Here is a 72,089-nt window from a genome sequence, read left to right on the forward strand (position 1 = left end):
GGGAAAGTAAGGAAAGTCATTTGATGGCATATACCATGATGACAGCTATCTATAGGGAAGTGTCCTAGGAGTAACTCATCCTTCATTTTTATTTGGAATAAACTCATAGGAAAGATATAAATGATACTAGACTGAAAAAGGATTAATTTTCATCTCTGAGAAATGAACTAAGATTAGTGTAAACTCATAATAACGAGTAATAAAAGTATCTTAGATTGAAAAGTGATGATGATTTGATTGAATAATGGATCCAAAAAAATGGAGACCAGAGAGGGTTTATCTGGCATGCTATAGAAGAAAGGATGCTCTAACAGAATGATGTTATATTTGCTTTTACCAGAGGCAAGGACTTTAGTCTGTTAAAACATGATTGGAATAACTAGTCCCTTATATATCTTGGGACTTCCCTGGTGTCTCAGATGGTAAAGAATCTACCTGCAATGCAGGAGACCCAGATTTGATCCCTGGATGGAGAAGATCCCTGAAGAAGGGGATGGCTATCCACTCCAGTGGTCTCGCCTGGAGAATTCCATGGGTAGAAGATCCTGGGGGTTATAGTCCTTGGGGTTGCAAAGAGTCAGACCCAACTGAGTGACTATGACTTTCACTTCTTTCAGTTTTATATATCTATGATTTTCAAAGGTGATGTGACCAAATATATTCTCTAAATTAAAAAATATACCCCCTATTTATTTATATATATAACACATACATACGTGTGTATGCATACACACACATATATGTGTAAACTAAACATTCTAAACACAAATGAATTTGTCCTTATTGTTGCAGAGTCTCCATTAGGCCTCAGAGAATATTGAGGTGTGAACACCATTTATCTTTAATTGAAATGACTTGTTTTATGAGATCTTAGGTCTGCTTTTCTCTTTTGAATGGGAGTTAGCTGTTTGTGTCTCTTTTCTGTGTTGGCTGTGGTTTCTTGCTTCTGGCATTGTGACTCCTTTTAACAATCCCCTTTGCTTTTAATTTGCTATTTATAATCACCTGTGGCTTGTTTTAAACCAGGTAATCCCAATTAAAATGTGTTCAAAATCTGAAAACAGGTTTGAATGAATAATTTTATTTTTTCCTGAAATTGTTAAGATTGATTCAATTTGCCAGCTTTGTAACATCAATGGTAAATTTGCCACACTGAGGTCTAGACTCTAAATGACAGGGCTGTAAAACCCAGGCTGAAATTTCCTCTTGTCTTACTCATTATGTTACTTTTTATGGCATTTGTTTTAAATTCAACAACAGTTTGAGAAACAAGCAAAGACTACAATAAACCCAAAACAATCAAGATGATAGTTTTGCTGAATAAATATGCTATGTCTGCATCAATCATGATGAGCAATGTAAAGCTGACATCATTCATCCTGTTTCACTATTTGGCAAAGAGTTGATAAGTTTTAAAAATTTTCTTAGATTTTTATGACAGTTTTGCTGATGTGGGGATACAAAAATTGCAAGCCTAGGTGTTGAAAATAAAAGCTTTTGAAATGTGAAGTGTGCAGTATTGAGATAGTTATAATTCCTGAAGTTTCTTCATAAACATTTATTTTTTATTATCTTGGAGGCCCACATTTCAATTTTTAATTTAAATCCAAGTATATTCAGTGCTTTGAATTCAGTTCTGGGTTTAACTAATGAAAGAAGTGAGAGTTGAGTACTGTGTTTCCCAGGCTTGGCTGCAGATTAGAATGACCTAATGAGCTTTTAAAATTCTTAATACCCCAGACCAGTTAAATCAGAGTATTATGGGATGTGAAGCAGGCGAAAGTGCTTTCTAAAGTGCACTAATTGATTTCATCATGAAACCAGAGAACTGTGGCTTAGTGCTAAAGCCTTGTAGGATTAGTGCCTTCACAGGGCCTGACAGGTGCCATTATAAACACACATCTCGGAGTCCAGCTAGGCCATTTTGGGCTGTCAATATGTTCTTTTTTAAATATAATTTTATTTATTTAATTTATCTATTTGGCTGAGCCAGGTCTTCATTGCTGTGTGTGGGTTTTCTCTAGTTACAGTGAGCAGGTGCTATCCTTCCTTGCCGTGTGTGGGCTTCTCATTGTGGCAGCTTCTCTTGTTGCGGAGCATGGGCTTTGAGCATGCAGGCTTCAGTAGTTATGGCACATGGGCTCAGTTGTTCCATAATATGTAGCATCTTCCCGGACCAGGGATTGGACCTGTGTCCCCTGCATTGGCAGGCAGATTCTGATCCACTGTACCACCAGGGAAGTCCTTTAGTATATTCTTGTTTAACTCCTCATATAATATCATGGACGTCTGTTCTAAAACCTTTGTAAATTGTCTGTATCATATCATTTCACCCTTTATGTTTTCACTCTTAGCAGATGATTAAAGTTCCTACCCCTGCCTCAAACAAAGGCAGTCACCTGGGATGAAATTGCTTAATTTTTCCTCATTACCTGTCACCTCCTGGATTGCTACTTCTTTCTCAGTTACCACCTTGACTGCATCTCTTTGTCTTCTAGGATTTTGCTCAGGTCGACCCCCCATCCTTTTGTCTCCACTCCTGTTTCAATGTGCTGTTCCTTGGCCAGCCTTCCTGTCAAGCTGCACCCCCACCAATTCTCTCATTCTCTCCTCCTCCAGACCACTCAAATGTCTCATCTGTAGTCAACATCTCAGCGTCCTCAAAATGAACACTAGTCAGGTTCCTACTCTCACGCTCTACCAATAAGACGCTCCTAAAAGTCATCATCAATGACTTCCAATGGTCAGTTCCAATAATCTCTTTCACTCTTCTCACTAGACCTTTCTCTTTTGCTGAAACTCTTGACCTCTCCACCTCTCCATTGCTTTTTACATACTCTTGATCCCTAGCTGCCACAATCCCTCTTCTCAATCAACTTCTTTCTTTTTCTCTGGCTATATCTCAAGTATTCTTGTGCTATGGGGTTCTACTCTCAGCTAATTTCTAGTCTCTTTCTGCACACTCTCCTCAAGTAATCCTGGCTAATCTTTTGTCTTTGGCTAATACGTACATGTTGTTGGCTGATAACCCAACCTCTTTCCTATGTGTTGGGCTTTCTATATTCACCTACAGACATTGCAAAAATCTCAAAAATCTGTACACCATGAACCAACCACTGCCACCTCTGTGAAACGAAATCCCAAACAAACAAAATAAAGTAAAACAAAGAAATGCAACCAAAGAGATGCCTTCCTTCTCTCTCTTATTTGTGTCATAATTTCCCCAGTCACCTAATCCCCAAACGGCTGCATTTCCAGTCAGTGAGATGTTCTAACACTTTAATGGTCTTTTCTTTATTTATATATCTTAAAAATTATGTATTTACTTATTTAGTATTGGCTGCTCTGAGTCTTTGTTGCTGCACAAGGGTTTTTCTCTAGTTGTGGTGTGTAGGTTTTTCATTGTGGTGGTTTCTCTTGCTGTGGAGCATGGCCTGCCTCTAGGCATGATGGCTTCAGTAGTTGTGGCATGCAGGCTCAGATGCCTTATGGCATGTGGGATCTTCCCAGACCAGGGATCATATTCAGGTCCCCTTCATTGGCAGGCAGATTCTTAACCACTGGACCACCAGGAAAGCCCCATTAATGATCGTTTAAATCCATCTCTTTCTCTGTACTCTAATGCCTGAGCTAAAGGAACTCATCTTCTCCCACACAAATTATTAAGGTCTGTTTTTACAGTGCCACCAGAATGATTTAAAAAATAGAAAGACAAATTTCATTGTATTATGTTTTTGCTTGAAAACTGTCAGCAGCTGTCTGTTGCTTTCTAAGCTTCATCATACTCTTTCCAGCAGCACTGACCCTTCCTTTCTCATTTATTCTACCTGTCCTTTGTAAGCTTCTTGCTGGCAGAGCCCTCAACCCCTCCCACCTCATACTCTAATCATCCCTAGGCCCCTCTCCTGGTTCTACAGTGCACTGACCCCTCGGGCAGCCCTCTCTGCTACTGCTCCTTAGCTCTAGATTTCCTACTTACTCTTTAAGATTCCAGCCAAGTGTCATTTCTTCTGTGAAGTTTCCCCCACCCCAAAGTCATTCTCCTTCTATTTCTGCCTATATTATGGAGTTAGTCACTTCCTAATTTGGGTTCATGCCAACAGGATAATAGAATTCATTACATTGTTTTGTAATTATTTTATCTTAAATTTCACTTGTGAGAATAAGTGTGTTTTCCTTGTATTGATTAAACCACAGATAATGAGAAACTCCACTTTGATTACTATCCCCAATTCCAATCTCTTTCCAAAAAGTAACCTTGCTTATTTTTCTAATATGTAAGTTTGTAGATAATTGACATATAATTTGCATATATACATAAAAATAGTTAATTTTAAAAGCTTTCTTGAAATCTAATTGATTCAAGATAAATTATATGTATTTAAAGTATTTGATTAATTCTAACATTATGTGTATCTGTAAAACTATCCAAGTTTCCTCCTGTCACTTTCTAATTGCTCTCTCCCAACATTTTCTGACTCCCAATAGCCAGTCAACTACTGTGTTGTTTTCTGTCATTGGGTGCATTCAGACTAAGTCGCTTCAGTCGTGTTGGACTCTTTGTGACCCTACAGACTGTAGCCAGACAGGCTGCTTTGTCCATGGGATTCTCCAGGCCAGACTACTGGAGTGGGTTGCCATACCTTCTTCCAGGGGATCTTCGTGACCCAGGGGGTCGAACCCATATCTCTGATGTCTCCTACATTGGCAGACAGATTCTTCACTACTAGTGCCACCTGGGAATACCCTTTCTGTCATTATATTTACATTTTCTAAAATTTTATATGAATGGGCTCATACAATATGTAGTATTTTCTTTTCTAGCTACTTTTACTCAGCAAAATTATTTTGAGATTCATCCATATTGTTGTATTCTTTTTTATTGCTGAGTAACAGTCCATCAGCCCTGGGATTTCTTTGGAAGGAATGATGCTAAAGCTGAAACTCCAGTACTTTGGCCACCTCATGCGAAGAGCTGACTCATTGGAAAAGACTCTGATGCTGGGAGGGATTGGGGGCAGGAGGAGAAGGGGACGACCGAGGATGAGATGGCTGGATGGCATCACTGACTCGATGGACGTGAGTCTAAGTGAACTCCGTGAGTTGGTGATGGACAGGGAGGCCTGGCGTGCTGTGATTCACGGGGTTGCAAAGAATCGGACACGACTGAGCTACTGAACGGAACTGAACTGAATAGTCCATCATATAGATGTTTATCTATTAACATGTTAATGGACATTGGATTACCTTTGGCTTCAGCGATTACAAACAAAGCTGCTGTGAATATTTGTGTACAAGTGTGTAGGAGCACATGTTTTATTTCTCCTGGATAAATACCAAGGACTAGAATGGCTGGGTCATGGGGTCATACCAGTCTTTTTAAGTATATTTTACATATAATCTCCAGACTTTTTAGTTGTTGAGTGAAAGGAATATGTAAATTACATGTACTACATTTTTCTGGGTGTGGAAGTTGAACCCCAAGTTCAGTTTATATATCTGTGGTATTATAGAAAGATACTTGGTCTTTGTCTGTGGTTCTTGGCACAGACATCCTAAAACCTTGAATTTATTGAGTAAATAGGAGTGGAGGAAGTGCCTTCTGTGCTGAAGAGATGACTACTGGTGAGCCCATAAGTAGTTGTCAGATGGGAGCTGGTTGCCAGAAAATCCAAGACTTAATTAGAAGCCTTTAACTGTCAATCTCATCCTTACCCTCACTATCTGAAGAGGGAAGACAGAGAAGATTGCTAGTGATCGATCATGCCTACATGACGAATCCTCCATAGAGAACACTAAAAGTGATTCAGAGGGTCCCTGGGCTGGTGAATCCTTTGAGAAGCTGGACGGGTGGTCACTTAAAGAGGATAGGACAATTCAGTGCCCTCCCTCCACACCTTGCCCTGTGCATCTCTTCCATGTCGCTGCTCCTGACTTGTATGCTTTATAACAACCCAGTAGACATAGAAAAGTTTTTTCCCAAGTTCTGTGAATCATTCTGGTGAATTAATGAACTAAAGTGGAAGCTCTGTAGTCAGCTGGGGAGAAATATGAGTAGCTGGGTACTTCATTTGTGGCTGGCATCTGAGCTGGGAGCAGACCTATGAAACTAAAAACTTAATGTATGGAAAGAGTTAGTCACTCAGTTGTGTCTGACTCTTTGCAACCCCATGAACTATATAGCCCACCAGGCTTCTTGGTCCATGGAATTCTCTAAGCAAGAATACTGGAGTGGGTAGCCATTCTCTTCTCCAGGGGATCTTCCTCACCCAGGGATTGAACCAGGGTCTCCTGCATTGCAAGCAGATTCCTTACTGTCTGAGCCACCAGGGAAGCCCCTCATGTATGGGATCTGATTTAACTCCAGGTAGTTAGTCCTATGGAGTGGCTCATTGGTAAAGAATCTGCTTGTAATGCAGGAGACGTTGGTTCAATCCCTGGGTTGGAGAGATTCCCTGGAGAAAGAAACAGCAACCTACTCCAGTGTTCTTGCCTGGGAAATCCCAGGGACAAAAGAGCCTGGCAGGTTATAGTCCCTGGGGTCGCAAAAGAATCAGACTTGACTTAATGACTAAACAACAACAACAATGTTAGTCTTATGTGAATTATTACTCAGCCATAAGAAAGAAAAGAAACTGGATCATTTGTAGAGTCATAGATGGACCTAGAGTCTGTTGTACAGAGAAAAGTAAGTCAGAAAGAGAAAAACAAATATCGTATATTAATGCACATATGTGCAATCTAGAAAAATGATACTGAGGAACCTATTTGCAGGGCAGGAAAAGAGATGCAGGTGTAGAGAATGGACATGTGACATGGGGTGGGGGTGGGGTTAATTGGAGATAGGGATTGACATATAATATACATACTACCACGTGTAAAATAGTAACTAGTGGTAACCTGCTATGAAGCAGAGGGTGCTCAGTTCAGTGCTCTGTGATTACCTAGGAGAGTGGGGTGGAGGTGGGGGTGGGAGGGAGGCCCAAGAGGGAGGAGATATATGCGATTGTTGTTGCTCAGTTTCTTTGCGACCCATGGACTATAGCACGCCAGGCTTCCCTGCCCTCCATCACATCCTGGAGCTTGCTTAAACAATGTCCATTGAGTCGATGATGCCATCCAACCATCTCATTCTTTGTCGTCCCCTTCTCATCATGCCTTCAATCTTTCCCAGCATTAGGGTCTTTTCTAATGAGTCAGCTCTTCACATCACATGGCCAAAGTATTGGAATTTCAACTTCAGCATCAGTCCTTCCTATGAATATTCAAGACTGATTTCCTTTAGGATTGACTGGTTTGATCTCCTTTAGTCCCAGAGACTGTCAAGAGTCTTCTCCAATACCACAGCTCAAAAGCATCAGTTCTTCAGCGTTCAGCCTTCTTTATAGTCCAGCTCTCACGTCCATACATGACTACTGGAGAAACCATAGCTTTGACTAGACAGACCTTTGTCGGCAAAGTAATGTCTCTGATTTTTAATACACTGTCTAGGTTTGTCATAGCTTCTCTTCCAAGGATTAAGCATCTTTTAATTTCATGGCTGCAGTCACCATCTGCGGTGATTTTGGAGCCCAAGAAGATAAAGTCTCTCGCTGTTTCCACACTTTCCCCATCTGTTTGCCATGAAGTGATGGGACCAGATGCCATGATCTTAGTTTTTTGATTTTTCAGTTTTAAAGCAACTTTTTCACTCTCCTCTTTCACCTTCATCAAGAAGCTCTTTTATACGTATAGTTAATTTGGTTCATTGTACAACAGAAACTAACACAACATTGTAAAGCAACTATACCCCAATTATAAAAGAATAGAATTAAATTGTTGGATACCACTTGGTGTTAGACAATCAGAGAATTGATTGGTATTGGGTGGAAAGCCCCTGCAATATCTCTTTAGCTCTGTGGGATTGTCCAAAGATCTACTGAAAGCTCTGATTCTTAGCTGGAGTTCCTCTGCTTGGTTTCTTAGTCCCATGTTTATGCCTAGAATTGGCAAATGCATTAACAGAAAAAGTGGCTTACTGAATGTCAGTTCATTTCTCTGGAGATGCCCTTTTCTTTCTGATCTGAGCCTCCCTCATACTGGATCTCTTCCTATTTTCTTTTTTCTCAACAGATATGGATTTTTGTTGTTTGTTTTACATCTAGATATATAGTACAAATATTAGTCTGCTTCAACCTATTGCATCAGAGCCAAAAGTAGAAAACATTATAGCGAAGTGTCATCTTGTTTTATTAAATAAAAATACTTGCTAATCTGGTTATTTTTATATAGAAGAATTCTACCAGATGCTACCAATGCAGCAATTTCTTAAGTAGACCCAATTCTGCCTTTATAGAATTTCATGTAGGAGCAGCAGATGTTAAATAATGACATGGATAAGTACAGAGTTATAAACTATGATACATGATAAGAGAATATAATAGCTAAAATGATGAATTTTTTCTATAAGTAGGTCTCTGCTTAAATGTCGTGTTATAGATGTGGCCTTCCTTGCCCATCCTACCTCTAGCATATCTTAGCCTCCTTACTCTGTGTCCCCTCCAATTTTTTAAATTGAATAAATTGATATATAGTTTTTTTTTTAATTTTTAATTTTTTGACCTCCTCTATCCCTTCCATTCCTCCAAAGCCCCAGTGGGCTGAAGTATAGTTGATTTACAATGTGGTGTTAGTTTCAGGTGTACAGCCCAGTGATTCAGATATTTATATAAATATGCATATATATATACACACACATATATATGTATATCTTTTTCAGTTTAATATATATATATTTATATTACTTTTTAGAGTCTTTTCCCTTGTAGATTATTGCAAAATTCTGAATATAGTTGTGGTATGCAGGAGGCCCTTATTGGTTAGCTATTTTAGATATTGTAGTGTGTATACGTTAATCCCATCTGATTAACTAATTTATCCCCCCTCTTCCCCTTTGGGAACCATAAATTTGTCTTTTATGTCTGTGGGTCTATTCAGTTCAGTTCAGTTCAGTCGCTCAGTTGTGTCCAACTCTTTGCAACCCAATGAATCACAGCACCCCAAGCCTCCCTGTCCATCACCAAGTCCTGGAGTTCACTCAAACTCATGTCCATCAAGTCAGTGATGCCATCCAGCCATCTCATCCTCTGCTGTCCCCTTCTCCTCCTGCCCTCAATCCCTCCCAGCATCAGAGTCTTTTCCAATGAGTCAAATCTTCACATGAGGTGGCCAAAGTACTGGAGTTTCAGCTTCAGCATCAGTTCTTCCAATGGACACCCAGGACTGAACTCCTTTAGGATGGACTGTTTGAATCTCCTTGCAGTCCAAGGAACTCTCAAGAGTCTTCTCCAACACCACAGTTCAAAAGCATCAATTCTTCAGTGCTCAGCTTTCTTCAGTCCAACTCTCACATCCATACATGACTACTGGAAAAACCATAGCCTTAACTAGACGGACATTTGTTGGCAAAGTAATACCTCTGCTTTTCAATATGCTATCTAGGTTGGTCACCACTTTCCTTCCAAGGAGTAAGCGTCTTTTAATTTCATGGCTGCAGTCACCATCTGCAGTGATTTTGGAGCACCCCAAAATAAAGTCTGACACTGTTTCCACTCTTTCCCCATCTATTTCCCATGAAGTGATGGGACCAGATGCCATGATCTTCGTTTTCTGCATGATGAGCTTTAAGCCAACTTTTCACTCTCCTCTTTCACTTTCATCAAGAGGCTTTTTAGTTCCACTTCATTTTCTGCCATAAGGGTGTTATCTGAGGTTATTGATATTTCTCCCGGCAATCTTGATTCCAGCTTGTGTTTCTTCCAGTCCAGCATTTTTCATGATGTACTCTGCATAATTAAAATCAGCAGGGTGACAATATACAGCCTTGACATACTCCTTTTCCTCTTTGGAAACAGTCTGTTGTTCCATGTCCAGTTCTAACTGTTGCTTCTTGACCTGCATATAGGTTTCTCAAGAGGCAGGTCAGGTGGTCTGGTATTCCCATCTCTTTCAGAATTTTCCACATTTTATTGTGATCCACACAGTCAAAGGCTTTGGCATAGTCAGTAAAGCAAAAATAGATATTTTTCTGGAACTCTCTTGCTTTTTCCATGATCAAGTGGATGTTGGCAATTTGATCTCTGGTTCCTCTCCTTTTTCTAAAACCAGCTTGAACATCTGGAAGTTCACAGTTCATGTATTGCTGAAGCCTGGCTTAGAGAATTTTGAGCACTACTTTACTAGCATGTGAGATGAGTGCAATTTGAGCATTCTTTGGCATTGCCTTTCTTTGGGATTGCAATGAAAACTAACCTTTTCCAGTCCTGTGGCCACTGCTGAGTTTTGCAAATTTGCTGGCATATTAAGTGCAGCACTTTTGCAGCACCATCTTTCAGGATTTGAAATAGCTCAACTGGAATTCCACCACCTCCACTAGCTTTGTTCATAGTGATGCTTTCTAAGGCCCACTTGACTTCACATTCCAGGATGTCTGGCTCTAGGTGAGTGATCACACCATCATGATTATCTTGATCTTGAAGATCTTTTGTGTACAGTTCTTCTGTGTATTCTTGCCACCTTTTCTTAATATCTTCTGCTTCTGTTAGGTCCATACCATTTCTGTCCTTTATCGAGCCCATCTTTGCATGAAATGTTCCCTTGGTATCTTTAATTTTCTTGAAGAGATCTCTCATCTTTCCCATTCTGTTGTTTTCCTCTATTTCTTTGCATTGATTGCTGAGGAAGGCTTTCTTATCTCTCCTTGCTATTCCTTGGAACTCTGCATTCAGATGCTTATATCTTTCCTTTTCTCCATTGCTCTTCATTTCTCTTCTTTTCACAGCTATATGTAAGGCCTCCTCAGACAGCCATTTTGCTTTTTTGCATTTCTTTTCCATGGGGATGGTCTTGATCCCTGTCTCCTGTACAATGTCACAAATCTCAATCCATAGTTCATCAGGCACTCTGTCTATCAGATCTAGTCCCTTAAATCTATTTCTCACTTCCACTGTATAGTCATAAGGGATCTGATTTAGGTCATACCTGAATGGTCTAGTGGTTTTCCCTACTTTCTTCAATTTAAGTCTGAATTTGGCAATAAGGAGTTCATGATCTGAGCCATAGTCATATCCCCATCTTGTTTTTGCTGACTGTATAGAGTTTCTCCATCTTTGGCTGCAAAGGATATAATCAATCTGGTGATGTCCGTGTGTAGAGTCTTCCCTTGTGCTGTTGGAAGAGGGTGTTTGCTGTGACCAGTGCATTTTCTTGGCAAAACTCTATTAGCCTTTGCCCTGCTCCATTCTGTATTCCAAGGCCAAATTTGCCTGTTACTCCAGGTGTTTCTTGACTTCCTACTTTTGCATTCCAGTCCCCTATAATGAAAAGGACATCTTTCTTGGATGTTAGTTCTAAAAGGTCTTGTAGGTCTTCATAGAACTGTTGAACTTCAGCTTCTTCAGCATTACTGGTTGGGGCATAGGCTTGGATTACTGTGATATTGAATGGTTTGCCTTGTAAATGAACAGAGATCATTCTGTTGTTTTTGAGATTGCATCCAGGTACTGCATTTCGACTCTTTTGTTGACCATGATGGCTACTCCATTTCCTCTAAGGGATTCCTGCCCACTGTAGTAGATATAATGGTCATCAGAGTTAAACTCACCCATTCCAGTCGTTTTAGTTCACTGATTCCTAGAATGTCGACGTTCACTCTTGCCACCTCCTGTTTGACCACTTCCAATTTGCCTTGATTCATGGACCTGACATTCCAGGTTCGTATGCAATGTTGCTCTTTACAGCATCAGATCTTGCTTCTATCACCTGTCACATCCACAACTGGGTATTGTTTTGCTTTGGCCCCATCCCTTCATTCTTTCTGGAGTTATTTCTCCACTGATCTCCAGTAGCATATTGGGCACCTACCGACCTGGGAAGTTCCCCTTTCAGTATCCTATCATTTTGCCTTTTTATACTGTTCATGGCATTCTCAAGGCAAGAATACTGAAGTGGTTTGCTATTCCTTTCTCCAGTGGACCACATTCTGTCAGACCTCTCCACCATGACCCGTCCATTTTGGGTGGCTCCACACGGCATGGCTTAGTTTCACGGAGTTTTACAAGGCTGTGTTCCATGTGATCAGATTGGCTAGTTTTCTGTGATTGTGGTTTCAGTGTCTGCCCTCTGATGCCCTCTTGCAACACCTACCATTTTACTTGGGTTTCTCTTACCTTGGACGAAGGGTATCTCCTCACAGGGCCACCCCTCCTGGCCTTGAACTTGGAGTAGCTCCTCTCGGCCCTCCTGTACCCATGCAGCTACCGCTCCTTGGACGTGGCATTGCTCCTCTTGGTCACCTCCACTGACCTCGGGCCTATTACTGTTTCATAAATAAGTTCATTTGTATCTCTTTTTTTTTTTCAGATTACACATATAACCAAGATCATATGATATTTGTCTTTGTCTGGTTACTTCACCTTAGTATGATAATCTCTTGATCCATCCATGTTGCTGAAAATGGCATTGTTGTTGTTCAGTGGCCCAGTCATGTCCTGCTCTTTGCAACCCCATGGACTGCAGCACACCAGGCCTCCCTGTCCTTCGCCATCTCCTGGAATTTGCCCAAGTTCATGTTCTTTGAATTTGTGATGCTGTCCAGCCATCTCATCCTCTGATGCCCTCTTCTCCTTCTGCCCTCAATCTTTCCCAGCATCAGGGACTTTGCTAATGAGTCATCTGTTTGCTTCAGATGACCAAAATATTAGAGCTCAGCTTCAGCATCAGTCCATCCAGTGAGTATTCAGGGTTGATCTCCCTTAAGATTGACTAGTTTGATCTCCTTGCTGTCCAAGAAACTTTCAGAAGTCTTCTCTAGCACCACAGTTTGAAAGCATTAGTTCTTTGGTATTCTGCTTCTTTATGGTCCAGCTCTGGCAACTCTATGTGACCACTGGGAAGATGATAGCCTTGAATATACGGACCTTTGTCAGCAGAGTAATGTTTCTGCTTTTCAACAGACTGTTTAGGCTTGTCATCACTTTCCTGCCAGGAAGTAACTGTCTTCTGATTTCATGGCTGCAGTCCCTGTCTGCAGTGATTTTGGAGCCCAAGAAAGGAATCTGTCACTGCTTCCCCCTTTTCCCATTCTATTTGCCATGCAGTAATGGGGCTGGATGCCATGATCTTAGGGTTTTTTTTTTTTTCTTTAATATTTAGTCTTAAGCTAGCTCTTTCACTGTTCTCCTTAACCCTCATCAAGAGGCTTAGAGTGTCATCTACCTGTCTGAGGTTGTTGATATTTCTCCTGCCTATTTTGATTCCAGCTTGTAACTCATCCAGCCCAGCATTTCTCATGAGGTGTTCAGTTAAACAAACAGGGTGACAGCAGAACGCAGTCTTACCTTTCTCAATCTTGAACCAGTCAGTTGTTCCATTTAGGGTTCTGACTGTTGTTTCTTGACACGCATACAGGTTTTTCAGGATATAAGTAGATGGTCTGGTATTACCATCTCTCCAAGTGCTTTCCATAGTTTCTCATGATCCACATAGTCAAAGACTTTAGCATTGCCGATGAAACAGAGATTTAAAAAAAAAAAATTCCCTTGCTTTCTCTATAATTCAGCGAATGTCAGCAATTTGATCTCTAGTTAAATGGCAACCCACTCCAGTACTCTTGCCTGGAAAATCCCATGGATGGAGGAGCCTGGTAGGCTACAGTCCATGGGGTCGCAAAGAGTTGGACACGACTGAGCGACTTCACTTTTCACTTCATTTTTCTCTTCCTTTTCTAAACCCAGGTTGGACATCTGGAAGTTCTTGGTTTGCATAGTGCTGAAGCCTAGTATATTTAAGCATGACCTTACTAGCATGGGAGATGAGTGTGATTGTCTGATGGTTAGCACATTCTTTAGTATTGCCCTTCTTTGGAATTGGGATGAGGATTTACCTTTTCCAGTCCTGTGGCCACTGCTGGGTCTTCCAGATTTGTGGACATAATGAATGCAAAATCTTGATGGCATCACCCTTTAGGGATCTGCATAGTTCTGCTGAAATTTCATCAAATGCACTAGCCTTATTAACAGCAGTGCTTCTTACGGCCCACTTGACTTCACACTCCAGAATGTTTGGCTCTAGGTGACTAAATACACCATCATAGTAATCCAGTTCATTAAGATCTTTTTTACATAGTTCTTCCATGTATTCTTTCCATCTCATCTTGATCTCTTCAGCGTCTACTAGGTCTTTATCATTTGTATTTTATTGTGTCTATCTTTGGGCAGAATGCTCCCTTGATGTTTCTAATTTTCCTGAAGATAACGCAAATGGCATTTTCTCATTGTTTTTTATGAGACCTCCCTCAATGGAAAAAAATCTGTTCATGTTTTTTCACCAATGTACCTATATCTTTCTGTGCATGGTAGATGCTCAATTTTTAAAAAATGTTAAATGCATGACTTTGTACTACATGTGGTTCACTTTGGTAAGAATTTTTTGTGCATTTAATTTTTGCTTACCCTTTTGTAAGGGGTTAAACGTTGGCCAACCATAGACATCAAGTTCTAATCCCTCGAACCTGTTAAGTGTTAATTTATAAGGAAAAATGGTCTTTGAAAATGTCATTAAATTAAGGATTTTGACATGGGAATATTATTCTGGATTATCCCAGTGAGCCCTAGATCCAATCACAAGGTCCTTAGGAGAGAGGCAAAGAGAGATCATGTGTCAAATTTGAGATTACAGAAAAGGAGAAGGAAGTGTGACCATGAAGGTAGAGGTTGGAGTGATGTGGCCACAAGTCACAAATGCTGGCAGCTACGAGGAGGTGAAAGAGAAAAGGAATGGGTTATCTCCTAGTGCTTTCAGAGGGAAAATGGCCCTGTCAACACCTCAATTTTGAACCCATGAAACTGATTTTGGACTACTAGCCACCAGAATTAAGAGAGAATAAGTTTCTGCACAAGTAATTAAGTGAGTTTGGTTATATGATTTCCCAGTCCTGAAACAAATTAGAAACAAAAAACAGTTAGGAAGAACATCTAAGCCAAAGATAGATGTATATACTGAGTAGTGAAATCAGATGTTCTGGCAATAAAAGAGGAGACCAAACAAAATTCATTCAGTTGTCTTCAGAGTCACTATACTACAGCAATTCCTAGTTGATGTTCCTAACTCAGAGGGATAGACATAAGTATGATTATACTATGTACAATATGTATATTTCCTTTTATAAATGCTTCCATCAAATATGGCTGAAATTAAAGCAGTTTTTATTGAAAAGCTTAACTTTCAGTTACTTTAGAATTTCACTTTTACCAAGCTTAGTCCTCCAGGAAGCATTTCCCTAGAAAAAAAATATTTTTATCTGTAACAAATATTTTATATGTAACCACCTTTTAAGAGTTTTAAAAGCCAAGGACTCCATATGATTCAGTAGACTGTTGAGTTGGGTATTGCTCCAGTAAGTGTTGAATTACTAAGCGAAGGTAATATATTTTATACCATCACAAGGCCCTCTGTTGCTAGGAAAAAGTGAACTTGTATCACCAGAAGTAATTTTTAGGCTTTTTCCTTACTAGGAATTTAATAAATTATTGTTAAATATACAAATACACAATCCTACTGAAATTTTCTGTGGATACAACATTGAGCCACTGAAGGTTAGCTATGAAAGATTTTAGGTTAGCTATGAAAGTTTCCTACTGCTTAAAATAATTCAGAAGTATATCCTAATAACAGTAGGAGCTACAAAAATTCAATTCTTTTGCCACTTGCAACAGCCCATGTAACAAAAGAGATGCTAACTCCATTTTTAGCCCCAGATAATATCATTCAAAACAAACTGTGGTAATATTATGTTTCCTATCTCTACTGGTTTGGGAATTCAGATTTAAGCTAACCATTATATAACATTCCTTTGGTGACTGTTAGTGGTCCAAGATTGAGACAAGATCTTATTTCTCCAGTCAAACTGAAGAGAAATTTTATTATTTGGTTGAAAGACAGGGTCTCCATCTTTCCTGATGGATATGAATAAAGAAGCATCATCTGCCAGAAGCCATCATCTGATGGAGAAGGAAATGTGTCAAAGTCAATACACAGAGGAAGAAAGAGCTCAATGGATTTCAGAGATATTACGTTGTGGCCTATGTGCACATAAAACAACCACTTCCCCCTACCTCTGGACTTTCTGACAGTGAGAACATACCTTTTATTATTGTTTAAACCAAAATCATCCTCATATAAATAACGTAGGTGAAGATGTCAAGACAATATATTTAAACATTTTTTCAAGGTGATTAGCTATGGAGTACAATACAGAGATAATGTGGGTGGTTGAATGCTAAAAGGAAGAAGAAAATGTTAGATGAGCCATAGAAAATCTTTACTGAGAAAGTTCCATGAGCTGATGAGATGAGCGATATCCAAAGTACATGGGAATAGGAAAAGATGATTCCTCAATTATAGCAAGTGAGTAAAAGCATAGACGGAGATGCAGGAGGCTAGACATATTTATTATAGGCTAGACATATTTAAATACCTTCTATTTTTTCAGCGAAGTTAGATAGCATGTCTGCTGGAAGATTGAGCTGGCAAGGAACAGTGGGTTTTAGGAGCTGAAGAAGTCATGAAACAGTAATTAAAGAGACTGGGTATATTAAGTTGCATTAATGTCACCAATTGTTCACTGCTTCATATAGTCACACTGTTTGTCCTATAACATTGCAGTTATTCCCACAGAACAGGCAGATAATATATCTATCTACTTTCTGACTTTGGGTATAACTGTATGACTTTCTTTCACCAACAGAATAAGTTGGATGTGACTTTATGCCAGTTTTTAGTTTATATCCTAAAAGGTCTTGCATAGTGACCCTGGATCTCTTATTTTGCTGCTAATGCCTCAAGAACATGTCTAGGATGGCTTGTTCTTTCTAGGAGGACTATGAGACCAATGTGGAGGAGAGCTGCCACAACTGAACCATTGTAGGTGGGTCTGGCCTATATTAGACAACCCCCATCTGATTTGTAGATTTTGCATTTCTTTTTAGCTCCTGCTGCTGCTGCTGCTATGTCGCTTCAGTCGTGTCCAACTCTGTGCGACCCCATAGATGGCAGCCCACCAGGCTCCCCCGTCCCTGGGATTCTCCAGGCAAGAACACTGGAGTGGGTTGCCATTTCCTTCTCCAATGCATGAAAATGAAAAGTGAAAGTGAAGTCGCTCAGTCGTGTCTGACTCCTAGCGACCCCATGGACTGCAGCCCGCCACCAGGTTCCTCTGTCCATGGAATTTTCCAGGCAAGAGTACTGGAGTGGGGTGCCATTGCCTTCTCTGTCTTTTAGCTAATAACAGGTAATTGATATACTGGAAAAGTAACTTTTTTAGGGAACTCAATATTAAATATTAGGACTATTTTGAAGGTTCAGTTAAGACTGGAGATTATAAATTAATAGTGATACTAACCTATCCTGTTAGGGAAATTCCTCCTGTAGAGTGGAGCTTCAAGGTACAAGAGTACGGAAGGCAGATGAATGAGTTGGAAAGCAACAAGAAAAGGTGGCTGATGGATATTGAGAAATTGGCATTAGAAATATAGTCATGGGTATACTTAATACAATAAACTAGTGAGTATAACAAAAAATAAGTAGACTCACAGACATAAAGAACAAACTAGTGGCTACCAGTGGGGAGAGGGGAGGGAGAGGAACAAAATAGGGGTAGGAGATTAAGAATGAACTATTAGGTATACAAAAACTATAAGGATATTATCTACAATGAAGGAAATATAACCAATATTTTATAATAACGATAAATGGAGTATATCCTTTAATATTGTGAATCACAATACTGTATACCTACAAGTTACATAACATTTTATAGCAACAATATTTCAATTAAAAATAATAAATAAGTTAGGAAAAAGAAATTTGTGATTAGCAAAAGGAAACATTTGAATAAGTGATAATGAATATCAACAGTTAAAGGTTATGACTACAGAAGAAGGTAGCTAATGTAGAAAAGAGACCAAGGGATGAAAACATATAGGAATTGAGAGATTAGAACAGCTAATCTGTGGGACTGTCGAGTCACTCAGGATGCTGCCGTCAGAAGCTGCAGTAGACAAGACTCACTTTGGAGGAGTGCATTGGAGATTCTTCTGAAATTTTGTAGTTCTAGTGCTATTTGGATACATTTCTGAATTATTTTAAGCAGCATAAATCTATGCTACCCAAAATCTTTCATAACTAACAAGTGGCTCAATGTTATATCCACAGAAAATTCCAGTAGGTTTGGGTATTTGTATATTTAACAATAATTTATTAAATTCCTAGTAGGGAAAAAAGCTTAAAAATTACTTCTGATGATACAAGTTCATCTTTTTCTAGCAATGGAGGGCCTTGTGATGGTATAAAATCTATTACCTTCACTTAGTAATTCAACACTTACTTGAAGAATACCCAACTCAACAGTCTACTGAATCATATGGAGTCCTTGGCTTTTAAAACTTTCAAAGGATGACTTTAAAAGGCTTTGGTTACATATAAAAATATTTTTTCTAGGTAAATGCTTCCTGGAGAACTAAGCTCTGCAAAAGTGAAATTCTAAAGTAACTGAAAGTTAAGCATTTTAAGTAAAAACTGCTTTAATTTCAGCCATATTTGATAGATGAAGTTGCTCAGTTGTGTCCGACTCTTTGCGACCCGTGGACTGTAGCCCACCAAGCTCCTCCATCCATGGGATTCTCCAGGCAAGAATACTTGAGTGGGTTGCCATTTCCTTCTCCAGGGGATCTTCCTGACCCAGAGATCAAACCCAGGTCTCCTACATTGCAGGCAGACACTTTAACCTCTGCACCACCAGGGAAGCCCCATATTTGATAGAAGCATTTATAAAAGGAAATATACATATTATACAAGGTATAAACATACTTATATCTATCCCTCAGAGTTAAGAACATCAATTAGGTAATTGCTATAGTATAGTGGCTCTGAAGACAACTGAATGAATTTTGTTTGGTCTCCTCTTTTATTGCCAGAACATCTCATTTCCCACTCAGTGTATACATCTATCTTTGGCCATCCTCCTTTTCTTCCTAACTGTTTTTTGTTTCCAATTTGTTTCAGGACTGGGAAATCATATAGCTAAACTTACTTAATTATGTGTAAAGTAGAAATAGTAGTCTTTAAATAAGTACCTGAAAGAATTTAATCTTATGAGATTTGTTAGAAATATTTTTCCTCTTTATGGACTTTTTAAATTTATTTGCTGCTTCTGAACACTTTAAATTTCTATTCTATGATTTCAAGATCAGCAAGTTATTACTATACTTTTTATAAAAACTTTGATTTAAACTTTTTTTGTTATGTGGACTCAAGATGAATAGAATTACAATTAATATTAACCAATTCAAATCTTCATATCTTAGATAAACATAGCCTATTTTATAGACAATGAAACATGAAATAGTTATGAAACATAAACTATTTCAAAGCTGAAGAAGGCCTTAGGGAACATTATTCCAAGGAAGATTCTTTATCTTACTGTAAAAAATAATTTTTGAAAGAGTCATCTAAAAAGGATATTGAATATCTTGCTCTAAGAACGAGGGATATTAAAAAGTGTGATATGAATCTCACTCAATCTGGTTGTCTTGATTCTGGTTGACTAGAAATTGAATCTGGAGTTTCCAAATATTAAAACTAAGTATAGTTTTTATACTGTATTTATTTAAACTTATCTTCATAATCTTCAATAAACTGTCTTATGACAATGAGTAACCTAAGAAAAAGATACCCTCAACTCATATATGAATATACTTGAAACTGTTTAATTTCAAGCAAGGTTAAGAATCTACAAATGGGTCATTAAGCACTTAATATTAACGACAGAAATACGGTTCCTAAATTTAGAAGAGATAGTCACACTCATCAAAAATAAGACTGTTTTATGTTTTAATGTAGGAAGTAGTTTTAACATAGTAATATAGAAGATGAGCTACTGAACTTAGAGGAAGAAGTAACCCCAGTGATGCTACAATTACACAGTTAGTGAGCTTTGAAATCATTTAATCTTCTTTGGAGAAATTGAATCTTAAAAAATTTGTGTAAATTTTCCATGGTCCATGGAAAGTATTCTCTTTCTTTGTTTATTTATTTAGTCCTCACATATCTATTGTATATCTAGTGTTCCAGGAAGAATATAAGGCTCTTGGAATACACCATTTAAAAAAAGACTTCTAAGATGTTCATAATCTACTGGCAAGAATGAGACTACTATCCAACATCAGAACTAGACTTCTGAGGCTTGTTCTTGGTTTCTTTCCAATATATTTTGTCACACTTCATTTGCTGGTATCAAATACTTCAGAAAACCCTGATTCTATTCGGAGTACTCTAACTTTGGATAAATTATTTTCAGGTCCTTAGGACCTATTTCCCATTTTTAACCTAAAAATAAGCTGCTCGGTCTTTTTCTGGACTACTTTAACAATAATAATATAATAAGTGTGAAAATTTTTTTGAATTGTGCATATAGAGTAACTGGAAATAGAACAAAAGTTAAAAGATTTATCTAAGTTCACTCAGATAGCAGGATTTCCAGATTTCCTGACCACTGTTTCAGGAAGCTATTGGTCTTACTCTATTGCTATTGTCCTTCCTTTGGTTACTGTCTGGATAACTTTGAATGAAATCTGTACAAGCAATGGCTTCTGAACTTATTAAATAAAATGTTAGTGTATTATTCAGGGATCACTAGAGAAATATAACCAATAAGTTGTGTATATGTAGAAAGATTTATCTTATATAATTGGCTCACATGCTTACAGAGGCTTTGACAGTCCAAAATCTACCAGGGGAGGTGGCTGGCAGGCTGGATACTCAGGATAAAGTGGTAATTTGAATCCAAATGCAGTATACCATAGAGCCATAAACATCCTGTGCTGGAGATAAATTCTGAAGGCAGTCTTTTTAAGAATTTTCTCTTTCCTGGGGAGGTCAGCCTTTTATTCTATTCAGATCTTCAGCTGATTAGATGAGCCCCAATCCCCCACATTAAGGAAAGCAATCTGCTGTACTCAGAGTTCCTAATTTAAACATAATTCTCATCCCCAAATGTCCACAAAGAAACATCCCAGAATAGTTTTTGACCAGATATCTGGGCACTGTGGTCTAGGCAAATTGACACAAAAAATCAACCATGGTTATAAACATGAATTAATCAGTCATCAATACATGTTTATAACCTAGATTCTGGTCTAACTTACTTTGGAATAAATAAAGGAGGAATTACATTTTCCATCCAGGTCAGTTTTTCACACCAAAATTAATTATTTTTAATAGATGATTTATAATATGTTGTGTGGGTATCATATTCTAATAGTTCATCTTGGACCCTGAATTTAAAGTAATTAGAATTTTATTTAAAATAAGAAAACAAGGCTTCCCTGATGGCTCAGCAGTGAAGAATCTAACTGCCAATGCAAGAGACACAGACTTGATTCCTGGGACAGGAAGATCTCCTGGAGTAGGAAATAGCAACCCATTCCAGTCTTCTTGCCTGGGAAATCCCACATACAGAGGAGCCTGGCTGGCTACAGTCCATGGGTTTGCAAAGAGTCGGACATAACTAAGTGACTAAACAAAGACAATAACAACAAATAAGGAAACAAGCACAAAATCATTCAAAAATATTCATTTAAGGAATAAATTAATTTAGTGCTTCTAGTATTAGATGCCTTCTCAAGCATTACTCCACATTATGAATTCAAGTTAAAGTCGTTAAAAAGATTTTGTTTTCTAAAAGTGAAAATTGTACAATTCAAGATTCTATATCTCCTAAATTCCTATTTGTTTCTCTTTGCTCACCAATCATATTTCTTTTCATTAATATTTCCCAAATTTTTAAATGTATTTGATTTAAAATCTACTAATAAACCAGTTTCCTTGGTGGCTCAGATGGTAAAGAATCTGCCTGCCAATGCAGGAGACAAGGGTTTGATCCCTGGGTTGGGAAGATCTCCTGGAGAAGGAAATGGCAACCCATTCCAGTATTTTTGCCTGGAGAATCCTACGGACGGAGCAGCCTGGTAGGCTACAGTCCATGGGGTCGCAAAGAGTCGGACACGACTGAGCAGCTTCACTTTCACTTTTCTTCTTTCAATAAACCAGCTAACCAACAAATACCAACCATGCACAAGCTACTTGACCAAGCAATTAAAAGTCTTGAAATATGCCTCTTATTTATGCTTCTATCTGAGGGAATAAATGAGACTTCAGTCCTCAAAGGAACACTTCTCATTATCTTGGATCAAATAATCTTTTACTAAAAAGAAAGGGCAGAAAATACCATCTGCCTTAAGTAAATAACTTTAAGGGTGGTTTAAAATTTTTTCAAAAGAACAAAGCTATGAAGTACTATGCATAATATATGCTAATTTGTATGATGCAATATTAATAAAGTACAAACATTTTAATGTCTGAAATCAGGCCAGTTTCCTGAGCTTTGAAGAGTGATAATTATTTAGTTTTAAATTTATCTAATTTTATTCAAAATGATCATGCTATAAGCACAATGACTTTGCTTGATATTAGAACAAGCTCAAGGCCAAGGAGTTTTTGTCATGGTTACTTTACTCACTAGATACCTGACTCTCTGCTATATTTTTACTTTTTCTAGACCTCAGAGCAGAATGAGTTTTCCAGCTGTAAACTGGGGATAAAGCTGAATACCTTAAGGAAAGCAAAATACTCATTCAACACACCAAGAATTCTAAGCCAGTCAAATTCAAGATGTATATCCTGAATAGTTTGCTTTGGAAATGAACTGAGATCATTCTGTCATTTTTGAGACTGCAACCAAGTCTGCACTTTGGACTCTTGTTGACTGAAGGCTACTCCATTTCTTCTATGGAATTCTTGCCCACAGTAGTAGATATAATGGTCATCTGAATTGAATTTGCCCATTCCCGTCCATTTTTAGTTCACTGATACCTAAAATGTCGATGTACAGTCTTGCCATCTCGTTTGACCATATCTAATTTACCTTGATCCACGGACCTAACATTCAAGTTCCTATGCAATATTGTTCTTTACAACATTGGACTTTACTTTCACCACCAGATACAACCACAACTGAGCATTGTTTCTGCTTTGGTTTCAAAGTGAAAAAGTGAAATTTAGCCACTCAGTTGTGTCCGACTCTTTGCAACCCTGTGGACTGTAGCCCACCAGACTCCTCTTTCACAAAGTTCACAAGGCAAGAATCTGGAGTGGCTTGCCATTTCCTTTTCCAGGGGATCTTCCCAACCCAGGGATTGAACCCGGTTCTCCTGCATTTCAGGCAGATTCTTTACTGTTTGAGCCACAGGGAAGCCCTGCTTTGCCTTAGCCTTTGACGATAATTGAGCAAAGAATGTTAGGAATACATGCTATATATAACTGTGATTAAAAATATTACTGGGAAATTAGTTTACATGCACACATGCATACACACACACGCAAACCCCAACCCCACCCCCAGTAACTGATTCCAAGGCTGTATCCTTAGAGCTCTGATGTCTGCTGCTACTCATATGCTGGAGGCTGGCTTACTCGTGCAGCCATTGGATTGTTGATAAGTGGCCAGCTGTGGGATGGCTTGCTCCTCTCACACCAACATGTTGGAGGACCTAGTGTATGTGTGTCTGTGGTATGACAAGGGCAGCCATTGATTTGGGACATGCTTTAATTCTGGTTTCCATGAGAAACTTCAACTCCAACTCCCTGTTCCTCCAACTTTGCCTCAGGGTAAAGGGAAGAAGTTTGGGTACTTCTCTGGTGGTTCAGATGGTAAAGAGTCTGCCTGCATTGCAGGAGACCCGGGTTCATTCCCTGGGTCAGGAAGATCCCCTGGAGAAGGAAATGACAACCTACTCCAGTATTCTTGCCTGGATAATTCCATGGACAGAGGAGACTGGTGGGCTACAGTCCATGGGATCGCAGAAAGTCAGACTCAACTGGCAACTAACACTTTCTTCTTTGATTCTGGTTTCCATGAAAAACTTAAAACTCCAATTCCCTGGTCCTCCAACTTTGCCTCAGGGGTGAGGGAGGAAATCTGAGGACAATAGTCATCACTGTGACATTCACCACTTTTTATGATCCTGCCCATGCTCCAGTTGAACAGGGACACATTTGCAGTACTCACTCTATAAGCTCCAGCTGAACTGTAACACTCTTTCCTCTGTTGTGGATGACTCCACTTTGGCGGTGTATGAAGAGAGATGAGCAATCAGGAAACGTGCCAGAGTCCCAGATTCCCCAGTGCTGTCTCAAACTTCTCATTCTGTCTCTGGCTGTGATGAACATTTTTAATTCCTGGAAAACACTGGACTCTCTTTTACAACATGACTATAGATGCTCCACCATCTGTCTCAAATTTCTTTCTTAAAGTCACTATATTTCCCCTTTTTAATTCCTACTTATCCTTTAATTTCTAACGTAAAAACTACTTACTGGGGCAAGGTATCCTCTCTTTTTTTCATGTGGTTTTGCAGCAATTCAAGTGCCATTTCTTACAGACCTTATCTACGTAACAATTTTATTATCTTTGTGATTTACAAAGGTCTGTCTCCTGCACTTACCCTTGACATTAGCAACTGAGAATCCCCAGCAGCAGAAAGGGGCTTCTCTAGTGGCCCATAAGGTAAAGAATCTGCCTGCAATGCAGGAGATCCAGGTTTGATTTTTGTGTCAGGAAGATCCCCTGGAGAAGAGAATGGGAACCCACTCCAGTATTCTTGCTTGGAGAATTCCATTGTCAGAGGATTCCATGGACAGAGAATTCCATGGACAGAGGTCTACAGTTCATAACATCTCAAAGAACTGGACATGACAGAGCAAGTGATTAACACTTTCACTTTCACTTTCAATAAGGAAAAGGATATCAGTACTCAGCCTTATGCAGACTTCCAGAGAATAGCAAGTTCAGTTCAGTCGCTCAGTCGTGTCCGACTCTTTGTGACCCCATGAATCACAGCACGCCAGGCCTCCCTGTCCATCACCTACTCCCGGAGTTCACTCAGACTCACGTTCATCGAATCAGTGATGCCATCCAGCCATCTCATCCTCTGTCGTCCCCTTCTCCTCCTGCCCCCAATCCCTGCCAGCATCAGAGTCTTTTCCAATGAGTCAACTCTTCCCATGAGGTGGCCAAAGTACTGAAGTTTCAGCTTTAGCATCATTCATGTTTTCAAGAAAATTAGAGATACCAAGGGAACATTTCATGCAAAGATGGGCACAATAAAGGACAGAAACAGGATGGACCTAACAGAAGCAGAAGATATTAAGAAGAGGTGGCAAGAATACACAGAAGAACTGTACAAAAAAAGATCTCATGACCCAAATAACCACGATAGTGTGATCACTCACCTAGAGACAGACATCCTGGAATGTGAAGTCAAGCGGGCCTTAGGGAAGCATCACTATGAACAACGTTAGTGGAAGTGAGGGAATTCCAGCTGAGCTATTTAAAATCCTAAAAGATGATGCTATTAAAATGCTTCACTCAATATCTCAGCAAATTTGGAAAACTCAACAATGGACACAGGACTGGAAAAGGTCAATTTTCATTCCAAACCCAAAGAAGGGCAATGTCAAAGAATGTTCAGACTGCTATACAATTGTGCTCATTTCTCTTGCTAGCAAAGAAATGCACAAAATCCTTCAAGCTAGGCTTCAGCAGTACACGAACTGAGAACTTCTAGATGTTCAAGCTAGATTTAGAAAAAGCAGAGGAACCAGAGATCAAATCACTAACATTTGATGGGTCAGGGAGAAAGCAAGGGAATTCCAGAAAAACATCCGCCTCTGCTTCAATGACTACACTAAAGCTTTTGACTGTGTGGATCATAAAAAACTGTGAAAAATTCTGAAAGACATGGGAGTACCAGACCACCTTATCTGTCTCCTGAGAAACCTGTATGTGGGTCAAGAAGCAACAATTAGAACTGGACATGCAACAACTGACATGGTGCCAAATCGGGTAAGGAGTACAAGACTGTATACTGTCACCCTGTTTATTTAACTTCTAAGCAGAGTACTTTATGTGAAATGCCAGGCTGGATGCATCACAAGCTGGAATCAAGATTGCTGGGGAAAATATCAACAACTTCATATACGCAGATGATACCATTCCAATGGCAAAAGTGAAGAGGAACTTATGTGCCTCTTGATAAGGATGAAAGAAGAGAGTGAAAAAGCTGGCTTGAAACTCAGCATTAAAAAAAAAACCGAGATCATGGCATCCAGTCCCATCACTTAACGGCAAATAGAAAGGGAAAAAGTGGAAGCAGTGACAGATTTTATTTTCTTGGGCTCCAAAATCACTGCAGATGGTGACTGCTCCATGAAATTAAAAGACACTTGTTCCTTGGAAGGAAAGCTATGACAAACCTAAACAGCATATTAAAAAGCAGAGACATCCCTTTGCCAAAAAAAGTCCATATAGTCAATGCTGTGGTTTTTCCAGTAGTCATGTATGGATGTGAGAGTTGAACCATAAAGAAGACTGAGTGCTAAAATACTGATGCTTTTGAACTGTGGTGCTGGAGAAGACTTTTGAGAATCCCTTGGACTGGAAGTAGAGCAAACTAGTCAGTCCTAAAGGAAATCAACCCTGAATATTCATTGCAAGGTTTTTTCATTTTTCAGAATATTCATGATTCTGAAACTGAAGCTCCAATCCTTTGACCACCTAATGTAAAGAATCAACTTATTTGAAAAGACCCTTATGCTGGGAAAGAGGTAAGGCAAAAAGAGAAGGGGACAGCAGAGAATGAAATGGTTAGATAGCATCACTGACTCAATAGACATGAATTTGAGCAAACTCCAGGAGATAGTGGAGGACAGGGAAGCCTGGCTTGCTGCATCCATGGGGTCAGAGGGAGTCAGATACAACTTAACTGAACAAAAATAGCATCCAGTATTATGAACACATATATTTGCATATTCATTAAAATAAACTGAACTTCCTGTTTGCTCATCATTGATTCAAAATTTTCCATGAAACATGCTACATATAATTTTGAGGGCTCGGACACAGAGTGAATAAATAAATGAATATTAGCTTGAAGGGGTTTTCACTAAAAAGGAGGTTTATTAGCAGCTTATTAACACAAAACTTAGGTTTATATGCAAAAGCACTGTAGATCAAGTTTATCACAGCCAGGGAGTTGTTTCTTTTTCCTCAGGACGAAATACAACTGCAAGGAAATCTGTCCTTGTAGTTCTGATGAATTATGTTTTGGTGATAGATAAGAAAAGAAAAAGGCTTAAAGAACAGAAAAATAACAATCAGTTGTTTTAGAAAAAAAAAATTCTGTATACTTTTTAAACATAAAAAAGTAGCTTTGTTTACAGTTTTCATTGTAACTTTTATTTTTACTTTAAGACAGCCTTGATGTTTGAAACAATGTCAAGTTTTAAAAACGATGAAGTCAGAATCTGCCAACATGGAGATATTTGAATAATGAATCATAGAATTAAGCCTGAGTTTATTATGAATCTATTGCAAGACTTTGTAAAAAATTAAATCTCTAAATGGACTGCCTATACTAAATTAAAAAAAAAAAAACTTCCAAATCTCCTAATTACTAAATTCATATTCAAACTATCTTAAACAAACACATTTGTCATCCTATTGCCCTATACCCACTGTAAACAGTGACAGTGTTAAATACCCATAAATCTATGTTCATTCTGAACTCATTAAATTTGGGAACACTACCATTTCATCTTAACTCTGCCCTGAGTGCACAGAATTGCAACAAGATGGCAGAGCCCTGGCTTTGCACTCAGAAACCTATCACTCTCCTCCCATCAAGTATATATTCTAAAAATCATATTAAACTATCCTTGGCTATTTCTTTTCTAACAATTAATTTTGTTCTTTTCTAGTGTTTTGGTAATTTTCTAGTGTTTGATGATTTTCAGTAACTTGATTAAACCAGTATTTTTTAAGCATCTACTACTACCACAGGATATTGGCTTTTATTGGAGTAATATGAATTAATACTAGACATTATGAGGATGAGTTCAACTAATAGCAACCTCTAAATATCAAGAAACTGAATATATGAACAGATAAGTAGAGGGTTTTGACCTTACAGTTCTCACCTAGTAGATATATATGGCAGCTGTCTTTTCAATCTCTGCCTTTCTTCCTCATAACTCCTTAGAATTGAGAGATAAAAAATGGTATCTAACTGGGAAATATGGTCCTTGCCCCTGGTGAAGCCCAGGTCCTTTAAACTCTATCTCCTTTGGCTCTATTTCCCCAACACTCACACATACATACCCAAATAAAATAGTGACCTTGAGAAATCAAAAACAATACAATTTGGAGCAAGTACAATCCATCATAATTTCTTGAGCATAAGAGTAATATTTTCAAGGGTTTCAGTGAAAGCTGCATTGTGCTTCTCAGATTAATTTACCAACTTTAGGCAGAGTTTATTGATGTCCTGCTACGTAGTGGGGAGAAATGAAAACAGGGAGATTTATCAGGAAGCAGATGTAGTGAACCAGGCATAAGTGAATAAAGGTCTTTTCTGACTGATGTGATATAGAGATTAGTGGGAGACAGGAAGAGGGAGAGCTATTTCTAAGTTGGTGAGAAGAGAATGGGAGGACACGTGTGGGGTAGAGGATAAAAAAGACACCAATTTTTGGCATGTTAGTTTATGACAGTGCTGACCTATCTGAGTGAAGTTGCTGTGTGGGCAGCTGGAGAAGATGATTGAAACTCGGGAGAGGGAAAGCAGGAAAATGTGAATTTGAAATATGGAGCTGTGGGATATTTTATATTAATTTTAGCACCTTATTCAGTTAAAGGCCTCACTGCCTTTTTTTTTTTTCCCCTCTACCTTTCTTTCCATCATCAATTAGATAGACAGTATTTGAGAGTTTCTTCATTTTGGTACTAATTATACCTTGATTGAACTATCACAATACCTTGTAAATTTGTCTCTTCAATTTGTTCTTAACCTTGCTCCAGCACATCATGTATCATCTTTACAAGCCTTGCTTTTCCAAACAACTCTAAACAAGTAATGTTTGGGGCTTCCTATTGCACACAAAATACAAGCTAGACTTCTTTCAACCTAATTTTTAAGCTCCAAACTATTCCTTGCAACCTAATTTTTTTTTATTATTGTCCTCCATGAAACCCATGCTGTATCACTGATCATCACACATACTTGATGCTTTCCCATCTGTCTGCTGCTTACACTGATCCTGAATGTCTAAAGTCAGCATGCCTAAATCCTAAGCATAAAGCAACTGTTGATTCTGCCATTATTTCCCCAACTGAAGATCCCTTTCTCAATTACCTAGCCATTTTACCTATATCATACCACTAATCTCATTTTTTCTTGAATTAAATTTATTTGATAATCTTCCTAATTTCCCTAAAAATATCTTAAGTTACTTGAAGATAAGAACTGTTACAGAAATAAGTTTTAAATTTTTGGTACTCATTATTGCTTTTGTAGATAGCAATGAAGTGAAGTGAAGTGAGCTTGCTCAGTCGTGTCCAACTCTTTGCGACCCCATGGACTGTAGCCCACCAGGCTCTTCCATCCATGGGATTCTCCAGGCAAGAATACTGGAGTGGGTTGCCATTTTCTTCTCCAGGGGAACTTCCCAACCCAGGGATCGAAGCTGGGTCTCCGGCATTGCAGGCAGGCACTTTACCCTCTGAGCCACCGGGCTACTCAGTAGTTATTAAAGTAAAAATGCTTTCTCGTAGTTTCATTAGATTTTCAACTTTTTAGTTAGCATTATTTGGTTGCAAGTAAGAGAAAAGAGCTCTGCTTAACTTATGCCCAAAATGACTTTATTAAAAGCCTATGATGCAGCTCAAAATAGTAAAGAAAAAGTTGAAGAAACATCACTCAGAAAGCAAAGAAAGCAGAGTGTCCCCCAGGGGTACTGGGGGCAGGAATTAAGAGAAAATCTTCTTAATGTGTTAACATTGACATGAAATCAGCTCCTATAATTTTGATGTCTCAACATCGTTCTGGTCAAAGTTGAAATTGCTAAAGAACTCTGATTGGCTTAGACTGAGCCAACGGCCATGAGCAGGTGAGACTCCTTGGCTGATGGTTCTAACAAGACTTCATGAAATGAAGATGGTTATTTTCCAAAACAAAATCACAAGGAATAGATAGATACCCAGCAGATAAGAACAACAGATTCTAATACATCCATCCAATAAAACCTCATACATTAATGAAACATTCATGCATCTACTCAACCAACCAAAATTTATTTGGTACATGTTCTACCAGGCAATGTGCTAACTGTTATAGATACAAATATGAATCAGATGTCACCTATCTTTAGAGGGTTTATAGTACAGTACGCTTCTGTTACTTCCTAATTCATTTAATTAAAATCTCACATGCTAGTAAAGTAATGTTCAATATTCTCCAAGCCAGGCTTCAGCAATACCTGAACCATGAACTTCCTGATGTTCAAGCTGGTTTTAGAAAAGGCAGAGGAACCAGAGATCAAATTGCCAACATCCACTGGATCATCGAAAAAGCAAGAGAGTTCCAGAAAAACATCTATTTCTGCTTTATTGACTGCCAAAGCCTTTGACTGTGTGGATCATAATAAATTGTGGAAAATTCTGAAAGAGATGGAAATACCAGACGACCTGACCTGCCTCTTGAGAAACCTATATGCAGTTCAGAAAGCAACAGTTAGAACTGGACATGGAACACCAGACTGGTTCCAAATAGGAAAAGGAGTATGTCAAGGCTGTATATTGTCACCCTGCTTATTTAACTTCTATGCAGAGTACATCATGAGAAATGCTGGGCTGGAAGAAGCGCAAGCTGGAATCAAATTGCCGGGAGAAATATCAATAACCTCAGATATGCAGATGACACCACCCTTATGGCAGAAAGTGAAGAGGAACTAAAAGCCTCTTGATGAAAGTGAAAGAGGAGAGTGAAAAGCTGGCTTAAAGCTCAACATTCAGAAAACGAAGATCAGGGCATCTGGTCCCATCATTTCATGGGAAATAGATGGGGAAACAGTGGAAACAGTGTCAGACTTTATTTTTATGGGCTCCAAAATCACTGCAGATGGTGAGTGCAGCCATGAAATTAAAAGATGCTTACTCCTTGGAAGGAAAGTTATGACCAACCTAGATAGCATATTCAAAAAGCAGAGACATTACTTTGCCAACAAAGGTCCATCTGGTCAAGGCTATGGTTTTTCCTGTGGTCATGTATGGATGTGAGAGTTGGACTGTGAAGAAAGCTGAGTGCTGAAGAATTGCTGCTTGAACTGTGGCCTTGGAGAAGACTCTTGAGAGTTCCTTGGACTGCAAGGAGATCCAACCAGTCCATTCTAAAGATCAGTCCTGGATGTTCTTTGGAATGAATGATGCTAAAGCTGAAACTCCAGTACTTTGGCCACTTCATGCAAAGAGTTGACTCATTGAAAAAGACTCTGATGCTGGGACGGGTTGGGGGCAGGTGGAGAAGGGGACGACAGAGGTTGAGATGGCTGGATGGCATCACTGACTCGATGGACGTGGGTTTGGGTGAACTCCGGGAGTTGGTGATGGACAGGGAGGCCTGGCATGCTGCAATTCATGGGGTCGCAAAGAGTCGGACACGACTGAGCGACTGAACTGAATTGTACATATGGGCTTCCCTGGTGGCTCAGAGGTTAAAGTGTCTGCTTGCAATGCGGGAGACCCGGGTTTGATCCCTGGATTGGGAAGATCGACTGGAGAAGGAAATGGCAACCCGCTCCAGTATTCTTGCCTGGAGAATCCCATGGACAGAGGAGCCTGGTCGGCTACAGTCCACGGGGTTGCAAAGAGTCGGACACGACCGAGTGACTTCACTTCACTTGAATGCTTTTCATTGCATCGTGCCTCATTCATATTCTATGTGATTTCAGCCCTAGCTTTATGACCTGTCTTGCATCCTGATCTCTTAGTTAATTCCTCAACAGTCATAAGTGTGGTAAGAGACCAAAATCGGCAATGTCTGTAGGAAAAGATAATCTAGAGTATTGGAGGATTTGGTAGAAATTTAGGTTTTATTTAAAGTGTGATTGGGAGCAAGTAAGAGAATACGTAATTCTCTTAATAATCAGAGCAGATCGTTCTAGTTTCTATGTAGAGGCTGCATTATGAGAGCAGGGAGACAAGAGTAAGAGCAGTACACCTGTTAGCAGGTGTCCCGGTGGTCTACTGTACATAGATGAGTGTTTCAGCAGAGGATAGGTGAAAAGCGGAAGGCTCAGAAAATACCTCAGTTGTGGATCTAACAAGACTTGCTTATGGAGTAGGCGTGGTGTCATGGATCTCAAGGTGTACATGGAGGAATCAAGGCTGATCTTGAGGTGTACAAAGGTTCCTAAGATCCTTATTTTTCTGTTCAGTTTACTTTCCATATGCCAATTCTTCTATCTAATCTTGATCATAGATCCATTGACCCTTTTATTATTTCTCTATCAGTTCTATCCTGCATTCCCTTAAAGCTTAGATCAATGGTCCGTTATTTCTATTAATATCACTTTTATGAACATCTCAAACCCCTTCCAATGGCAACCCACTCCAGTACTCTTGCCTGGAAAATCCCATGGACAGAGGAGCCTGGTAGGCTGCAGTCCATGGGGTCACTAAGAGTTCGGCACTACTGAGCTACTTCACTTTCACTTTTCACTTTCATGCATTGGAGAAGGAAATGGCAACCCACTCCAGTATTCTTGCCTGGAGAATCCCAGGGACAGGGGAGCCTCATGGGCTGCCGTCTATGGGGTCGCACAGAGTCGGACACGACTGAAGCAACTTAGCAACAACAACAGCAAACCCCTTACCTCAATTTTCTCCTATTGTACTTGTCTGGTGAAGTGTTCACAAAACTGCCCACACTTTATACTTTGACTGGACTTTGGAAATATCACATAACTTACAGAAACAATGCCTGCCAACTCTCCCATCTTTGGAGAAAGTTCCACCAGATCTTTGTCCCTCTGGTAAATGCCGTAAAATTAGTCAATGAGTCTCTTCATGTGGTTCAGGTACTTTTCAAGCTGCTGCTCTGTGCTGGGTACTCAAAATGATAGAGTTTTTACATAAATCCTTCAAGAGCAGCATCTCGGTTTCTCAGTCTTTTAGCTCTTCCAGAAGTAAACACCACTGGTTTTTAAAGCCAAATATTGTGGGGATTCATCTTTCCAGTGCAGCTCCCCAGGCTAGGGATCCCAGTGTGAGGCTTGGAAACCTTGCTCCTAGAGAGGACCGCTGCGGTTGTAATATCCTTCTGCTTCTGGGTTCCCACATCAAGGGTGTGGGCTCTGACTAGACCAGGTCCCTGCCCCTCCTACCTGTCTAAATGTGGCCTTTTCTTTATATCCTTAGTTGGAGAAAGATCTTTTCTGTTAGTCTCCACGTTATTCTCAGAGAGAGTTGTTCTTTGTGTAATTGCAGTTTTGCTGCACATTGGAGGAGTTGAGCTCAGGATCCTCCTACTCTACCTTTCTGAATTGGCCACACTTTATTTTCCTGGAGCTTCTACTGTTTCCCTGGCTGCTTGTTCTTTTCCCTTTCTTCTTTTTTTTTTCTCTCTTTCTTTCTCTCCTTGCTGTCTCTGCCTCCCTACTTTTCTCAGTCCTGACTTCCCTCCACCCATCCCTCCCTCCTTCCCAATAGGCCCTCTCCCTTACTTGTTTCTTTTTTTATTCTGCGAGTTCCTGTGTTGCTCTCCTTTCACATTTCTCTTCTAAGCTTTGTTCACTTTTGATAATAGGTAAATCTTTAGTTTTTCTGTCTGGATCCATGGAGATTCTTTAGAGAGAATTCTCCCAGTAATCTACTGCTGAGGCTGTGTGTGTGTGTGTGTGTGTGTGTGTGTGTGTGTGTGTTGGTAATAAGCTTAGTTACCTGCTCCTTTGAGTCAAACAAGGAAGGGAGCTGGAAGGAGTAGGGGACAGGACCTACTGTTCAACCTACAGCTGTTCAACTAATCCCCCTAGTCTCAGTCTGGTTCCTCACCATTTCCCTCTGCCAGTCCTGATATGCCCCAAGCCACATCCTCTTTTGTTCAATTTGTCTCAGGAATAAATCTTTTACCTCTTTTGGGGTGAGGGGAAAGAAGTGTCTTCTAACTACTTTGGTTGAAGCGAAGTTTCTAATAACCTTTAAAAAGAGAGTGTCTCAGCAAAAAAAAATTTTTTTAGTGTCTCAGCAATATTTTTTAAAATGATATCAGCTTTATAGTTGAAGTCATTCATTAGAAAGATATTAAATTTTAGAAAGTTGGAAAAAACAAAAGATTATCTTATGAACTAATTAGTGACTATGTAAAAGAGAAGGCTGGGAGTCTTTTCTATTTAATTGCTTGATGTCTGGAGTGGTTGCCAAAGATGTTGCCTGTTGCCATATTATTATGAAGTTATTTTAGCTCAGAATACATGAAGTTCATTGCCAATACTGTATATCAAATAATTTGGCTTACATATTAACCTTAACAAAACTGCCCCTAAAACCAGCCATGGCTTCAGATTATGGCTTCAGAGACTATATTTGTACAGTATTTATGTGAGTGACCTGAAGAATTTGCTTAAGGTTTGCATTTCCAGTTTCTCCACTTAGCAGCTGCTCTTTCCACTACCTTCCCCTATGTTTGCTTTCCTCTCCTTTCCTTATTACCTACAGAAAAGTAAACTGCCTTTTATTAAAAATTGTACTTTTCAGAAGGTTGCCCAGTTGAGGGCCATTAGTAACACCACACAGTGAGACTTCAGTATTTTTTTCACATGAACAAACTTATGTACCTTGGAGTTCTTGTAAATGTTGCCTATTTGTCTTTCACGTTTGATCAATGGAAGATATCCCCAAGGCTGCTAGTTAGTGTAGGATAAGTGTCCTTAGTCAAAGCACAATTGTACTTAAAGAACTGGAAAGATAAATAGAGTTTATACTCCATGAATTCAAAGCTACAGAAAGATATTCTTGTTGTAAAGTATAATGCTTGATTTTTAAATAAGGAAATAGATCTTATAATTGTGGATTTTTAAAACTGAGGTAAAATTGGTATTTGAAATTGTATTAGTTTCAGGGGTACGACATACTAAGTGATTGCCATAGTAAGTCACTATCATCTGTCATGATACAATTAACTCCTTTCACCTCTTTTGCCCACCCCCATCTCCTTCCTCTGTGATAATCACCAATCTACTTGCTGTATCTGAGTTTTGCTTTGTTTGTTTGTTGTTTCATAGATTTCACGTGTTAAGTGAAATCATATAGTATTTGTCCTTCTCTACCTGACTTATTTCACTTAGCATAATACCATCAAAACTTATCCATGTTGTCACAGCCTGGCGGGCTGCAGTCCATGGGGTCGCTAAGAGTCGGGCATGACTGAACGACTTCACTTTCACTTTTCACTTCCATGCGTTGGAGAAGGAAATGGCAACCCACTCCAGTGTTCTTGCCTGAAGAATCCCAGGGATGAGGGAGCCTGGTGGGCTGCTGTCTATGGGGTCGCACAGAGTCAGACACGACTGGAGCAACTTAGCAGCAGCAGCAGCAGCAGCAGCAACAGGGTGGTTCTAGTTTTAATTAAGAAAAAAAAACCTCAATACTGTTTTCCATAATGACTGCACCAATTTCCATCTCCTTGTTGTGTGTTTTTTTAAATGTAAACTGTAGTCTCAATAAATTGTGAAATCCTTTTGCCATCCTTCTCCTGCACATGTCCTTCTCCTCATCTATTCAAATTGATGTGAAAGTTGGTTATGTTTCAGTTAGGTATTCATTTGAGCAGCAATGTCTATATATCAATTCAACTTAAGTTCAGATCAAGTTACGAGTGACTGCTCTGCTCCAGGCTAGGTGCATGAGGTAATGAGTGGTGGTTTAGGCACATGAAGTCCCTGCTATAACTTTGTAGATCAGGAGGTATAGACAAAGAGGTAAGCTAAGAAATTAGCATGTTCATCATGGATGGTGGTAAATGCTAACTATGAAATAGGGTATCAGATGGAATCTACTTTGTACTGGAGGGTTGGGTGATGTTTTCTGTCAAGCTGACAATTGAGCTGAAACTTGAAGAATAATAAAAAGTCAAACAAAGAATCAGAGAGAGAGGATTCTAAGGCAAAGCAAACAACAAATTCAACCTTCCCTTAGAGGGTAAAAGTTTTGAAGAATCAAAACAAAACTGAAGGTCAAGAGGGCAGAAACATCACAAATAAAAAGGGAAAGGAGATGAGATTAAAGAGAAGTGGGGGCTAGCCCTTCAGGACCCCACAAGTGATGGCAAGGGACTGCATTTCATTTTAGAAGCAATAATTATTGGTGTATTCACATTAATTCATTCAACCTAATTAGCATATTAGAGAAAAGCTAATATAAACATAAATAGTCTTGATGGAAAAGAGGTAATTAAGATTAAAAAAAACTACGAAAATAATTGAGCTAGCGTTTCCAAAAGTTGTGTGAAGATATATTGCAACAATAAACCAAGAGAGGACATTCAGCATAGTAGTTAAAAGCATAGGCATTAGAGCCAGCTATATTCTTGGACAAGAAATTTAATTTTGTGTTTCTATTTCCTAACCTGTGAAATAGGTTGATAATGGAACTATTTTTTCAGAATTCTGATGAGGATGAGTTATTATACATAAAACATTAAAATAGGCCTGAAACATAGTTCTGTACAACTTGTTAATATTATAGTATCTCTGTAAAAGTTATGATCCTGTAACAAAAAATAAATTTGAATTTAAAATATGATTGCTGAATTTTAAAAATAGTGAATGAGTTGAATAAAATAATAGAGCTTAAAACTTGATTTGGAAGATAAATAGGAAAATTAGCTTCAGATGTAGACACAAAACAGAGAGACTGAAAATACAAGAAGTAACACAACATGAGGAAATTAATTCAGATGTTCTTCCATGTATAATAGTTAAGGAGGTCCAGAGGCTGATGGCAAGAAAAATGGAAGAGAGATAACACTTTAAATAAAGGAGAATAAAAAAGAAGTAGTATGTAGCTAGAAATGTCTACTAAATGACAGGCAGGACATATGAATAGCCTTAGTGGATCTTGGAAATTTTATAACACCATGTATAAAAGGGAAAAAACCTGAATGTATTCAGAGATTAAATGGACATTCACTGTGAAGGACAGAAAACCAAAGGGCATCAGACCCTCCATTCGATTACAAACTTTCAAATATTTGGGCAAGTTAATATTTTAAACTGTGAAAGCTCAAAGCTAATTATAATTCACCTTGCATGAAAAAATAATCTGTATGAAGATATTTCTATAAAATGAAACAGGAATACAAAAAAATAATAGTTAATATAAAATGCAAATTCTAGTTGATGATTGTATAAAATTTTTTGAGAAAGCTGATGAAAAATAGACAAAATGGATTACTTCACTTTCTAACCCTTGGAATTTTTGCCTTTAAGTATAAAGGGTTTATTGAATTAAGGTTACAATTATTGCTTCTTTTGTCCTGTTTTTACTGCTTGATTCTTGAGTGAATAAAATTTATATAACTATAGATGTGAAATGCTCTTATATGTGTTTAATTTATAGAAGCAAATTCTAGATAAAATAAGTATGACTAATTAAATTGTTGAGGAACAGGATGTAAAGATGTTTATAACATAAAAATAACTACATAACCAAAATATATATCTGGAGGTGGAGACGGAATGGAGGGAGCAGTACAAAAATACTAAATTTCTCATCTTTTATATCAAAGAATTAAGAAGTATTTTTAAAGTTAATAAAAATAAAATTTAAATATGTATTCATATCAAAGTAATTGTCTTATAACTACCAGCTTATTATTTAAAAGAAAACCTTAAGTATGATCATATCTTGGTAATAAGGTTGCAGAGTAATAGGTTTTTTATTTAGACATTCTGTATTTAGTACACAGAAGTATTTGTACACAGTATTCTTTATCATAGCAATTTTTGAGAGTAAATGCTCTCAGGGGTAACTTTAATTTGCAAAACTGTTTTAATATTGAGAGGACATAATTATAAGTAGATCAAGTATATAATATGTAGAGCATCATATGAAGAAAAACTATGCAGCCTTGGTAAAGAATCAGGTAAGTCATAGGGACATTTAAGAAAGCATGTCCTGGATGTAATTCTGAATGAAAAAATGAAAAGAAAACCACCAAAAAACTGCAAAGTACAGTTGCCTTTGTGTATAGAAAATGACATATGTACAAATGTCTGTTAATAGGAAGATCTTAAAAAACTTAGATTCATACTTCACCCTCCCCAAAAAGGAATGAATTACTGATACATGTGGCAACAAGTGGTAGAAAATCAAAAGCATTACATTGAACAAAGGGAATAATACCAGAAAGCATATAAAGTTTAAGAAAAGGCAAAACCATCTATGATGTTTGAAATCTAAGCATTAATTACTTCTGGGGTGATGAAGAGGGGCCATTAGAATTGACTAGAAAGGAGCAAGTGGGAAATTTCTGGGGTGATAAGTATATTCTATATCTTCATTGAGGTGGTGATTACTAAGGAGTGTGCATTTGTTAAAATTCATTAAATTGTACACTAAAATGTATGCATTCTATTTTATGTAAACTATAGCCCAATTTACAAAAATTATATGAGTGTACAGATCTATGTATATTTGTACAAATGTGATTACATATTCATACAATAATGCTGGAAAAAGACTGCATGTCAAGATGTTTAGATTGAAGGAGTATTCAAGGAAAGGATTTACATTCTATATTGATTTTAGTTTTTATGAGCATTGTAGTTTAGTTGCTAAGTCATGTCCAACTCTTGCAACCCCATGGACTGTAGCCCGTCAGCCTTGCCAGGGATTTTCTGGGCAAGAATATTTGAGTGGGTTGCCATTTCCTTCTCCAAGGGGATCTTCCCAATGCAGGGATTAAACCTGCGTCTCCTGCATTGCAGATGGATTCTTTACCCACTGAGCCACCAGGGAAGCCCATTTTTATGAGCATATTACTTATGAATAAAATCAAAAGATAAATTTGAAATGCAGTTTGATTCCTAAAAGGCACTGACTTTCAATGTTTTAAGACAGAACTGCTCTCCATTGATGCTGCCCTTCTGCCTCCCAGCTCTAGCATAAATGTATTTTCTGGGGAACTGTCGCTTGACTTTGTTCTCCCCCAACCTCACCAGGGCCTGGGGAAATTGTGAAGGATAGAGCGGCTACGGGGCTGACTGTAGGTTGTTCAGAAACTGAGCTCACTGGAAAGAAAACAGAGGATAACGAGTGTGTAAGAAAATCATTTTGAGTTTCAGCAGAAATATATAAAAGGTCAAACACAGAAAGGAAAACGTATTCTGTAAGATCTTCATATACAGGGTTTTCTGCCTGTGTTTGCAGCAACCTTCATGGATATAAGAGTAGCTTGGAAAAATGCATATTGGGTATACATGTAAGGTAAGCTATCTTTGCAGGAGAATCAAAACCAAAAACCTGAGTGCGACCATGAGGCATGTGGTCAGCAAGTGTTGTTAGCTCTTCTAAAGAAGCCAAACGCAAAGGCCTTTTAATGATTGCTTTGCTCCAAGCCCTCCTGCTGCCACCAGCTTTTAACTCAGTATTCCCTTGGGTTATTTTCCTTTTTTCATCCTTTCATTTAATATGAAACATCTGCAGCACCAGAATTCAATTGCTAGTTCATGCTAACAAGACTTCACTTACCTGTCCTGATATTTTGACCTTCTGACACTTATAAATCCCCAGAGTTTCTAAACTTGGGCAATTAGTGCCTGGAATTTCTAACTTTGACAATGCCTTGAAGAGGGCAGAGGAAAACTGGCTTTTCATAAGAGAATGAACTTGCATGCTGACTCCCTTATTAAATTATTGTTTTGACAGCCACTGGGTCTAGGTTTTGTTGTTTTTGTGATTGATGATGGATTTTGTTTGAGCCATAGAAACTATAACTTTTAATTTTTAGTAAACTAAAGCAGATTCAATTTTTCTGTAATCCATAGATGATAGATTTCTTAAATGTAGATTAGAGAATAGGTTATACTGAACTATAAGTTTCCATAATATAAATTACTGAAGAAATAACTATGCATTGTTTTTTGAGCAAGATAGTGGACTTTTGTATATTTTTGTTCAATATTTGTCCTATTTTGCAAAGTATTCTGAGATATTCCCAGAGAGGAGAAAACCCTTTTAAGAGCTGCAGTTTTTATATATGATTAGCCTAGAAGCAAAGTAAATGATGTGCTATTTTTAAACCTTTGTTTATCTGTGCAAATAATGGATATAGCCTATTATTAATTTATCAGTGAAAATGAAGAGCAAAGACCCCAAAATGACAGACACAACTAGAGGAAGCCTAAATCTTGAGTCATCTTTCAAAGTAAATCATTAGAAAGTCCTCTTGACCCACATATACTTTGTAAAAGCAGAAGACAGACTCTTAACTAAGTTAAGAAACTGCAATTTTTTTTGGAGGGGGTGTGGTTAATTTGCTTGCTTAGCACATCTTATACCAAGACTATCTCACCAATGTTAGTCATGACTGATTTCAGCAATTTCTTAAAAGGTAATGTATTTTTGTGGTCAGATAGAATCAATTGTTGTCCAGAGTTTTTAAACATAGCCTGAAGTTTTAGAATTATTCTTGGAGTCATAGTTTGACTCCAAAGTTTTAGAAACACTTTATCTTAATAAGCTAATATGATACATATTTTTCTTGAGTCATTAAAAATATCTTAGTTGGACTGTATTCAAGAAGTAAGGGAAATTTTCTTTGATATTTTTGGGTATATGTGGGCCACAAGGCTGTATTCCATAAAAGAAGGGAGAAAAGAGTCAGGGGAGAACAAAAAAGAGCGTGCCAGATAAGAAAGAGAAGAAAGGAAATTTTATTGAACCTACTTTAAAAACTCACACTGACTGTGAGGTAGGGAGGTGAGATCAATCAGTTAAATAAGATGATTCAAATTATTGTGATGTACTTTTTAGTAATATAGGCTATATGTACTTTAAAAATCATTTTGTAGAGGTGCCGTGGTGGTGGTGGTTTAGTTGCTAAGTGCATATTATCCAGCAATCCCACTCCCGGTGTATATCTGGAAAAGATGAAAACTCAGTTTGAAAGGTACATGCACCCCAATGTCCACTGCACCACTATTTATATAGCCAAGACAAAGAAGCAACCTAAATTCCACCAAGAGGTGAATGGATAGAGAAGACTGGTATATGTATGTATGTGTATATGATATATATGCATATATATGTGTGTGTGTGTGTGTGTGTGTGTGTGTGTGTGCTCAGTTGCTTCAGTCATGTCTGACTGACTGTTACCCTGTGAACTGCAGCCCACCAGGCTCCTCTGTCCATGGGATTCTCTAGGCAAGAATACTGGAGTGGGTTACTATACATATGATATGTGTGTATATATATATAGCAAATATATGTTACATATATTTATAATGGAATATTACTCAACCATTAAAAAGAGTGAAATAATGTCATTGTCAGCAAAATATATGGACCTAGAGATTATCTTATTAAGTGAAGTCAGCCAGACAGAGAATGACTAATATCATATGAAATCACTTATATGTGGAATCTAAAAAAATGATACAAATAAACTTAAAATTTACAAAACAGAAACAGACTCACAGACAAAAGCTAATGGTTACCAAAGGGGAAAGGTATGGGAGGAAGGGATAGATTAGGAGTTTATATCACTCTGGTATACATCTGAAACTAACACAACATTGTAAGTCAAAAGTAAAAGTGTTAGTTGCTCAGTTGTATCCCACTCTGAGACCCCATGGACTGTAGCCTGACAGACTCCTCTGTCCACAGAATTTTCCAGGCAAGAATACTGGAGTGGTTTGCCATTTTCTTCTCCAGGGGATCATCCTGACCCAGGGATTGAACCTGGGTCTCCCACAGGTAGATTCTTTACCATATGAGCCATCAGGGAAAACCATTGTAAATCAAACTATATTTCAGTTAAAAAATATTATTAAAATTGATCACAATATGATATACAATGAAAATATTAAATCTTTTCTACTTTTGTTTGTTGCAAAAGTGACATAAATATAGTTTCTTAAAATTTGTAAAGGAATTAATAAATAAAGAGTGATATTAGGTCAAGCTTCTCCTTGATAAATTTAATTATTTGAAATTTCATAGGCTGCATATATTAATGTGAATAAACCAATGACTATTGCCCTCACTAAATTTCAGAACCCCCTTCCATGCCTATAGGATCCTTTATGTCTGGTCACTGTTTCCCTTCAGTCTTACCTCCTCCTCTTCTCATTTGCTATACTTCTGCAATATGGACTTTCATTTTTACTCATTGATTCTCCTAAGCTCTTGCCTTCTTCAGGATTGTAATATTGCTTATAATATTTTTATCTCGTTGGAAGCAAGGTTATGTTGCCCCCCTAAAAGCAGTTGTGGTTTTCTCTCTGTTCCTATTATTTAGTAGATTTTGAATAATACTAGTGTTGTTCTTTTCTTGTTTGGAAGAATTCATCAGTCAAATTTCCTAGATTTTTCTTTGTTGGAAAATGTATAACAAATTCAAATTGTTTAAAAAGTATTTAATATTCAAGTTTTCTACTTCTTTTCTTGTAAATTTTGGAGAGTTGTATATTTTTAGGAATTTATCCATTTGATCCAAATCATCAGATACAGCTTTACCTTTTTAACAAATAGAAATATATACATTATCAACCAAGTGGACTTTATGCCAGCTATGTAAATCTGATTCAACATTTGAAAATTAATTAATCCATTTCATCAACAGGCTAAAAAAGAAAAATCATATGATCATATCAATAGATGTAGAAAAAAAAGCTGACAAAATACAAAACCCACTAGTAATAAAAATTCTCAAAACCCTAGAAATAGAGGGGAACATTGTCAACTTGATAAAGAACAGCTACCAAAAACAAACAAACAAGCAAACAGACCCTTATACCTGACATCATACTTCATGGTGCTAACATCAAAGCTTTCCCACTAAAATCAGGTATAAGACAAGGATGTTCCCTCTCATCACGCCTTTTCAGCTTTGTACTGGATGTCCTCACTAATGCAATAAGACAGGAAAAGGAAATGAAAGATATGCAGATAGAGAAGAAAGAAATAAAATTGTCTTTGTTCACAGGTGATACGACTGTCTAGGCAGACAATCTGAAAGAATCATCAAAACAGCTCCTGGCCTTTGGGAGGTGATTAGTCATGTCTGCACAGCCCTCATGAATGGTATCGGTGCCCTTGTACAAGAGATCCCCAAGGCTCACTTATGATCCAGAGAGCATGCCCTGTGACACTGAATCTGCTGATGCACTCAGCTTGGATGTTCTAGCCCTCAGAACAATGATAAATAAAATTTTGTTGTTTATAAGCAACATAAACAACAATATAGACAACAATTTATAATTAATATAAACAACTGGCTGTTTATATACCTGGTTTAGGATAATTTGTTTTATAGCAGCCTGAACTGACTAGGATATAGAATATTATAGATCATTTTCTATACTGTATATTTATCCTTACTAAAAGTAAAGGAACAAGCTGATACTTAAAATGTTAAACAGAAACTATTTTCACAGGTGCTATAGATAATAGTATGGTTGAAACAAAAATGAGAGTATATGTCACACTTTTCACTATCAGAAAGGCAGTGAAGTGGGAACAAGGAGGATAAAGAATGGGGAGTGGGGAGTCTGGGCCTCATACACTTTAATTTTATTTTTTTATTTCGCCCTGTGATATTATCAAATCAGAATATTAATTTAAGATCTAATAAAGAGACAGGGAGGGAGAAAGGGAGGAAGAGAGGAAGGGAGAAAGAAATAAAGAATAAAGGGGACAATTATAACATGAATAAATTAAATGTCTCTAAAGATGGACGTGAGTCTGAGGGAACTCTGGGAGATGGTGATGGACAGGGAGGCCTGGCGTGCTACGATTCATGGGGTCGCAAAGAGTCGGACACGACTGAGCGACAGAACTGAACTGAACTGAACTGATGTGGGAAATAGTAGGAAAAAGAGAGACCTTTATGTATATTGTTAAAGTTACTTTCAGTATCAAATTCCCCTTTTTGTGACTAATTACATTTTAGATAAATTACATCAGTTAAGTCCAGTTCAGTCATTCAGTCGTGTCTGACTCTTTGCGACGCCATGAATTGCAGCACGCCAGGCCTCCCTGTCCATCACCAAATCCCGGGGTTCACACAAACACATCCATCGAGTCGGTGATGCAATCCAGCCATTTCATCCTCTGTCGTCCCCTTCTCCTCCTGCCCCCAATGCCTCCCAGCATCAGAGTCTTTTCCAATGAGTCAAATCTTTGCATGAATTGAGGTGGACAAAGTACTGGAGTTTCAGCTTTAGCATCATTCCTTCCAAAGAACATCCAGGCCTGATCTCCTTTAGAATGGACTGGTTGGATCTCTTTGCAGTCCAAGGGACACTCAAGAGTCTTCTCCAACACCACAGTTCGAAAGCATCAATTCTTCACTGCTCAGCTTTCTTCACAGTCCAACTCTCACATCCATACATGACTACTGGAAAAACCATAGCCTTGACAAGATGGACCTTTGTTGGCAAAGTAATGTCTCTCCTTTTCAATATGCTGTCTAGGTTGGTCATAACTTTCCTTCCAAGGAGTAAACGTCTTTTAATTTCATGGCTGCAATCACCATCTGCAGTGATTTTGGAGCTCCCCAAAATAAAGCCTGACACCATTTCCACTGTTTCCCCATCTATTTCCCATGAAATGAAGGGACCAGATGCCATGATCTTTGTTTTCTGAATGTTGAGCTTTAAGCCACCCTTTTCACTTTCCTCTTTCACTTTCATCAAGAGGCTTTTTAGTTCCTCTTCACTTTCTGCCATAGGGTGGTGTCATCTGCATATCTGAGGCTATTGATATTTCTCCCGGCAATCTTGATTCCAGCTTGTGTTTCTTCCAGTCCAGCATTTCTCATGATATACTCTGTATATAAGTTAAATAAGCAGGGTGACAATATACAGCCTTGACATACTCCTTTTCCTATTGGAACCAGTCTGTTGTTCCATGTCCAGTTCTAACTGTTGCTTCCTGACCTGCATACAGGTTTCTCAAGAGGCAGGTCAGGTGGTCTGGTATTCCCATCTCTTTCAGAATTTTCCACAGTTTATTGTGATCCACACAGTCAAAGGCTTTGGCATAGTCAATAAAGCAGAAATAGATGTTTTTTCTGAAACTCTCTTGCTTTTTCGATGATCCAGAGAATGTTGGCAATTTGATCTCTGGTTCCTCTGCCTCTTCTAAAACCAGCTTGAACATCTGGAAGTTCACAGTTCACGTATTTTTGAAGCCTGGCTTGGAGAATTTTGAGCATTACTTTACTAGCGTGTGAGATGAGTGCAATTGTGCAATAGTGAGCATTCTTTGGGATTGGAATGAAAACTGACCTTTTCCAGTACTTTGGCCACTGCTGAGTTCTCCAAAATTACATCAGCTGATCTATTATAAATGCATCTAAGGAATGATGCTAAAGCTGAAACACCAGTACTTTGGCCACCTCATGCGAAGAGTTGACTCATTGGTAAAGACTCTGATGCTGGGAGGGATTGGGGGCAGGAGGAGAAGGGGACGACAGAGGATGAGATGGCTGGATGGCATCACGGACTCGATGGACGTGAGTCTGAGTGAACTCCGGGAGTTGGTGATGGACAGGGAGGCCTGGCGTGCTGCGATTCATTGGGTCGCAAAGAGTTGGACATGACTGAGCGACTAAACTGAACTGAACCATCCAACAGAAAATGAAAAAAAAAGTTATTCCTGTCCAGAATGGAAAAGTCAGGCCCACAATGTAAATATATCTATTTATTGAGTGACTTTACATAGAACTGTATACCAATAATTGTAATGTATACTTACATTCAAAATAAATTCATTCGAATTATAGTATTAACCTTTGTTCTTGAATATAGGGACTAATATTTAAGACAATATTCTTAAAACTAACTCTTTTCTTTGAGTGTACTTCTTTTGTTTTCTCATATTATAAAACTCAAAGATTCAGTATGCAAATCCAACTATAAATCCCCTTCTGAGCAAATAACACATGTTTGGCAACCCAGAAGTTACCTGAAATCCAGGGACCTGCAGAGGCCTCTTTGACATTTTTTCCAGTCATACAACAGCCCTGAAACCTAATTCTTTCCTCTTTCTCTCCTTACAGAAAGAAAGAAAGAGCAGGCTTTTTTTGAAGTATTCAAATTATTAATCTTATTTAATAGCCAATGTGGTGCCAGTGCGACTAACATATGCCTGCCTTTATAAACGAAAGAAAAGTGGAATATAAATTTGTTTCTATTCCAAATACATGTTCAGTGCTATGTCAGTAAATCTTTTAAAAAGACTGTTGAGGTTAGAGATGAGGGGAGCCAGCTTCTGAGTCTGCCGATTTCTGTAGTGTAAGTATTCCCATCACGTCTGATTACAAATTGCCAACGCTCTGTTCACAGGGGGCTCAGTCCTCTTCACCATTCCTGTCCCTTTCTGCTCACAGCCATGACTTCAGTGCAGACACTGGTTTTTCTCACTCCACTCCAAACTCCTGAACCCCTCATCTGTTCTCAATAATGTAGCCAGAAATATCTTTCTAAGATGCAAAGTTTCTGAATTAATCTGCTTCAGTGTCTTTAGACAAAGCCTGAAGTCCTACTAGAGCCTCAGATGGTCCTTTTTGATTTGGCCCGTATAAGTTTCACCTAGTTATACTAGTTGTCTTAGATTTTCTTGAAAGTTTCCCCTCATGTTTCTATGTGTTTGTGTACTATTTAATTTTTTCCATTGCTAGTACCTTTGTTATGGCTATTTCATATCCCCCAAACTTCTGTCCCTCTCATCATGGGGAGTTCAGTCTTATTCTGTTGGAGTACTTGCCTTTTAAACTTTTCCAGAGTATGGTACTTTGAACATACTTGTGTGATTGCTCCCAAGTATGTAATTATATGTACGCATGTTTATCTTCTCAGTGGACCACGATCTCTTAGGGGAAGAGACCACATTTATTTTCCAGTTGTAATGGAACATAATTGAAGTGTTAATGTCATGTTTTATGACATGAAATATGTTATCAATATTGAGAATATGTCTTTGTTGTTATTTCCTGGCAGAATGAAGGTAGTGGGATTAAGTACAAAATAAATGTTTCAGAATATTTAAAATTTTGTTATTTTGCATCAACGTATGCCTTTCTTGTTAGTTCCTTTGGGAAATAAAAAAGTGAAAGCACACATTAGATTTAAAGATGACGCTAAGTGAAGAATAATAGATGTCATCCTAAGACTTATGCTTACAGTTCAAAATAACCTCAATAAAGAGGAATCATCAAAAATAAAGTTGTTGGAGAAACTAGTTTAGTGAGTCATACTTAGGAGAAGAAAAGGAATTGCACAAACTGAATGAGGAGATAGAGAAATCACAGTATATATACCTAAAAATACAGCATTTTATAAAGTAAACATAAGAGCATTGCACAAATAAGAATAGTACTTAATAATCAGTCATGTTTTAAATAATTTAGCACATATTTCTTGACAGAATACTCTATGCAAAGTACCAACTGGATACTGTTTATTTTTGAGTTGATACTGAGGAATAAGTGTGTCTGTGTCATCTACTTTTATAGAATGTGCTACAATCCTTTAAGTAATACTTCAAGATGTTCAGAAATGAGAAAAGAGGAATAGTAACTGGTCACATGTTCACTTTAGTTTTGCATCCAAATTGGAGATATTGATCTTTAAAATGGACATAAAGAAATGTCAAAAAAGTCAAATGGAATTAAATCATTAATTTAAAGGTTGAAATAATTACCTTTCAAAAATAAAAAAGAATTGGTATTATTTAACTGATTCTAATGGGTCCACAAATATTAAAACCATATGTGTTTCAGACTCCAGAAAAAGTTCAATATTTAAAAGTTAATACCTGTATATTTAATATAACACATAAACCAACTCTATCCTCCAGAAGGGCAGGACTCCAATCAAATGTGTCAACATTTCTGCAGTCAAACCTATGAATAGTATCATCTGGAAAGATAAGGAAAGACTACAGGTACTTCATGTCAGTACCAGGCTAGACTCTGCCATCAAATGAGTTATCAATAAAATATCAGTTTGCATAACATTTTGGATTTCAGACTTTGCCTTGTTGATTATAGAGTCAATTGAAAAATATGCACAACTTGAGAGTTGCAAGTTAGGTTTCATCTGGGGCAAAATGAGGACTGCAGCCTGGGACACAGCACCTCAGTTAGTTCTGAGAAACTGCGCCAAGGAGGCAGGAGGGGGAAGTCAGGCTGTATAGTTTGTAACAAATGGGGAATGCAGTCAGAACATCAAAGATCAGATATCAGGTTAAGGATATTAGCATACTATATATGGGAAAATGCAAGCCTCTGGGCTCACTGAATTCATTCCTTTCATTGCACCTCAGCTCAGTTCAGTTGTTATTCAGTTGTGTTAGACTCTTTGTGACCCCATGGACTGCAGCATGCCAGGCCTCCCTGTCCATCACCAACTCCCGGAGTTTACACATATCCATTGACTTGGTGATGCCATCCAACCATTTAATCCCCGTCCTCCCCTTTTCCTCCCACTTTCATTCTTTCCCAGTATCAGGTTCTTTTCAAATGAGTCAGCTCTTCACATCAGGTGGCCAAAGTATTGGAGTTTCAGTATCAGTCCTTAAAATGAATATTCAGGACTGATTTCCTTTAGTATTGATTGGCTACATCTCCTTACAGTCCAAGGGACTCTCAGGAGTCTTCTCCAACACCACAGTTCAAAAGCATCAGTTCTTCGGTGCTCAGCTTTCTTTATAGTCCAACTCTCAAATCCATGCATGACTACTGGAAAAGCCATAGCCTTGACTAGATGGACCTTTGATGGCAAAGTAATGTCTCTGCTTTTTAACACGCTGTCTAGGTTGGTCATAACATTCCTTCCAAGGAGTAAATGTCTTTTAATTTAATGACTGCAGTCACCATCTGCAGTGATTTTGGAGCCCACCCCCTCCAATATCAGCCGCTGTTTCCACTGTTTACCCATCAATTTGCCATAGAGTGACGGGACCAGATGCCATGATGTTCATTTTCTGAATGTTGAGCTTTAAGTCACACTTTTCACTTTCCTCTTTCATCATCAAGAGGCTCTTTAGTTCTTCTTCACTTTCTGCCATAAGGGTGGTGTCATCTGCATATCTGAGGTTATTGATATTGCTCCCGGCAATCTTGATTCCAGCTTTGCTTCATCCAGCCCAGGGTTTTTCATGATGTACTCTGTATATAAGTTAAATAAGCAGGGTGACAATATACAACCTTGACGTACTCCTACTTGGAGTACTTTCCTACTTGGAACCAGTCTGTGGTTCCATGTCCAGTTCTAAGCGTTGCTTCCTGACCTGCATACAGGTTTCTCAAGAGGCAGGTCAGGTGGTCTGGTATTCCCATCCCTTGAAGAATTTTCCACATTTTATTGTGATCCACACAGTCAAAGGCTTTGGCATAGTCAATCAAGCAGAAATAGATGTTTTTCTGAAACTCTCTTGCTTTTTCGATGATCCAGCAGATGTTGGCATTTTAATCTCTGGTTCCTCTGCTTTTTCTAAAACCAGCTTGAACATCAGGAAGTTCATGGTTCACGTATTGCTGAAGCCTGGCTTGGAGAATTTTGAGCATTACTTTACTAGCGTGTGAGATGAGTGCAATTGTGTGGTAGTTTGAGCATTCTTTGGCATTGCCTTTCTTTGGGATTGAAATGAAAACTGACCATTTCCAGTCCTGTGGCCACTGCTGAGTTTTCCAAATTTGCTGGCTTATTGAGTGCAGCACTTTCACAGCATCATCTTTCAGGATTTGAAATAGCTCAACTGGAATTCCATCACCTCCACTAGCTTTGTTTGTAGTGATGCTTCCTAAGGCCCACTTAACTTGGCATTCCAGGATGGGCCCAAATCTTGTTTCCTTGTTCAACTCAAGGAGTGGCAGATGGCTGCTTCTTGCCTTCCCTCAGCTCATCAGCAATCACAATGGAGGGTGGCAGAATCTGTTGGATCACAACTTTGGGAGCCCTCATTCATATTTGGAGGCCAAATTGTCTGATGACTTTGATATTTCTGTTTATTGATATGGCGGGAGATATTTTCATTTCACAATAGTGTCAGAAATTTGACTTAAGAAGTTTTAAGTGCTGAAAACTTTAAGAAGGTTAACTGATACTAGTTTGTAAATGGTGTATTTTCTGAGAGACTTTTTTAATTTTCATGTTTTTTACATTCAGTATTAAATAAACATGGCAAAGAGGGGATTTCATCTTCCAAGATCTTATCTTCTCATAGTTGCTTTTCATTTTTCCTGTATGACTTCATTTCTTCACTCTCACCTAAAATGGTTTTTCCACCTTGTTCTGCCCAATGATGCCTCAATCCTTGAAAATTCTCTATCTGACAAAAGTGAAGTTGCTCAGTCGTGTCCAACTCTTTGTGACCCCATGGACTATAGCCCACCAGGCTCTTCCATCCGCCCCCAAATCAGCTCCCCTAAATTTAGACGTGTAAACCTTTCAGAATCTACATTGCTCTTTTTTTCCTATTTCATCTAGCCTCAGCCTGGACTTCAGTGCACTATGCTGTGTTTTCATATACATACAGTAACTCCTTTTTCATCTATGGCCTTAGGTTTTACATTGTGACAGGTAAAGCAAATTAGATGTGTTTCAGCACAGGGGAATATTTTAAGTTGAGATTTTTTTGGATACAATAGAACATACTTTTGCATATCCATTTCATAAGCCAAATCTTAAATGTTTAATGCACTTTTAAACTTTAAGATTTAACCAGACTTCCAAATCACAAAAGTTAAAGTTCACCTGAAAAATTAAATTTCATTTTTCTTCAGGTTCAGTAAAAGTTTTCTGAAAATCTAAACAAGCAAATAAATGAAGAAATCAGTTGTTTTCATGTAACCTTTAAAATATACCTTATGTTAGAATGTTATATTCTACATTATACATGTATGCTTATATATAAGGTATATGTAGCATGTACAATAATAGCAGTGACCATTGTTTTGTCACATTTCTTTACAGAAAAATCAAGTTGTCAATTGTATTTACTCAAGTGAGAGACTGAAAAGTGTTTCTATTAATTGAATAGATTCACAAAATTTGCATCAACCACATGAGAAGATTTTTAATTTACATACTCTAATAAATATTCTATGCCCATTGCTTAACTCCCATCACATTTCATTCTTTACAATATATTCCAAATATTTTTGACCTAATTAATATCTAGAATACATGGTATAGAATTTACCCACCATTGTTTTTTGTCTTTTCCCTCCTTCTCTCCCTTGCTGAAGCAGCTTCCATTTTTGTGATCCAAAGGAAAAAATTCAGTGTTAACCATAGAAGCCATTTTTTGCCTCTCTTACAAAAAAAAATTGGAGTGGTCTAACATTTCCCTAAGAAATCAGATTCCTATCACTGATGTTTTCAAACATATTTTTTTAGTTTCTGTGATTTTTGTTACAGATAATTTTGTGCTTTTTATTAAGCATTTGAGCTACTATTTTTTTTTTTTGCAAACAGATGAATGATAAGATTTTCAAATGTGCCAAATTAGAGGCAAATGATCCAAACCCATGGTGGAAAAGGCATATTGATGTTGTTTCATTTAACTGAAAACAATGGATGTTTTCCAAAGGATATATATGGAGCTTGCAGAGCCAGTTTTTAATTGTGTTTGTGAAAGATTCAGGAAGTAGAAGTTATATGAACAATTCACACTTGTGCGTCTTAAAACACTTTCTCACTAAAAGAAAAGGGTTGGGTATTTTGTGAAAACTGTAAGCATCAGCAAAATGTATATACAAAAATAAATTGACAAAACTCTGATGCTGGGAGGGATTGAGGGCAGGAGGAGAAGGGGACGACCCAGGATGAGATGGCTGGATGGCATCACGGACTCGATGGATGTGAGTCTGAGTGAAATCTGGGAGATGGTGATGAACAGGGAGGCCTGGTGTGCTGCAATTCATGGGGTCGCAAAGAGTCGAACACGACTGAGCGACTGAACTGAACTGAACTGAAGTCTGAAATTCAAGATGCTTTCTAGGAAGTAGTTGTCTGAAGGAGCAGAGTACTGTGCTTTTTTGTGTGAAATTTTTGTCATGTCCCTGCTTATTTAACTTGTATGCAAAGTACATCATGCAAAATGCCAGGCTGGATGAAGCACAAGCTGGAATCAAGACTGCTGGGAGAAATACCAGTAACCTCAGATACACAGATGACACCAACCTTATGACAGAAAGTGAAGAGGAACTAAAGAGCCTCTTGATGAAAGTGAAAGAGGAGGGTGAAAAAATTGCCTTGAAACTCAACATTCAAAAAACTAAGATCATGGCATCCGGTCCCATCACTTCATGGCAAATAGATGGGGAAACAGTGGAATCAGTGAGAGACTTTATTTTCTTGGGCTCCAAAGTCACTGCTGATGGTGACTGCAGACATGAAATTAAAAGACGCTTGCTCCTTGGAAGAAAAGTTACAAGCAACTTAGACAGCATACTAAAAAGCAGAGGCACTTCTTTGCTGACAAATGTCTGTCTAGTAAAAGCTATGGTTTTACAGTAGTCATGTATGGATGTGAGAGCTGGATTATAAAGAAAGCACCTAAGAATTAATAAAAGAGCACCTAAGAATTGATATTTTTGAACTGGGGTTTTAAAGAAGACTCTTGAGAGTCCCTTGGACTACAAGGAGACCCAACCAGTCCATCCTAAAGGAAATCAGTCCTGAATATTCATTTTAAGGACTGATGTTGAAGCTGAAACTCCAATACTTTGGCTACCTGAGAATTGGCTGATGATGATAAAGAAAAGACCATGATGCTGGGAAAGATTGAAGGCAGAAGGAGAAGGGGACAACAGAGGATGAGATGGTTGGATGGCATCACTGACTCAATGGACATGAGTTTGAGCAAGCTCCAGGAGTTGGAAATGCACAGGACAGCCTAGCTTGCTGCAGTCCATGGAGTCTCAAAGAGTTGGACACAACTGAGCGACTGAACTGACTGAGGCTAAATGGTTATTTTTAGATTTTTCCCAGCAATAGGAAGTTGAAAACTGTATTCATTTACTAGACCAACCTAGATAGCATACTGAAAAGCAGAGACATGACTTTGCCAACAAAGGTCCATCTAGTCAAGGCTATGGTTTTTCCAGTGGTCATTTATGGATGTGAGAGTTGGACTGTGAAGAAAGCTGAGTGCCAAAGAATTGATGGTTTTGAACTGTGGTGTTGGAGAAGACTCTTGAGAGTCCCTTGGACTGCAAGGAGATCCAACCAGTCCGTTCTAAAGGAGATCAGCCCTGGGTGTTCTTTGGAAGGACTGATGCTGAAGCTGAAACTCCAATACTTTGTCCACCTCATGCGAAGAGTTGACTCATTGGAAAAGACTCTGATGCTGGGAGGGATTGGGGGCAGGAGGAAAAGGGGACGACCGAGGATGAGATGGCAGGATGGCATCACCGACTCAATAGACATGAGTCTGAGTGAACTCCAGGAGATGGTGATGGACAGGGAGGCCTGGCGTGCTGCAATTCATGGGGTCACAAAGAGTCAGACATGACTGAGTGACTGAACTGAACTGAGCCCAGTCTTATACTCACCAAATCCTTTTGACTCTTGGATAGATCTAAAGATTTCAAAATTTTCAGATTTTTTTCTAACATTGTTGGAAGGCATTAAAATAGGGAGAGTATTTACTCATATTCAAACATCCCAATCACCTGTTACAGAAAAATGGGCATTTTCCTCTCTTCAACTGACCTATTCATGAATAGTAATGGAAAAATCCAGAGTTAGAACATTTTAAAGTCATATATTGTGGCCATGATCATGGTTATGGCAGAAAGAATGTTTTGTTTGAAATTTATTGAAGTAGGGAATTCCAAGACTGGGAAGATCTGTTTCCAATTTGCAGTTATCTATGAATAACAAGAGATAAATGAAGGTGGTGGTAATAGAGTTATAAATGAGGCATGTATATGAAGAATATTTCACAGGAACCTGAAGGACATGATCTTTATTGGATGTGAAGAGTGGAAAGAAAATGAATTAAATATGATACTTAGTTCAGTCCTGGTCTGAATACACTCTATTACTTTCCCCCTTGCTCACTCAGACCCAGCCATAGAGACTCCTTGCCATCATACGAAACCATCAGGTACACTCCTGTTATCAGTGCTTTTGAACTTGCTATACCCATCTTAGCTTCCCCTGGAAGTTTCCACAGCTTGTTCCTTCTCTCAGTCAGGTATTTGGTCAAAGGTCACCTTCTCAATGAGGACTTCCACAACTCCCCCATGTAATACACAGCCATCTCCTAACCCCCAACATAGTAGTGATCAGAAATATGATTAAGTCATCACAGATACAGGTGATTCAGGAGAATAAAGGGATAAGTTTAAACACATTAAAATAAAAATGTTCCAAAGGCAGTTAGAAAAACAAATCTGTAGCATAGGAAAGGTTTAAAATTTGATTGTATAATTTTAGGAGTCCTCTAAATAAATGCAGTATGTATATCAGAATTTCTGCTTCAAGGAAGGATGAAGTATTTGTCACAACTAGAAAAGCCAGGCAAATTATGAAAAAAAAAATTAAGGTTTCAAAGAGCTGCTTAAGCAGAAATATTTAGAAGGACTTGAATTCCAAAGAAATCAGAGGTAAATTCAGAGGTAGATTGAGGATGTATGGCTTCCTTTTTTTTTTCCTCTGGAGATATTTGTTTATTCTAGGTATAAATATAAGGCTAAGAATATGGGTGTGAAGAGACAGAGAGCTGCTGCTAAGGCACATACAAGCAATCATGGTTTTGGAAATTATGTGGGTTAGAATGACAAAGTTGGAAATCCAAGCACACAACTCATTTCATCTCAAGACTTTGCTATATTCTGAAGATATATAGAGCAAGAACTTAAAATAGCTCTGAAAAGCAGAGTGGAATTTCCAATTGCTTAGTGTTAAAGAGACAAGGGCACTGAATTCTCAGTTAGTAAGTCTACTGAAGGCAACCATAGGAACAGATACAAACCACAGGTAAACTGACACCAAAACTGGACCTCAGCCTGACTTTAGTTGATGATTGGATAAAGTCTCAAAAATTAAGACTTTATTTTATAGCAATTTTAGGTTCATAGCAATACAGAGAAGATACAGAGATTTCCCTTACACCCTATACCTCTCTTCCATTATCAACATTCCTTACCATAGTGGTATGTTTGTTAAAACTGATGAGTCTACATAGACACATCATGATCACACATAGTACATAGTTTGCATAATGGTTCACTCTTGACGTTGTACATCAAGAGTTGTACATTCTGTGAGTTTGGGCAAGTATAATAATAATGACATGTTATCCATCATTATGATATTATCAATGCCCTGAAAATCATTTATGCTCTGCCTGTTTATCCCCCCCCCCACCTCATATGCTGGTAATTACTGATCATTTAGCTGTCTTCGAGTTTGCCTATGTGCCATTCAGAATGGCATATAGTTCGAATCATACACTAAGCAAACTTTTCAGATTGGCTTCCTTCACTTAGTAATATGTCCTTCATGTCTTATCATGGCTTGATAGCTCATTTCTTTTTAGCACTGAATAATATCCCATTGCCTGGATATACCAGTTTGTTTATTTACCTACAGAAAGACATTTTATTTACCACCAAGAATTATGACTAAAGCTACTGTAAACATCCATGAGCAGGTTTTGATGTGGACCTAAGCTTTCAGCCCAGTTGGGTAAATACCAAGGAATATGATTGCTGGATTGTGTGGTAAGAGTGTTTAGTTTTTTAAGACACTATCAAACTGTCTTCCAAAGTGGCTGAATCGTTTTGTATTCCCACCAGGGATGAGAGTTGCTATTGCTTTCTGCCTTCATGAACATTTAATGTTGTCATTGCTTTGGATATTGGCTACTCTAATGGATATGTAGTGGTATCTCATTGCTGTTTTAATTTGCATTTCCATGAACACATAATGTTTGCGATCTATATGTCTTCTTTGATGAGATGTCCATTCAGATTTTTGGCCCATTATTCAGCCAGGTTGCTTGTTTTCTTATTGTTGAGTTTTAAGAATTCTTTGTACATTTTGTATATCATCTTTTATCAGCTGTGATTTTTGCAAACACTTTCTCCCAATCTGTGGCTTGTCTTCTCATTCTCTTGACTTTGTTTTTTTTCACTATTTCTTGCTATTTGTGTCTTTAGTGTTGTATTAAAAAGTCACTGCCATACCTAAGGTCATCTAGGTTTTCTCCTGTTATTGTCTGCAGTTTATAGTTTTATGTTTTATGTTTAGGTCTACGCTTCACTTGAGTTAATTTTTGTGAAAGGTATAAAGTCTTGTGTCTAGATTAATTTTTTTTTCAGGTGGGTGTCTAATTGTTCCAATACCATTTGTTGGAAAAAAAAATCTTTGCTGCATTGTATGACCTTAGCTCCTTTGTCAAAGATCAATTCACTATATTTGTGTGAGTCTATTTCTGGGCTCTCTATTCTGCTCCATGATCTATGTTTTCTATTCTTTCACCAACACCCACTGTCTTGATTTCATACCTTTATAGCAACTCTTGAAGTCACGTAGTATCAGTCCTTCAACTGTTCTTCTCCTTCAATATTATGTTGACAGTTCTAGGTCTTTTGTCTCTCCAAATAATATTGAGAATCAGTTTGTCAAAATCCACAGAAAAACTTGTTAGGATTTTGATTGAGATTGCATTGAATCTATAAATCAAATTGGAAGTACAGACATTTTGACAATATTGAAACTTCCTCTCCAAAAGCTTGGACTATCTCTCATTTATTTAGTTCTTTGATTTCATTTATCAGAATTTTGTAGTTTCCCTCATATGGATCTTATACACATTTTGTTAGATTTGGGAGGGGGTGTTATTTAAATAGAATATGGTTTTAATTTCAAATCCCATTTGTTCATTGCTAGTATACAGGAAAACAACTGACTTTTATGTATTAACCTTATATCTTGCCTGTTTGTGCTAGTCTCTTATATTTCACAACTACCCAGTCTAGTAACATATAAAGATTTTTTCGCCACTGGTTTCATGTTAATAAACATACCAGCAACATTTTAATAAAAGACACTTTCACTTAATCCAGTGATATTAATATACTTTTTCCATTCTTCAATTTTATAAATAGTGTTGACTTAAAAGCGGAGACATTACTTTGTCAACAAAGGTCCATCTTGTCAAGGCTATGGTTTTTCCAGTGGTCATGTATGGATGTGAGAGTTGGACTGAGAAGAAAGCTGAGTGCCAAAGAATTGATGCTTTTGAACTGTGTTGGAGAAGACTCTTGAGAGTCCTTGGACTGCAAGGAGATTCAACCAGTCCATTCTGAAGGAGATCAACCCTGGGATTTCTTTGGAAGGAATGATGCTAAAGCTGAAACTCCAGTACTTTGGCCACCTCGTGCGAAGAGTTGACTCATTGGAAAAGACTCTGATGCTGGGAGGGATTGGGGGCAGGAGGAGAAGGGGACGACCGAGGATGAGATGGCTGGATGGCATCATCGACTCGATGGATGTGAGTCTGAGTGAACTCCGGGAGTTGGTGATGGACAGGGAGGCCTGGCATGCTGCGGTTCATGGGTTTGCAAAGAGTCGGACACGACTGAGCAACTGAAACTGAACTGAACTGAATGTTTACATAATAGATATGGTCTGTTTCCTAACTTAGTTCTTGGCTCTATTTCTTTTCCAACCTGTATTTTTCTCATTTATGCTTTTTATCTTTGTTATCTACCCTAAGTTCTTTGTTTTTGGACAGAGATGGCACATGGATAAATTGTAAAAGAAAATACTTCAAGTAGAGAAGTGTTGATGGTGACATTTCATTTGAAATCTTTTTTTCTGGAACAATATGGGTACAAGTAAACAAGTTAGACAATCCAAATAGAGAAATGTTAGAGCTGACATTCCATCTGGGATAATAGCCACTTGAATGGCTTCAGGGTCACTTATTTTCATGAAATAGAAATAATATTAGTTTTCTCCCTGATTTGCTGAGTGGGTGTTCATTTTCTCCTCTCCTCTCACTTTGCCTTTGAAAATGTACTCTGTTTTAAAAGTTCATGTGCATAGATAGGAGATCATGGCTCATAAGTTTTTATTTGGTTTGATTATGACTCAAAATTATATACCTGTTGTATGTATTCAACTGTCAAACTTCCAGAGAGAAATAAAGCAAAACCCCCCTCATATTTCTGAAATGTCAAAATGGACATTGTTAATTGAAAAATATAGGTTTTAAAGTACACACAGTATGACATTGTTTTGTTGAAGAAATACAAAGTTCTTTGTAAATTTGTGTTTCATAAAATAAGATCTGGAAATACATATACTACAGTATTAACAATAGAGCTCTCTGAGCAGTGAGAGTGTTTTCTCATTTATCTTTCAAGCTTTGTTATAACATATGTAATTGATCATTATATGAACTCATATGTGTCAGGGACAAAATTCTCACTGCTCCCAAGTAGATGATGTTATTCTGATATTCTAGGTTTCCTATTTATTTATTTTTTTAAATTGTTGTCCAGTCACTAAATCGGAGAAGGCAATGGCACCTCACTCCAGTACTCTTGCCTGGAAACTCCCATGGACGAAGGAGCCTGGTAGGCTGCAGTCCATGGGGTCGCTGAGAGTTGGACACAACTCAGTGACTTCACTTTCACTTTTCACTTTTCACTTTCATGCATTGGAGAAGGAAATGGCAACCCACTCCAGTGTTCTTGCCTGGAGAATCCCAGGGATGGGGGAGCCTGGTGGGCTGCCGTCTATGGGGTCACACAGAGTCGGACACGACTGAAGCAACTTAGCAGCAGCAGCAGTCACTAAATCATATCCAACTCTTTGCAACCCAATGGACTGCAGCATACCAGACTTCCCTACCCTCATTATCTCCCAGAGTTAAAATAATTTTATTTATTTTTAAGCTGTGCTGGATCTTTGTGGCCGTGCAGGCTTTTTTCTAGTTGCAGCAAGCAGAGGCTACTCTCTGGTTGGGGTGTGCAGGCTTCTTTTTGAAGTGGCTTCTCTTGTCACTGAGCATGGGCTCTAGGGCAAGTGGGCTTCAGTAATTGTGGGGCGAGGGCTCAGTGGTTGCAGCGTCCAGTCTCTAGAGCACAGGCTCAATAGGTACGGCCTACAGGCTTAGCTGGCCCATGGCATGTGAAATCTTCACGAACAGGGGATCTAACCCATGTCTCCTATGCTGGCAGGCTGACTCTTTAACCACCGAGCTATTAGGGAAGTCCCTGTGGCTCTTATTCAAATATTATTACAGAAATCCATTTCACTAGAAAATTTAATACAGTCATTCAGCCAGTCACTGTGCTTGGTGCTAGGATATAATAGAAGACGGAATCCATATAGACACAGGTTAGTGGAACAGAAAGATAGAAATATAAATTAAGGATTACACTTACCACAGTGTGTAATGATTTTACTTATATGCCTGTCTGTTACTCTCTGTGTCTTCCACATAAATCTTAAAACCTTAGTCGGCAGGTTTACCTTGGTCTTCCCAGTGACTGGAGTAATGTCTGACATGTGGCAGGCAATGAACACATGAGCTAAGTAAATAGATTGATCAGATACACACTAATTGGAGCTATTGAGTAAACAAGTAGGGTGACATAGAGACAAATGGGAGATCAACTTTAGCTTGGGTGTTCAGGTAAAGGCCTCACTGAGGAGATTATATATTAGCCAAGACCTGATATAATAGAAGAAAACAAAACAGATAATCAAAGAATAAGGATGCTGCTTTTTTTCTTCTTGTTTTCGTGAACTTTATTTCATGCCCTTGTGTTTTGGAAAGTAAAATTCGAATACTCTGTAGTCTGGATAGCATTCCTCAGGAAAGTGTCTTCATTGTATCTCCTCTAATACTTCCCCAGGCAGCATGTGGAGAGTTGTTTGAAAGAAAAAGTGGCATATGATCTGTACTCTTTAAGGCAGTATACCAAAAGGACATACTTTAGGTACGTTTCCCCTTAGGCTTCTGAAATAATTTTTGAAAGAAAACTTACTTGTTTTTTATTTTTGGGTTTGGTATATTAACAAAATAAAATGAACTATAGATCAATTGTATTTTATCTCCTTATGAATATTTTATTAATAATCACATGAAATGAGTTAGCAAATTAAAAAACTTTAAAACCACTGTGTGTGTATGTGGATGCACACACAAGAGAGAAAGAGGGGAGGAAGGAAGGAAGGAAAGGGTGGGGAGGAAAAATGAGAGGAAGGAGAGTGAAAGGGAGGAAGGGAGAAAAAAAAAAGCTAAAAAAAAAAAAAGATAGATAGAGAAAAATGACACTAATTCTGACCGGAGGGGCAAAAAGAATAGATCCTGTGCTGGTCTAGCTTTGTCTTTTTTATTTCATCCCATGTGTTTCTAAGTACCCTGAAGGCAGGTGGCATAACTGAGTGAAGCAGCCATCCTGGCTGATTACGCATTGAACAAGTCCAAGGAGCTCCATTTACATTTCTAGTTGTAGATTTTCTGGATGACGGTAGTAAATTATTTTAAGAAATGTCAACCCTTTCTAATTTCCCCAAAGGAATCATTTGAACTAGTTGCAGGGTAGAGACTAGCTGTAGAGTAGGTATCCTTTCTATGGGGCAGCTGCTCCTCCATGTCAATCAATTGTTTTAGTGCAAAAATATCATTCTATGATTGCAGAACATGGATTGATTTCAAAAGAAGCTAGAAATACAGCATTTTATGTGATTTTTAATTTTTAAATACTGTTCAATTAAGCACTTAAGTAGTCATGCCTGTGTAAGCATGGATATAGTCCATGAGCCACTGGTTGCAGACCTCTGCCCATGACCTTCACAAAGCTTTCAGCCTGGATAGGTACATTTTGCTTCAGGCATCTCTGCAATAGATTCTTCTGAGAAACTTTGATCTAAGCTCACTGTTAAGGCTGTTTTCTCTGTAGAGTTACTATTTGTTCTGGTTCGTTCATTTCCCTATTCTGTCATGTTTGAATGCCCTTCTGGAATGGAATAATTTTCTCTCCCTATCTACCCAGCATGATGTCTGTCAATTCCTGAGTCTTTATTATATGGCTCTTCCTTTATTCCCTCCATACTAGTTTCATGAGCTACTGTTGAATAATTGCAGGCACAACTTTATGCAAAATTCACTAAAATGGTATGAGCCAGGAAACAGTTGTAACTTTTAATTTGACAATGTGGCAATTTTTTAAAAAATGTGGTTTCTTCAAACCATCAAATGTTATATAGGTTGTGACATTTTATCAATAGTCAACTGTATTTAGGTGATGACTGCTCTAAGACCTAGGAGTGAAAAATTAGGACCTTTTCTTTTAGGGTAAAAATTTGAATGAAAATTTAATAAGGACCTTGTTATTCCATTCAGTGTTATCAACTCCACATGATATTCAGAAAACTGGTGACACTGTTGGTTATTTGGAATCCCTTGTATGCTTCATAACTTTTCCATTATATCTTTTTTATTGTTTATAATACTAAATATTAGCTTCAAGTCAACTATTTCTTATACCAGTTTAGTGAAAAGGTAGCAGTATAATTACAGATTATAATGCTGTGCACAGAATACAAAAATTTGCTGTTCAGATCATCTTCAATTATTTATTCCACTAGAATGAAGCTAGATTGAAGTAGATGTTGAACAACAGAGAGAATATTTTAAACAAGATTTAGAAGAGTCTGCCAATTGTAGTAAAAAACATAATAGTGGGCTAATAGCTGTTTATTTCTTATAAATACAAAATATTTTAATACTTTTGTTTTTTGAGGGTTTTTAAATACTTCTAAACTAAAAGGAATTCTACAAATCTACAATTGTGACTTTTTTTTTTTTTTTTTTTAGTTTCCTCAGATTTTTAAGGTTTTCCTGGTGGCCCAAATGGTAAAGAATCTGCATGCAGTGCAGGAGATCCGGGTTCCATCCCTGGGTCAGGAAGATCCCTTGGAGAAGGGAATGGTTACTCACTCCAGAATTCTTGCCCGGAGAATTCCATGAACAGAGGAGCCTTGTGGGCTACAAGTCCATAGGGTCACAGAGTCAGACAGGACTGAGTGGCTTTTCTTCAGATTTTTAAAGACTCTCCAAATACCAAATTTGACTGTAGAAATTTATATCATACTCTACCATTAATCCATTCACTCAAATGTACATGTTTGCTTAGAGATTATTCATAATGTAAGTTGAAATAAATTTCTTGGAAGACCAAATAATCAACTAGAGCTCACCAAAAAATTGAACAAAGCATTCCTCATGCAAATGACTCCCAATGTGTGCGGAACAGTATGTGTGTAGCTCTCCAGAAATACTTTACATATATGTATATGTGGGCATCTGAGTATATGTATGCGTTTAGGAAAACAAATTGTATCCTACAGTAGCTATTCTTTTGAACCTAGCTTTTCAGTTAATAATATTAGGACCTTTTTCTATATTGTCTTGTATATCTATTTTGTTCTGTTAAATTCTACATTATGCTTCATCAGTCAGTTCAGTTCAGTTCAGTCGCTCAGTCGTGTCCGACTCTGCGACCCCATGAATCTCAGCACACCAGGCCTCCCTGTCCATCACCAACTCCTGGAGTTCACTCAGACTCACGTCCATTGAGTCAGTGATGCCATCCAGCCATCTCATCCTTGGTTGTCCCCTTCTCCTCCTGCCCCCAATCCCTCCCAGCATCAGAGTCTTTTCCAATGAATCAACTCTTCACATGAGGTGGCCAAAGTACTGGAGTTTCAGCTTTAGCATCATTCCTTCCAAAGAAATCCCAGGGCTGATCTCCTTCAGAATGGACTGGTTGGATCTCCTTGTAGTCCAAGGGACTCTCAAGAGTCTTCTCCAACACCACAGTTCAAAAGCATCAATTCTTTGGCCTTCAACCTTCTTCACAGTCCAACTCTCACATCCATACATGACCAATTCTCAATCCTTAGGTTGTTTCAAGGTTTTGTTAAATTAAGTAATCATGGCTATAAGAGTATGGAATATTAATTTTAATAAATAGAGTCAAATTACTCTTCAGTTTGTGCCTCTGTACATGAAAGTGCTTGTTTCATCACACTATGATAAGATTATTTAATATTTGGCAAACTTTTAAAATATATTTTAATTATAAACATATCTCTGTTAAATTTTGAACTATCATGTGCTCATTTTTCTATTGAGTTTTCTTTTTTCTCCTTAATTTCACTCAAAATTCATTCAGTAAGTATTTATTTATGGCTTGTATTATGACAGGTTCCATTAAAAATGCTAGAAGCATAGAAGTCAACAAAAGAAATGAAAACCTTTTCCCCATGAAACTTTCATCCTAGAAGGAGGAAAAAATTAACATAATAGATCAGTTCAGTTCAGTCGCTCAGTCGTTCGACTCTTTGCGACCCCATGAATCGCAGCACACCAGGCCTCCCTGTCCATCACCATCTCCCAGAGTTCACTCGGACTCACGTCCATCGAGTCAGTGATGCCATCCAGCCATCTCATCCTCGGTTGTCCCCTTCTCCTCCTGCCCCCAATCCCTCCCAGCATCAGAGTCTTTTCCAATGAGTCAACCCTTCACATGAGGTGGCCAAAGTACTGGAGCTTCAGCTTTAGCATCATTCCTTCCAAAGAAATCCCAGGGTTGATCTCCTTCAGAAGGGACTGGTTGGATCTCCCTGCAGTCCAAGGGACTCTCAAGAGTCTTCTCCAACACCACAGTTCAAAAGCATCAATTCTTTGGCTCTCAGCCTTCTTCACAGTCCAACTCTCACATCCGTACATGACCACAGGAAAAACCATAGCCTTGACTAGATGGACCTTAGTCGGCAAAGTAATGTCTCTGCTTTTGAATATACTATCTAGGTTGGTCATAACTTTTCTTCCAAGGAGTAAACGTCTTTTAATTTCATGGCTGCAGTCACCATCTGCAGTGATTTTGGAGCCCACAAAAATAAAATCTGACACTGTCTCCACTGTTTCCCCATCTATTTCCCATGAAGTGATGGGACCGAATGCCATGATCTTCATTTTCTGAATGTTGAGCTTTAAGCCAACTTTTTCGCTCTCCTCTTTCACTTTCATCAAGAGGCTTTTTAGTTCCTCTTCACTTTCTGCCATAAGGGTGGTGTCATCTGCATATCTGAGGTTATTGATATTTCTCCTGGCAATCTTGATTCCAGCTTGTGCTTCTTCCAGTCCAGCGTTTCTCATGATGTACTCTGCATAGAAGTTAAATAAGCAGGGTGACAATATACAGCCCTGACATACTCCTTTTCCTATTTGGAACCAGTCTGTTGTTCCATGTCCAGTTCTAACTGTTGCTTCCTGACCTACAAACAGGTTTCTCAAGAGGCAGATCAGGTGGTCTGGTATTCCCATCTCTCTCAGAATTTTCCACAGTTTATTGTGATCCACATGGTCAAAGGCTTTGGCATAGTCAATAAAGCAGAAATAGAAAAAAAAAACATAATAGATACTACAGTATTAAAATGTTTTTGTTATTTGCTATGTCATGTTCCAATCTTTTATGACTCTATGGATTGTAGTCTGTCAGGCTCCTCTGCCCATGGGATTCCCCAGGCAAGATACTGGAGTGGGTTGCCATTTTCTCCTCCAGGGTATCATCCTGACTTAGGGATCAAACCTGAGTCTCCTGCATTACAAACAGATTCTTTGATACTGAGCCACCAGGATAGTGATAAATTCACCAGTGAAAAATGAGTAAGTAAAGTGGAACAAGGGATTCAAGGCATGAATTTGAACTATTAAATATCACAGTCAGGGAGGGCTTCAGAGAGAAGGTGACATTGCATGAAAGACCTGAGGAGGTGAAGGAGAAATCCATGTGATATCTGGAGCAAGGACATCCACACCAAAGAGGGGCAGGCGCAAAGACCCTGAGGCAATATGGCTTCCAAATGTCAGGTGGGTGAAACTGGATAATGAGAGGCCAAATCAGCAGGATGCTTTAAGATATTGCGAGCCATTGGCTTTCACTCTGAGTTTGGTAGAAAGCTCTCTGAGGGTTTTGAGAGAAAAGTGACCTATAACTTTGATTCTAGCAGTATCACTTCAGTTGCTGTATTGAGACTTGACTATTGGAGGGGAGACAGTTTGGGAAGCAAGTGCAAAGAAGTCTTGTGAAAGGTAACTTCAGTTATTCAGGGTGGAGACTCTGGTGCTTTGGACCCAAGAGATAGGAGTCAGGGTAGTGACAAGTGGTCAGATTTTGAATGTAATTTCAATATGAGACTGAGAGGATTTGACAGATTGGATATGAAGGAAGAGATGAAAATGTGGATAAATTGAAGTTTATTAAGAGCTTGTTGTGTAAAAAGGAAATTGACTTATTGTCAGTCATTTGTATTTCAAATATTTCCCCCACTGTTTCTGTTGAGTTTGATTCTGGTAGCTTTCCCATGAAGAGCACCTTAATATATAAAACAAAACATATCTTTCATTTCTTTTATACTTTCTAGGCTTTTTGTATTATTTTTTAAAACACTGACGCTACTCTAAGAATTAAAAATAAAATTGCTTATATTTTTTCTGGTATTTTATGATTCCATTTTAGGCTTTAAATTGAAATATTTGGAATTCCTTTTGATGCTATTTCCTAATATGTTGGTTGCTTGGGCTTCTAAGCAGTGTTCATTTTTTGATTGCTCTTGAAGTTTAATTTCTATGTAATGGCAGTGGGTTCATCATGACAACATTGTACAGCTATAGATACCTTCCCATATAAGACTCAATGAAGTTCTCCTAGGTGTCTTCAAACCGCAAAGCCTCACACTGTAAAAGTCCTCTCTTTGAAGATTCAATCCAGTTACCACCTCATTCTCGCAATGTTCTAGTTTTTGTCATTTTTTTCTTTCTCTTTTTTCCCATATGACTTCACATTTACCCTTATTAATTCAATAATGTATTGCTAAACATTTTGTTCTTTGGTGCTAATCACCTCCTTTGGACTGAATCTTTTGATGATGATGACACCTAATGTAGAAGTTTTTATATGGCAATATTCAGTATTTATTGTTATATGATCCCCTCCTTCAAGAAGAATACCCTTTAAACTAACAGGCTAGTAATTAGCAGGTTTGCTATTGTCATGCTAGGGCTTCCCAGGTGGCTCAGTGGTAAAAAAAAAAAATTCTGCCTGCAATGCAGGGGACACAGGTTCAATCCCTGTGTTGGGAAGATCCCCTGGAGAAGGAAATGGCAATTACTCTAGTATTCTTGCCTGGGAAATCCCATGGACAGAAGAGCCAGGCAGGGTTGCAAAAGTCCATGGGGTTGCAAAATAGTTGGACACAACTTAGCAACTGAACATGCAAGCACATTGTGATGCTAAGGTAATGAGAATTCTATTCATGGATTCATTAGATATATACTGAATGTCTAACAAGAGTAGAAACACTGCTAGACTCTGGGCAAGATAGATAAGAGTCACCACAATTGTAATACATGTAGACCAGCAGTTATGATTATTTACTGACATTTATATTTAAATATAACAGTTCATCCCATAATGATGCTTTTTAAAAAAACAGTTAATACCCCCATAAAAAACTTAGGAATCATTTTCTCTTCCTCCCCTTTATCTCCTCTGTGTGTGTGTGTGTGTACGTGTGTGTGTGTGTACAATCACGTCCGACTCTTTGTGACCCTTTGTGACCCTGGCAGGACTGAGGCCTGTCCATGAAATTTTCCAAGCAACAATACTAGTGGATTGACATTTTCGATACCAGGGGATCTTTCCAACCCAGGAATCGAACCTACATCTCTTGCATCTCCTGCATTTGCCAGGGGATTCTTTACCACTGCACCACCTGGGAATATTAATTAAGGACTCTCTTTCCTGAGGCCATGAGTCCCATCAACCTGGGACAAAAAGGAGAGGGAATGGTAGGAAAACTTTGCAATCCCTTATAAGGAATAGAAGAAAGATAGTCAAAGCAAATAAACACAATCATGCTTCTGAGTTATGCTATATGTGGCAGGCAAAGTCAGGAAAACCATTTTTGATTGTCTCATAGACTAATGGTTCTGAGTGGGGAAGGGAGCAACTTGCCCCTCAGGGGACACTTGATAATGTCTACAGACATTTTTGGTTGTTACATCGGGGCCTGAGGTAGTGGGTACTTGCTACTAGCACTTAGTAGGTAGAGGCACAGGGAGAAGCTATGTGCAACAGAGATTTATCTGGCCCCAAATTTCAATAGTGCCAATGCTGAGAAACTGCCCTAGATAAACATTCTATGAGATAAATTCTGATTATCATGAATTGGCAAATAAAAGGCTCCAACTATTAATACTAGTTTATCTAACATATTTATCTCTATGATATTAAAGTCAAAATATTGATGCAGATTTAATAGAACTCAATTCTGAAATTGCTTCATCATAAAATTAAATTTGAGATTAAGCCCAAGGTCACAAGCAAAAAAGAAAAAGGTACATTTGGAATACATATCAAGATTTTTGGACTATACAGACAACTGTCAATGTTATATAAGCCATATTTACTTGTGTTATACTATTGCAGTCTATCCATGTAAGCAGACCTTCATGGAAACTAAATTGCAATTAGAAAAGAAGTTCATGAGTATAGAATCAAACTGAAAAAGGTTTATTACTTATCTGAATGCTTAATGTGCATATTTCTGTAAAATACCTATTAAGTAAATCATTTTATTTACCCTCAAGTCATAGTCGTTTTAGCTATTAGCATAGATGTTAAACATATTCCAAATGAATGACTATAAATAAGCAGTTGCAAAAGGAAACATTAGATAAGATATATAACAAAACATTCTACACCATTTAGGATGATTTTTTAAAAATTTTTTAATTGAAGGAAAATTGCCTTACGATGTTGTATTGGTTTCCGTTGTACAATGGGAATCAGTCCTAATTCTATATATGAAAGTGAAGTTGCTCAGTCGTGTCTGACTCTTTGAGACCCCATGGACTGTAGCCTACCAGGCTCCTCTCTCCATGGGATTTTTCAGGCAAGAATACTGGAGTGGGTTGCCATTTCCTTCTCCAATTATATATGTGTGTGTGTGTGTGTGTGTGTGTGTGTGTGTGTGTGTGTATCTTTCTCCTCTTGAGCCTCCTTCCCCTCTCCCCATCCCACCCCTCTGGGTCATCACAGAGCACCAGGTGGGCTTCCTGTGTTATATAGTAGTTTCCCACTAGCTATCTGTTTTACACATGATAGTGTATATGTGTTAATGCTACTTTCTCAATTCAACCCACCCTCTCCTTCCTCCACTGTGTCCACAGGTCCAAAGGGGTTAATCTCAAAATGTCATGGACTATTAGTGGGATTGTTTTCTCGCATAAAAGAAGTCAAGAAATGGTTTAGGTCAAGGACCCACAGTCCTTCAATCTTTCTGCTTCACTGTTCTCTACTGTTGGCTCCTGTCCTGAGGCTTGTCTTTTCAAGGTCAAGAGCACCAATACAAAAACACGGTTCTCATATAACAATATAAAGTATCAGAAGGAGAATTTATTTTTTGGTGTCCCTTTTAAAATGAAAAAAAATCTCTTCCTAGTATTATAAAATAGGAAATTTCCTCTAGTCTCATCAAGCAATTAAGTCATATGCCTATTTCTAGACCAGTCTTTTTTAAGGTAATGAAATTATCATGATTGTTCTAGATCAGTGGTTCTCAAAGGTTTAGTCTTCAGACTCCTTTGTTGTTGCTGTTGTTTAGTCACTAAAATTGTATCTGAGTCTTCTGTGACCCCATGGACTGTAACCCAGGCTCCACTGTCCATAGGATTTCCCAGGCAAGAATACAAGAGTGGATTGCTATTTCCTTCTCCAGGGGATCTTCCTAACCAAGGGATCAAACCTGCATTTCCTGCATTGACAGGTGGATTCTTTACCACTGAAACACTAGGGAAGCCCTGAGACTCCTTTACCTGCTCTTAAATTCTTTGTTAATGTGGTATAGCTATCAATATTTACCATATTAGAATTTAAAAGAAATTTTAAAATATTTATTTACTAATTGCTCTTAAAATAATAGTAAACCCATTACATATTAAGATAGATAACATATTAAAAACTATATTGTTAAAAACCTGTATATTAAAAACTATATTTTAAAATATATTTAATGAGGACCATAGGATTTTATTCATTTTTGTAAATCTCTTTAATATATGGTTTAATAGAAAATATCTAAATTCTCATGTCTGTTCCAGTATTCAACTTCTGTAATATGTTTTGATTGAAGGATATAAAGAAAATCTAGCTTCACAGACATATGTAGCTAGAAAGGGTGGGTACTTGAATAGCTTTTTCAGATAATTATACTATTGTTTTTACATACAACAAAATAAGTTGCAGTATCTTAGAGGTTATTTGTAATGTGGAATCTGAGGCTTTATCAGTTAATTTCCTTACATTAAAATCTATTTGTGTATTTTGTGCTTTGAATGTATATTTTACACATGCATGATTTTTTAGCCTGTCAAATTGGTCATTTATAAATTATTTGCTCTTTGGTTATAAGGTCTTCTTATGTTGATGTATTTCCCTATACAATATCAAAATATCTTGTCATCACATTTTTAGTATTACCACTGATTTCATCATATTGGGAAGCTGTGCATGCTCACAACAGAGGCTATGCTTTCCAAAATTTGAATTTTCACTTTAAAATTCAAAATTTATAATGGGAAAATAGTAACAACTAATTTCCTTGAAATGAGAGACCCAGTTGATTTATTATTGAGAAAATATGTGCAAAATACCAATGTCTGGAAACCATAGTTTGCTTGTGAATCATCTTTCAAGTAAAATGCTATTCCATGAAAAAGGTGATTAATTCAACACTCCATTCAGTCATACAAATGCTTTTCCTTGAACCAATCATTGGGCAGAAGTGCTTTATGTTTGTAACAGTAAACTTATTACATACTAATGGTTTATTTTGTCACAAAGAATGTTAAAATGCCAGGAATTCAAGAATCAAACTTTAGTAAAATCAATCATTTGAACTACATCATATAGGAAAGTGAAAGAGGAGAGTGAAAAAGCTGGCTTAAAACTCAACATTCAGAAAATGAAGATTATGGCATCCAGTCCCATCACTTCACGGCAAACAGATGGGGAAACAATGGAAACAGTGACAGACTTTATTTTCTTGGGGCTCCAAAATCATTGCAGATGGTGACTGCAGCCCTGAAATTAAAAGATGCTTACTCCTTAAAAAAAAAGCTATGACCAACCTAGACAGCATATTAAAAAGCAGAGGCATTACTTTGCTGACAAACATCCATCTAGTCAAAGCTGTGGTTTTTCTGGTAGTCATGTATTTATGTGAGAGTTGAACTATAAAGCCGAGCACCAAAGAATTGATGCTTTTGAACTGTGGTGTTGGAGTTCCTTAGACTGCAAGATCAAACCAGTCAATTCTAAAGGCAATTGGTCCTGAATATTCATTTTAAGGACTGATGCTGAAGCTGAAACTCCAATACTTTGGCTGCCTGATGCAAAGAACTGACTCACTGGGAAAGACCCTGATGCTGGGAAAGGTTGAAAGCAGGAGAAGGGGATGACAGAGGATGAGACGGTTGGATGGCATCACCGATTCAATGGACATGAGTCTGAGCAAGCTCTGGGAGTTGGTGATGGACAGGGAAGCCTGGCGTGCTGCAGTCCATGGGGCTGCAAATAGTCTGACACGACTGAGCGACTGAACTGAACTTATATAGGAAATTCTCAAGTGAAACTGGATTTTCTTTTTTATTTGTCTTTAAATATAATTTTATTCATGTATTTATTTATTTTTGCTGTGCTGTCTTTGTTGCCATGCGGGCTTTTCTCTAGATGAAGGAAAGCAAGGCTACTCTCTAGCTGCAGTGTGCAGGCTTCCCATTGTGGTGGCTTCTCTTGCTGCAGTGCACGGGCTTCAGTAGTTGCCTCCCATGGGCTCAATAGTTGTGATTCCCAAGCTCTAGAGCACAGGCTCAGCAGTTGTGGCACACGGGCTTAGATGCTCCATGGCAGATGGATCAGGGATCAAACCTGTGTCTCCTGCATTGGCGAGTGAATTCTTTACCACTGGACTACCATGGAAGCTCTCTTTTCTTTTTTTTACTACCTGAATCTTTAGTGGTGAACAATAAAATGGTTTCTGGCACAGTGTGGACCATTGCCTTGCTTTGTGCTGAGGATCTAGCAGTTTTAAAAGCCAGCACTACTTTTGCACCATCAATTCGTATGTCAACATAGTGAAAAAGGTAATAAATGTGTTAGTACTTTTATGAAAATAATTTTGATGTTTTCAAAGTATTCTCATGATATTGATATCTGTAACACTGGATATAGCAACATCACCTTGGAGACTACTGCTCTAAATTAATTGAGACTCACCCTTAGGATCTAACCCTTCATCCAGTACCTGAACAAACCTGTAATTCTATTAGTAGGAAATATGACATGATTGATGTGTGGGCCACTCATGTTCCATGTTGTAGTTTCATAATAGATTGGAAAATGGCCTAGTTTATCAAATGAAACTATTTCCTGTCAGATGAAGTCAGTCCTTAAATGTGTCTATGAAGGTATGTGATAAAGTAGATGAATATTAAAGTGTAATTTGAGAAAGGAAAACATATATAATATAAAGTACATTTTACATTCTGTTATATTTTTAGTATTCCTGACTTTATTATTTACTGTTGATTTAGGTAAATTATTTATCCTCTTGTGGTCTCAGGTTCATATCTTGTAACCTGTTCTACTAGATAATTTGGGCTAAGCATACAGGTTGGTTTGTTTTCCTAGCAAGAGAATAAGTTAGAATAACCACTCTAACTTAGTGGTTAGAGTAATTATGCTTAAGCTGGAAAATTGGAAGAAATA

This window comes from Oryx dammah, unplaced genomic scaffold, assembly GCF_014754425.2.
Source record: "Oryx dammah isolate SB20612 unplaced genomic scaffold, SCBI_Odam_1.1 HiC_scaffold_2, whole genome shotgun sequence".
NCBI classification, from domain to species: Eukaryota; Metazoa; Chordata; class Mammalia; order Artiodactyla; family Bovidae; genus Oryx; species Oryx dammah.